At 41.4% G+C, this 62,441-nt stretch overlaps 3 protein-coding genes and 3 pseudogenes across 11 annotated transcripts in view; 1 reads left to right on the plus strand and 5 right to left on the minus strand.

The window, feature by feature from the left end:
- UPF3B (UPF3B regulator of nonsense mediated mRNA decay) overlaps window positions 1-14,092 on the minus strand; it is a 16,670-nt gene extending 2,578 nt beyond the window's left edge. The window contains exons 1-10 of one of the 4 annotated variants that reach the window (XM_081081275.1): window positions 13,579-14,092; window positions 12,584-12,690; window positions 12,305-12,411; window positions 6,423-6,521; window positions 5,023-5,133; window positions 4,114-4,157; window positions 3,492-3,674; window positions 3,047-3,085; window positions 1,098-1,258; window positions 212-506 (exon numbers count right to left, since the gene is read on the minus strand). In XM_081081275.1, the coding sequence (XP_080937401.1) occupies window positions 212-506; window positions 1,098-1,258; window positions 3,047-3,085; window positions 3,492-3,674; window positions 4,114-4,157; window positions 5,023-5,133; window positions 6,423-6,521; window positions 12,305-12,411; window positions 12,584-12,690; window positions 13,579-13,734 (1,302 nt within the window). In that variant the 5' untranslated portion in view covers window positions 13,735-14,092. Of the gene's footprint in view, window positions 1-211; window positions 507-1,097; window positions 1,259-3,046; window positions 3,086-3,491; window positions 3,675-4,113; window positions 4,158-5,022; window positions 5,134-6,422; window positions 6,522-12,304; window positions 12,412-12,583; window positions 12,691-12,744; window positions 13,371-13,578 lie in introns of those variants that run through there. The other 3 variants (XM_081081276.1, XM_081081277.1, XM_081081278.1) reach the window with 3 other exon arrangements.
- A 7,923-nt stretch (window positions 14,093-22,015) lies between these two features.
- RNF113A (ring finger protein 113A) lies at window positions 22,016-46,745 on the minus strand. Of its 3 annotated transcripts, none has more exons than XM_081081289.1 (3): window positions 45,628-46,745; window positions 45,439-45,507; window positions 22,016-22,290 (listed from the first exon to the last, which is right to left on the minus strand). In XM_081081289.1, the coding sequence occupies exons 1-2, from the start codon at window positions 46,619-46,621 to the stop codon at window positions 45,449-45,451; spliced, it is 1,053 nt and encodes a 350-aa protein (XP_080937415.1). In that variant the 5' UTR covers window positions 46,622-46,745; the 3' UTR covers window positions 22,016-22,290; window positions 45,439-45,448. The 3 variants fall into 3 exon arrangements, with proteins under 3 accessions (XP_080937415.1, XP_080937414.1, XP_080937416.1); XM_081081288.1 differs by having other exon boundaries at window positions 22,016-22,328; XM_081081290.1 differs by having other exon boundaries at window positions 22,016-22,301; window positions 45,628-46,682.
- Window positions 32,920-33,346, minus strand: LOC308511276 (transcription elongation factor A protein-like 8; annotated as a pseudogene). The gene has a single exon. The product of its transcript is annotated as a transcription elongation factor A protein-like 8 (transcript).
- On the minus strand, window positions 36,173-36,880 carry LOC308511790 (RWD domain-containing protein 1-like; annotated as a pseudogene). The gene has a single exon. The product of its transcript is annotated as an RWD domain-containing protein 1-like (transcript).
- LOC308511273 (thioredoxin reductase-like selenoprotein T) lies at window positions 43,328-44,006 on the minus strand (annotated as a pseudogene). The gene has a single exon. The product of its transcript is annotated as a thioredoxin reductase-like selenoprotein T (transcript).
- A 95-nt stretch (window positions 46,746-46,840) lies between the features above and the next one.
- On the plus strand, window positions 46,841-51,877 carry NDUFA1 (NADH:ubiquinone oxidoreductase subunit A1). Its single transcript, XM_081081295.1, has 3 exons — window positions 46,841-46,974; window positions 48,119-48,208; window positions 51,745-51,877. Exons 1-3 carry the CDS (start codon window positions 46,873-46,875, stop codon window positions 51,763-51,765), a joined length of 213 nt encoding a protein of 70 aa, XP_080937421.1. The 5' UTR covers window positions 46,841-46,872; the 3' UTR covers window positions 51,766-51,877.
- Window positions 51,878-62,441: the final 10,564 nt, after the last annotated feature.

Here is a 62,441-nt window from a genome sequence, read left to right on the forward strand (position 1 = left end):
TGGGTACATTGTATTATTCTGTTCTACTTTTGTGGATGTTTGAAATTTCTACAGTAAGTTAATAGAAGGACCAAACAATACTGAAAAAAGCTGCAGAGTTAAAGTTCCTATAATAAAAATGTCTATAATAGAATTTCCTTTAAAAGTTCTATAATAAACAATGAGTTAGCCCTTTTAGGAAAAGAAAAAATAAGTGTAACAAAAGGAGCACCTTGTTTCTAATGCGATCTCTCTTAACCACTTCCTCTTTCTTTTCCGTTTTTTCTAAGCTGGCTAGTGATTCTGTACTTTCAGTCTTCTTTCCTTTATCCCGAAGTGCTTCTTTCTCTTTTTTAATTTCTTCTTCCTTTCTTTTAAAAGCCTTTTCTTTCTCATAGCGCTCCCTCTGCCTCCGGCGTTCTTCTTCTTGACGCTTTAGTCTCTCTCTTTCCCGAAGAATGCGCTCTTGATCGCGTTCATAATCCCGTTCCCTCTCCCTGTAGTCTCTGCCACTCTCATCTTCGGGTCTGCATGAAAAAACAAATCTGAGAATGTACCCACAAAGATCTTCCAATCACAAATGCAGGAACACTCTGATTCTAACTTGGCCACTGCAATGAGGCTGCACTTTTGGAGCAGAGTAAAAAATAAATGCGAGCATTTTGAAAAACAGTAACAGCCCTAACCAGTTTGACTCAGTGGATAGAGCATCGATCCATGGACTGAAGGGGCCGAGGTTCCATTCTGGTCAAGGGCATGTATCTAGGTTGCAGGCTCCATCTCAGGGTCTTGTTGGGGCACATGCACATGCAGGAGGCAACCAATCAATGTATTTCTCTCACATTGATGTTTCCCTCTCCCTCCCTTCCACTCTTTCTAAAAATCAATGGAAAAACATCCTTGGGTAAGGATTAACAAAAAAAGAAAAACAGTAACAAAGAAACAAAAGTCATCCACCCAGATCAAGATATTAGAATATTTAAAACCTTTCCTCCTCATCCCTGTGCCCCTGTTAAAACAGCTTATTTAATTCAGGTATAAGTCAAGGACATAGCAATAAAACTAGCGTCAAGAAATACATTGAAAACAAATGTCCTAAAGAGCCCTCGCCTACTGACCTCTTAGGCTTTTCATCTTTAAATTCGCCATCACAACGTTTGGGCAATGTACAACTTTGCCCACTGGCTCTTTCATCACTCAGATTCTCTTTGTCCAATTTCTTGGCCTTTTCTCTTTTGTCCATTTCTTTTTCATCCCCCTTTTCTGGCTTCTTGAGCAGCTTTAAAGAGAACAAATTTATTTTGAAGGGTGGGACACTGTCTTTTATGCCTATCAAAGAAAACAATATACTAAATATTTTAAATTTTGACTAGAAAAGGCCCCTTTTTTCTGCAGATACTTAAACTTTCAGGTGAACAATAGTGCACAAGAGCAGTAATTTACTAAAAGGTTGTTATTAATATGAAAGTGTTATCCACTCAAATGGCGTGGTTTAATCACTTGTGGCAATAAGATCAAGACTCCTTTGGCTTTAAATGGGTCAGCCTTTAAGTGAACCAATGCATACGTCCAAGTATGCCTTTTATAGCAAAGCAGCATGCCAATACAACTTGATGGGAAAATATGCCACAAATTCAAAATGCTAGGTATATCATTACTATTGGGAGTATTTTTATGTATTACTTGGAATGACAAATATCTTGGTCACCAAAGGAGCGATCTATTGTGAGAATAATTTTGCCTTGAGCCTGAGAGTAACTTACTTATATAATGGTACAATCATATTATCATTAGAGATGAATAGTAAGAATTATTTGGCATTGGATTTAAAAATCCAAATACCTCATACAACAGCACAGTGAAGTTCCATCTCTACTAAGTAGGAACTCTGTACAATGTCATGATGTGTATTAGAGGATGTAATTCTAAAATAAAAGCATTTCATATAGACCAAATTTCTAACATTTTTTTTCATACCACTGCTACAAATCTCTAGAATACCCCCAAGTGTTGGATATTCAGAGAGACTCTTAGGCAAAATGGAAGAATTTCAAGTCTCAGGGTGAAGGCATCATACAGGTTACCAAGCAAAAGGCCAAGCACCAAAAGATTTAAGCATGAAGTATTTCAGCACAGTCAGCCACTGCAAATGGTGAGTCCAAACTGGACACTAAGAAGGCATTACTGTAACGTGAGGATACCATGTACAGGTTTCATTGGAGGTGTTCTTATTTCTCTAATGAACATCTTTGTTGGGAAGCCAAGATGTTCATTACTCTAATAAGAACATTAATGGGTGTCTCTAGCATGGATGGCTCTACCTTCTGCCTTGCTGGTAGTTAGTAATAGCAAGTCAAGTCACTTGTGGTATGGCAGACATTGCTACAAAGAATTAAGATGGGAACGTTCCCACACTGTGGCCAAGCCCCTTATCAACAATAATGAGCCCTGGAGAGCCTCAGGGAACCACATAAACTGCTGAATTTTGAGGAGGTAAAAGGAGACCCTACCACCTCCACAGACTCTGAGATTTTTTCTAACTTTCTCTGAAGTACTTAGTACTTCCCCAAGAAGTTCACTGGAACAAGGGCTGTCCAAGCCATGCCCTGAGAAGGGAAGCTGCAAGGCCGGGATCTTTCTATAGGTTTTCCTCTTCCTGTATGCAATGTGTTAATCAGAATCAGCTGCTCATAGATTCCCAGGGAGATGCAAGAAGGTAACATGGGAATCATGTGAGAGAGGAAAGCACGTAATGCAGGATATTATCTGTAGTACTTGCACAAGACAGTTATGAGAGGCAGCTAAAAAAGAGAAAGAGCTATTTAGGCATGGTTGTCCTCTGGCTGTATATTGTTGAAGCTTCTGGGGACAGAGCAGAGCATCAGGAAGTCATATGGGCTTCCTTTTAAAGTAGGAATTTAAAATAGCTTGCTTTTAAGAAGACTCATCAGTCTGAAGGGGTTTTCTACAGGTATCACTACCACCACCACCAAAAGGATTTATTAACTAAGACCTGTGTGTGTGTGACATGATACTAGGTGTTCTGTATCATGTACTTGGTCCTTACATTTTTCTGATTCACAGCTTGTAACAGAAACCTGTGTACCTGAAGACAGTGGAAAACAAACAGATGAGGCAACTTAATGTATCAAATATGAAGGAAAAGCTGAATAAAAACCATAATTCATGCCAGCCAGCCCTATTTTATGAAGAATTGACAGAATAATCATCTAAAAATTGAACATTTTAAATGATAAAAATAACACAGATCTGCCCTGAAGAAATAGCATGTAAACTACTTAGTCCTTTTAAATTATCTTAAAATTAAAAAATCATACTATTAGTATTATATAAAGATTTTAATTGGTTCACTTGCCCCCCCCCCCAACCAAAAAGGACAAAAACAAAACTGAATACCTATATTTACACCACACAAGATGCATGCATATTTATAAAGAAGTAGATACATGCAATTTTCAGTAACATGCAGTCAGTTTAAGTTATTTTCATACCTTAATCTTTGGTTCTTCCTTTAATTTGTCCCTTTCTGGAATTCTTTCTATCTTCTTTAGCTTTTCTATATCTTTCCTTTTTCGTTTCTCTTCTTCTTTCCATTTCCTCCTCTCTTCTTCTCTTTGTCTTTTTCTTTCTATTTCTCGCCGCCTTCTTTCTTCTCTTTTCTCTTCTCTCATTCTCTAGAAAGATCGACACACACCTTCAAACAAGATAATCATCACCAAAACTTAAATCAGTCCCAAAGGCATGGCGGGCACCCACTAAACTGGATCATCTTTCCTTCCTACTTTCTACCTCCTTAACCCCCTCCCCACCCCATTCAGTATATGAGAATGAAGTCTAGGACTTGCTAGTATCAGTCTCCCACCGCTGCCTTGCTGTATTTCAGAAAAATCAAGAGTGTCTCCTGAACAAGCTAAGGGCTCTCTGGGTTTGCAGAATGATTCTTTGATCCAGCAACCAAAGAGAAGGAGGGGGCCACTAAGCCAAATCTCTAAAGAATAATGTTAAGAAAAAGCAACTGTTTCTCCTAGGGGATCCCAATGCTCTTAAAATGTTTAACAGAATGTGAACCAATGAAAAAAAAGTATTGAGAAAACTATAAAAACAGAGGTTTACCTGCTTGTTTTTCAGGAAGCTCAATAGTGGGGTTGTCTTTTTAGCTACATAAATGTAAACAGATTATTAATAATACTTATCCACCCCTAGACAGGATTCCATTTTCTGACATTCCCTGCCAACCACCCAAGGTGGGAAAAACTATACCCCTTAAACAGACAGTTTACAACTATATTATCAGAAAATTTTTTTACAGTATTCCAATTCTGCAAATTTAAAATACCTTTTAAAAATTAAAGAAGTACAAAATAAAACAATAAACTGTTCTATAGATGGGAGTAAAAATTTGTCCAACTGGGAATATATACGTGTCCATTAATAAAAACCAACTTTTAGAAGAATATTTAATTCACTTTTTAGTATTTTGAGCAATGCTATCTAATCTTGTAGCTAGCTTTTGAAAACATACTTCCTTTGGATAAATTCTTCGGAGTGGGCATCCTGGGTCAGAGGCTATGCTTATGTTTAGAGTTGATACAGTAGTGACAGCTTACTGCTAGAACCAACATCCAAGCTAGAATTTCTCAAGAGGTTTTCAGTTTTGTAGTAACTAAATCCATTTTTTTTATATTTGTTTTTATCAATATTAGCTTCTTATTGCTAGAAAACATCAGCTGATCTTCAAATGCTTACCAACATCTAAAGGTAAGCATGAGTCTTCAAACATTTTATACTTATGTTACATTTGTGTGGCACTAAATAGGTCACAGAGTTTTCCCCATCTAATCAGAGCAATCGCATAATCCTGTGACACAGGTATTATCCTCTGCTTATTGCAGTAAAAGAAACAGAGTCTCAGAGAAGTTAGTGCTTTCCCCATGACCATACAGCCATCAAGTGACAGAAGTGGAAGTCAGACAGGTCTTCTGATGAAAAAGCTATTGACCTTAATTCCTTTTGTCCACTTACCTATTAGTTCTCTATTTTTAGCTTCTATTTCCTCTAGCAGCGTCTCTGGAGTAGATGTCATTTTCTCATTATCAGCAGCATAACTTTCCAAAAATTTTCTATATTCTGGATCTAAATAATTGTTTAAGGAAACAGAAAATATAGTAGAGTTTAAACAAACAGGAAATTATTATCTAGGATTTTACCAAAGAAGATTAATTTTCTACGTCATGGAAGATTGAAAATAAACCTATACCCACAAGATAAACTATTTACAGCTTTCTTGGTTACTCTCAGAACTCCTATTAGAGATACCCACAAAGGGAGTATGGTGTAACGTGGGGTCAGGGAAAATGAGATAGCAGAGATTATAATAGAAACTTCAGGGATGATAAATAGTTTGCTTTTGAAAGTCACTGCTCCTACTAATCCAGAGTCACACTTGTGAAAGAAATGCTATGTGTATATAGTTACAGTATATATTTATTATGCATACAGAATGTAAGCAATTCCTGTATGGGTAATCTTCATTTTAAGTAAACTCAACATATGAAAATCAGATGTTCCAAAAAGACACAAAAGGGAGATGTCATGGATGGCACTGGAGGTGATGGTAATTCTTGGAGTTCCTTCCTAGATGCCTCTGACATCAGACAGGGTAACACATCTGAGTTACCATACTTCTTGTATTTGGAGTTTCGATGCAGTGTGGACCATATCACTTGATCTAGTCTTCCAGGTCTGAATCTATCATATAATCAATAAGCAGCTGCATGTTGAGTCTTTTCTGTGTTCTTTACAAAATGGTTATTATAGTAGTAAATAATGGAAATCAAACTAGATGGTTCTAAAATATCAATCTGATAGAAAATATTGCAGCTAAGCCATTATCCAATATAAGTTACAGAGATCTCAAAATCTGGGTCCAGTTTACCATATGTGGCAATTATTCCAGTTTTTTAGTTCCTCTTTTTTGGCTCAGTGTAACTACTGTGTGTGTAGTTAACTTCATATTCAAAGCCAAGAAAATAGGACTCACCACTTTGGTTACTTCATATTAAGTTACTTGAATACATTAAGTCTTCCAGTAGAGCTCTCAATAATAAATCTTCCTCTTTATAAAAATGGAAACCCAAAAGTTTGATAATCATAATAGTGGTAAAAGCCTCAAGTAGTTGTTGTACTACTCAATGGTGGAGGAATGAAATGCCACTAGCCAAAGAGAGTGAAAACTCTATAGGAAGGAAACCTACCTCCATTTTAACAGTTAAGCAAAGCTTTCATCAATGAATTATATTTCATATTAACTTTATCCCATATGTTCTATTATTAAAAAGCTTGGAGTCCAATTAATTCTCACAAAGGTAATACTTTTTAAAAGCCTATGGCATTAGCATTACAAAACTAGAGCTATACTGTACCATCATCGATAGTCCCAACTTTAGTATCTCTTTTCTTAGTCTTCTTTTTTGCAGCTTTTTGAAAAGGAGCAAACTCTACTATTGCAGGATATTCCTGACCTGTTTGGAAAAAAAAAATATCACACTTGTTATATAACAAAGAAAAAAAATATCAAGTGGATAAAAGAGAGCCCACTGCTCTCTAGGCTTTTCTTCTTTTTTGGAGGGAGGGGCTTTGTCTATATTTTTTATTAAAAATTTTTAATGTTGACATTATTATAGGTTTCCCTCCTATTTCCCCTTTGCCTAGGCTTCCTTTGATGGCAGTCATCTGAGAAGTGTCTCCAAATGGGCATCAATCACACTGGCCCAACTACAGTCAACATGCCAAAGGGCTTTGTCTGTATTTTTATTAAAAACTCTTAATGTTGACATTATTGTAGTTTTCCCCCCTATTTCCCCTTTCCTAGCTTCCTTTGATGGCAGTCATCTGAGAAGTGTCTCCAAACGGGCATCAATCACACTGGCCCAACTAAAGTCAACTCTACCAAACGAGCCCCTAATGGAAAAAATGAAATGAATAAAACATTCATTTAAATTCTACTTATAAAGTGTAATATTTTGATATGTGGGGGGAAATAAGCTGATTTTCATTTAAAAGCACATCATAAATCTCTAGAATAAGCAAATCTATAGAGAAAAATAAGATTAGTGGTTGCCGAGAGCAGGGGAGAGTGGTGGGGAGAACAGGGAGTATCAGCTATTGGGTATGAGGTTTCTCTTTAGAGTGATGAGCACGTTCCAAAATTACATTATGGTGATAGCTTCACAACTTTGTGAATACACTAAAAACATTTAAAAAAATAAATTTTAGTTTTTTTTATTGATTTGAGAAACATCGATTTGTTCCACTTATTTGTGCATTCATTGGTTGATCCTTTTTTAAAAAATATGTTTTTATTGATTTCAGAGAGAGGGAGAGGGAGAGATAGAAACATCAATGATGACAGAATCATTGATCAGCTGCCTCCTGCACGCCCCTCTACTGGGGATCAAGCCCGCAACCTGGACATGTGCCCTGACAGGGAATCCAACGGGGACCTCCTGGTTCATAGGTCAATGCTCAACCACTGAACCACACCAGCCAAGCATTGGTTGATTCTTATATATGCCCTCACCAGGGATAAAACCCAGTACCTTGGCATATTGGGATAATGCTCTAACCAACTGAGCTACCTGGCACTAAAAAACATTGTTTTAAAAATATATATTTTTATTGATTTCAGAGAGGAAGGGAAAGGAAGAGAGATAGAAACACAAATGATGAGAGAGAATCATTGATTGGCTGCCTCCTGCATGCCCCACACAGGGGATTAAGCCAGTAAACAAGGCATGTGCTGTGACCAGAAATCGAACCGTGACCTCCTGGTTCATAGGTGGACACTCAACCACTGAACCACACTGGCCAGGCTAAAAAACATTTTAAAGGGTGAATTTTGTGGTATGTTATTTAAAAAATACACCAGGGCATCAAAAGCAAGGCAACAAAAGAAAAAAATTGATAAAACTGGATATCAAAATTAAAAACTGCATTTAGGAACACAGTCAACATAGTAGAAAAGCAACCTATAAAACAGAAAATATTTGCAAATCATACATCTGATAAGGAGTCAATATACAGAACATACAAAGAACTCATACAACTCAACAACAAAAAACCTACAATCCGCCCTAGCCAGTTTGGCTCAGTGGATAGAGCATCAGCCTGGGGTTGCGGGCTCGATCCCCAGTAGGGGGCGTACAGGAGACAGCAAATCAATGATTCTCATCATTGATATTTCTATCTCTCTCCCTTCCTCTCTGAAATCAATAAAAATATATTTAAAAAACAAAAAAACCCACAATCCAATTTTTAAAAGTTCAAAGGACTTGAATAGACATTTGTCCAAAGATGATATACAAAAGGCCAAAAAACATGAAAAGATGCTCAGATGCTCAAGAATATGAAAATGCTAAACTATTAACTCATTAATTATTAGGGAAACACAAATCAAAACCACAATAAGCTATCACCTCACATCCATTAGAATGGTTACTATTAAAGGAAAAACACCCCACAGAAAATACTAAGTGTTGGTGAAAATGTGGAGACAGAATGCTTGTGCTTTACTGGTGGGAATGTAAAATGGTGTAGCTTCTATGGAAAACAATATGATGATTCCTAAAAAAAATTTAAAATAGAATTACCATATGACCTAACAGTTCCACTTTTGGGTATACAGTGGGGCCTTGACTTACGAGTGTCCCGACTAACGAGTTTTTCAAGATACGAGCCATCTCTCGGCCGATTTTTTGCTTTGAGTTGCGAGCTAAAATTTGGGTTACGCCAGCTTCAGATACCCCACTGCTAGTTGGCGCAGCAAACGTCACAGTGAACGCCACAACATCAGCCCAGCATCACGTGTCTCACTTGTTCACTTTTTGATTTCACATACGAGTAATGTGAGTTACGAGCTCCATCACGGAACGAATTAAACTCTTAAGTCAAGGCCCCACTGTATATTCAAAAGAAGTGAAAGCAGAGACTTGAATAGATTATCTGTACACCCACATTCACAGAAGCATTATTCACAATAGCCAAGAGTTCAGGGAAGCATCCATGTTATATATTTTAAAGCCTGAATAATATTCCATTGTATGTATATACTACATTTTGTTTATCCATTCATCTTTCAAGGGATATTTGATGAATGGATAAACAAAATGTAATATATACACACACACATACACACACACACACACACACACACACACACAATGGAATATTATTTGGCCTTAAAAAGAAAATTCCGACATATGCTATAACATGGATAAATCACAAGAAGTCAAATACTATATGATTCCACTTGTATGTGGTACCTAGAATGGTCAACTTCATATAGATAGAATGGTATTTGCCAGGGATTGGGGAGCGGGGAACATGGGGAGTAGTTTTTTAATCAGTATAGAGTTTCAGTCTTGAAAAATGAAGTTCTAAAGATTGGGTGCACAACAATGTGAATGTCAACACAACTGAACTGTACACTTAAAAAATGGTTAAGACTGCAAGTTTTTAAAATATCATTTATTTTTTTAAATATATTTTTATTGATTTCAGAGAGGAAGGGAGAGGGAAAGAGAGATAAAAGCATCAGTGATGAGAATCATTGATCAGCTGCCTCCTACATGCCCCCTACTGGGGATTAAGCCCGTAACCCAGGCATGTGTCCTTAACCAGAATCGAACCTGGGACCCTTTGGTATGCAGGCCAACACTCTCACTGAGCAAAACCAGCTAGGGCTGCAAATTTTAGTATTGTGTATTTTACCACAATTTTTAAGAATGCAAACAAAAATAAAGGAATGAGCTAATGATACATGCTATAACAAGGATGAACCTTGAAAACATGCTAAGAAGCCAGTCACAAATCCTGGTGAATGCAGAATCAGATTAGCTTAATAACTGATATATGTGAAATGCCTAAAATAGGGTAAACCACAGGTAGAATAGTGATTGCCAGGGGTGGGAGGGGAAAACGGGAGATGAATGCTAATGGGTATAGGATACTTTTTGGAGTGATAAAAACATTCTGTATTTACATAGAGGTGATGGTTGCACAACTCTGTGAATATACTAAAACACTGAATTTTATGGTATGTGAGTTATAACTCAATTAAAAAAAAACACAAATGTTGCCCTAGCCGGTTTTGCTCAGTGGATAGAGCGTCAGCCTGTGGACTAAAGGTTCCAGGTTCGATTCCAGTCAAGGGCACATGTCCAGGTTGTGGGCTTGATCCTTAGTAAGGGGTGTGCAGGAGGCAGCTGATCAATGATTCTCTCTCATCATTGATGTTCCTATCTCTCTCTCCCTTTTCCTTCCTTCCTCTCTGAAATAAATAAAATATATTAAAAAAAAAACAAGTGCCCTGGCAGGTATGGTTTAGTTGGTTGAGTGTGGTCCTATGCACCAAAAGATCACTGGTCAGGGTGCATGCAGGAGGCAACTGATTGATGTTTCTCTCTCTCCCTCTACCTTCCTCTGTGTGTAAAAAAAAAAAAAAAAAAAAAAAAAGAATAAAACATTTTTTTAAAAAAAAACAAGTAACTACTGGAAAAAAATATACCAGGTCCCTGCTATAGAATAATATCACACAAACTATAAAGATCATTGACATGTAGACATAAGCCAGAATAAAATAACTAGAATTGACCAGAAGGTATCACAAAGCACTCATGGAGGAAACATGACTGGAAATCCTGGTGAATGCAGAATCAGATTAGCTTAATAACTGATATATATGAAAAGGAATAGATAAACCAGACTGAAAAAAACAAAACAGAAGTGATTCCAGACTATGGAGGGCCTTAACTACGAGGCTGAAGAGTTAACTTTTTCACAATTGTTCTTAAATCACTATTTTCAAAAAGATTAATTTCATGGCAATATAACAGACTGAATTATACAGAAATGGAAAACCCTACAAGTTTAGACAGTGGTTGTCTAAGCATTAGATGACAAGGACATAAAGTATGAAAGTATTAGTAAGAATAGATGGACATGATGTTAAAAAAATAAATTTAGCCGAAACCGGTTTGGCTCAGTGGATAGAGCGTCGGCTTGCGGACTGAAAGGTCCCGGGTTCGATTCCAGTCAAGGGCATGTACCTGGGTTGCGGGCACATCCCCAGTAGGAGGTGTGCAGGAGGCGGCTGATCGATGTTTCTCTCCCATCGATGTTTCTAACTCTCTATCTCTCTCTCCCTTCCTCTCTGTAAAAAAAATCAATAAAATATATTTTTAAAAAAATAAAATAAATTTAAAAGATTCCTCTCTCTCTAAAATCAATCAATAAATAAAAATTAGCCCTGGCTGGTTTTGCTCAGTGGATAGAGCATCAGCCTGCAGACTGAAGGGTCCCAGGTTCGATTCCAGTCAAGGGCACATGTTTGGGTTGCAGGCTCGATCCCCAGTAGGGGATGTGCAGGAGGCAGCCGATCGATGATTCTCTCTCATCATTGATGTTTCTATCTCTCTCTATCTCTCCCTTCCTCTCTGAAATCAATAAAAATATATATTTAAAAATAAATTAATAAAAATTACAAAAGATTCATCACTTGTTTATATGTAAGGTATAAAAAAAGAGAGGAAAAGATTAAATACAACTCAGATTTCCAGGCCAAGTCACTAGGAAATCACTGCTATCTACTGGAATAAAGTTGGAGTAGAGAAGTAGCTAGTTTGTAGGGATTAATAAAGTTGGACAGTGGCATTATTCCAACAAGTAATTATTGGCAGGAGAAGATTTGACTTTGGGTAGTGGGCACACAGTACAATATACCACACCTGATCTTGTACCACCTCAAACCTATATGATCATATTAACCAATGTCACCCCAATAAATTTAGTAAAAAAGGAAAACAAACAAAAACCCACAAGTAACTATTGGCTTAAACGACTTGAATAAATAAATGCTGGTCCTTGAAGCAAGATGAGAAGTAAATGCTTAAAACTTGTCATACAAGTGTAAAGAGTCACTTATCCATATTACTGTTGAAACTAGTAAATAGTCAAAATAACAGATATTCTAATTTTAGGGCAAAAAAATTGTCAGAGGAGGAGAAAACAGGCAATTTCATTCAGTTGATCAAAGTATGAAATAACAGGTTAATAAAAACACCCTAGGGGTGAGAAAAGTCACATATTTATAAGATTGTAATAGGCTTATCAAATGTGTGAAACTCTTTAACTATGCACATTTTATCACTCGGAATTTTAGAAAAACTATCAAAGCATTGAGAAAATACTGTGATACACACATTGTCTTAGACAAATGACAAAGAAACCTCTTGTTACTAGGACTCACCTTTATTGTCAAGGAATACATAACCATCAAAGCGATCCCTGAACAAAATAATGTCCTCTTGGTTTTTAAAGTTGATGTATGCTCTGGCATACATATGAGGATACAGACTGCAGAGAGGAAAGCAATTATGTAAATGTGCTTGCAGGTGTCTGGCTGAATTATAAGAATGGGCATATTAAAGAGACAGGCTCAAAAATCATATAGACATTAGTACGATAAAATGGAATGGAAGAAACCTTTTTCATTTACCCCTCCTCCCCCCTCTTTGATTTATTTTACCTAGTATCATTAGAAAAAAACTCAAAATAATCATGCTCGGGCATAGGCTGAAGATGTTCCTGAAGCTGCTCCTTGGTCAAAGTGGGAGGTAATCTCCGAATTACCACCTTCAGAAATGAATAAGTAAAATAAAATTAGTACAAATCAATTTTCTGTCATACCTGAAAGAACCAATATCCCTGAAGAAAGCTGGGCTTTAAAAGAGATCACTTATAAAAACCCAGGAGAAAATAGTCCTCTAATGCTAGGAATCAATCAAACATAATAGTAACACGGTTTTAAAATTTTTCTTAGAAATGAGAACTGTCTGGATCAAGAAAAATATCAGGTTCTGTTAATCCGAAGCCCCGCAGTTTACTAGGTTTTCGTATCATTTTCCATCACGCATTTTTCAATAGATGTAGTGGTGAGAAATGAGTAGGCCAACCCTGGTCTTTTATGGGTGCCACAAGCTCTTGATTTACTAATATTTCCCTAACACATCCTAAAACAAAACCCTTTCTCATTCAGCATAAAGAATTCAAAGCTGCGGAATACCGAAAATTCCCTCATCCCAAACAGGATGAACCCGATGTGGCCCCCAGACCATTAGTCCCAATACTCTCTCAACTCGCCTCCATTAATATTTCCATCACAAACTATGCCCACCTTTGATAACCCCTTCGCTATTTAATACCCCCCATTAACGTTTTAATTCCTCATTGTCTTTATTATCACCCCATCCCATTATCATTTCACAGCTCTGATCTACACCCTTCTCGTCTAGGAATTCCCCTTCCCCCCGCCCCCGTTTCCTTCACTCCCACCCCCGGGCTTGGCCGAGAGCCGCCTCCCGCCCCATTTCGGTCCAGTGGATGAGACAGGGTGATGCGATTTTCACTCAGGTGAAGAAACAGAAAGGGAGACTGGGAGAAGAAGGCAGCCCCATTCCCAACCATCCTCCATGGGTGGCGGACGCGTCCCGCCCTCTCACGGGCCAACCGCCAGCTAGGCACCTTGCTCAGCGCCTCTTTCTTCTCCTTGTTCCGATCCTGCTTATCTTCCCCTTTGGTGCTGTCCCCCGAAGCCCCACTACCAGTGCCTGTGGCCCCCGGGGGAGTCAAGAGGGTTACTCGCTTCTCCTTAGGCCTATAGTCCTTCTCTTCCTTCATGGTTACGGCTTGGCTCCTCACGGTCGAAGCTCGGCCCGAATGCCCCTACCGGGCACCTACGACTCCCTACCCACTGCCGTCAGAGCTCTGCCCAGTCTCGTCACAGCTCCGCCCCCAACAAGCTGCCCTAGTGATAAGACAGCCCCGCATTCCATTGGGCCTCTTCAGGATCTCGCGAGACTTCCAAGGCGTTCTGCTTCCTCCGGTGAGTAGATTTTAACACCTAGTCTTACGATCCCGCCAGCCGATTCCCCGCGTCACCCAATACCCTCTAGGCTAGGTCCAGACTTCCCTGGGGCCTCTCTCTACAGTACACCTTTTAGCAAATCCGCCATCTTGACTACAACGACTCTTCTGCGGACTACAAATCCCAGCGTGCAAAGCAGTTAGATGCTTCTGGCTGGGAGTTATATTCCTATTTTTAAAAGTAAGCCTCTCCTGAAGGGTCCCAGGTTCGATTCCGGTCAAGGGCATGTACCTGGGTTGCGGGCACATCCCCAGTGGGAGATGTGCAGGAGGCAGCTGATCGATGTTTCTAGCTCTCTCTCTCCCTTCCTCTCTGTAAAAAATCAATAAAATATATTTAAAAAAAATAAAATAAAAGTAATCCTCTCTTTTTTTGTTGTTTTTAATATATTTTTACTGATTTCAGAAAAGAAGGAAGAGAGAGATAGAAACATCAGTGATCAGAATCACTGATCAACTGCTTCCTGCACACCCCACGCTGGGTATGGAGCCCCCAACCCGTGCTTGTGCCCTGACCAGGAATCTAGCCGTGAGCTACTGGTTCATAGGTCGGAGCTCAACCATTGAGGTACACCGGCTGGGCGATACTCTAATTTTGAAAGTTTACTGTTTTGCAGATCAAAACATAGGTTCTGTGGGCTGTACTTGACTACCTGTTCCTCAGATAAACCTGATGTTATCCAAAGTTTACCTTACTAAGTAACTTGTGTTTTCTATCAATTCTGAGGGGAAATAGAGGTTGCCACCCAAAATGTGTCTTTTGGATATTATTTTAAGCTGGTTATTATTAAGAAAAGAGGAAGAAGACATTCAAAACAAACTTTGGCTTAGTGGATAGAGCGTAGGCCTGCAGACTGAAGAAGGGTCCTGTGCTTGATTCCAGTCAAGGGCACATGCCCGGGTGGCCGGCTCGATGCCCAGTAGGGGGCGTGCAGCAGGCAGTCGATCAATGATTCTATATCATAGTTACTATGAACTAGTGTGAGACAGGGAGGGACCTAGCAAATTTCTCTCTGTGTTCCATTGTTAAAGATGGCCAAGCAAACAGTTATTTAGCAAACATTTTCTTTTTCATCTGTATGTGAATTGCCTTCCTGACCTTTGAAATGTTGTTTGTTTTCTATTACAAAAATATGAACAGATTTCTTGTCAAATATTAAACAAGTATAGTAACACATTTTATAGGTAATAGAAGTAAAGGAAAAGACTATACTTTCAGGGATCATTTCTATAGTTCGTTACTAGAGAAGTTTCTCTGATCGTGTAGAGCACCCGAAACCACGAGGAGGAGGCGCAGGTTCTCTCCTGAGCATGAAGCTGGCTCTTGATGTTGCATATGCAACTGCCTCTTGCCATTGCTGTTCGTTCTTGTCTTCCTTTGGGAGGGCAAGAGGGAAAGGACACAGGCTGAGTGGTTTCTTTAAGGTACAAATAAAGCTTTAAAAAAAAAAGAAGTAAAGGAAGACAATTATAAAGAGGAATAATGAACTTACAGAAATTCAGATTTGAGGGTTTGGAACTATAAAACCCTAAATAAAAAAAATCACAGAAGAATATATAAGAATAAAAGTTAAGATTAGAAATATTTCTTTTTTAAAAAAAAAAATCCCCACCCAAGGATATGCTTTTTATTGATTTTTTTTTTTTTTTGAGAGAGAGAGAGAGATAAACATTGATCAGTTCCCTCCAGGGATCAAACCTGCAACCTGGGTATGTGCCCTGACCAGAATAGAACCCATGACCTTTCAGTGCAGGGGAGGATGCTCAATCAACTGAGTCACACCGGCCAGGGCACGATAATTTACTCTTGTGCAAACTTCCTCATGCATCCTGGGCTTCTGTTTTCCTCTTCAATCTAATCTCTTCTGCTGTTTTCCCAACTCAGTTATTTAGGATCAAGTTTAACCATGTTTTAAACAAGATTATAGTTTATTTCTTTCTGGTATAAATAAAGTCAGAAGGGCTCTTCTGTCATTCTTAACATGAAGCAACCTCCTAGTCCAAAATAGTTGCTTGAGCTCCAGCCATTTGATCAGCATTCCAGCCAATAGGAAGGAGGAAGTCACAAAGAGCATGCCCCCTCTTTTAAAGGATACACTTCTACTTATATCAATTGGCTAGCACTTAGTCTGAAGGGAGGCTGGGAATTTTTTTTTTTTCTAGATAGCCATCCGAGCTTCTTTTATTCAAGACAAAGGAGAAAGGGGGTAATAGGGGATAATTAACAGTTTTTATTTCATCAACTAATTTGTAAATCATTCTAGAGTGAGGATCTTGCTTTATACCTCTATAAAGTTCAGTGCTGACAAGGACCTCAGTAAAAATCTCTCAGTGCCCTAGCTGGTTTGGCTCAGTGGATAGAGTGTTGGCCTGCAGACTGAAGGGTCCCAGGTTTGATTCCGGCCAAGGGCACATGCCTGGGTGGGGACCTGCTGGAGGCAGCCAATCAATGATTCTCATCATTGATGTTTCTCTCTCTCTCCCCTTCTCCCTTTCTCTCTGAAATCAATAAATATATATTTTTTAAAAAGATTATCACAGAAAGATGTGTGGAAGCCTCTAAAAAAATCTCTTAGTAATTATGGTTAATCTTTTCAGCAAACATTTAGTTAGCACCTATTTTATGCCAAGGACTGTGTTTGGAGGCTGGGGGCTACAAAAATGAAATGAACACAGGAAACAAAGACTTCACCCAAAAAGTGTTGATCTAAGCAGGTATTTGAACCATTACAAAACTTGTCAGGAAGAGGAGGGGAAAGACATTCTAGGCCAGTGGTTCTCAACCTTCCTAATGCCGCGACCCTTTAGTACAGTTCCTCATGTTGTGGTGACCCCTAACCATAAAATTATTTTCGTTGCTACCACATAACTGTAATTTTGCTACTGTTATGAATCATAATGTAAATACCTGATATGCAGGATGTATTTTCATTGTTACAAATTGAACATAATTAAAGCATAGTGATTAATCACAAAAACAATATGTAATTATATATGTGTTTTCCAGTGGTCTTAGGCGACCCCTGTGAAAGGGTCGTTCAACCCCCAAAGGGTTAACGACCCACAGGTTGAGAACCGCTGTTCCAGGCAAATGGAATAGTTAATAAAAATTATCAGAGGTATTAAACAGCATGTCATGTTAGGAACTGTGGACCATCTGGTATACTTAGACCATTTGTCTCAAGCAGGGGCAATTTTGCCCCCTACAGAACATTTGACAAAGTCAGAATTTTTTTTTTGGTTTTCACAACCAGATGAGTGCTACTGCCAACTAGTGGATAGAAGATAGATACTGCTAAAAATCTCCTCTACCAAGGAATTACTGGGACAAAAACCACAATAGTGTTGAGGCTAAGCAATCCTGCAGTATAGAGTGCAAAAGGGGTAGGAGTGGGAGGGCTTAAGATATGAAGCCCGAGAAATCAGCTTGATCCTAAAGAATCTTGTTTTCCTGCTAAAAAAAAAAAGTGTACTTTATCCTGGCGATTGCGATGGAGAAATAATTAAAGAAAAATTTTAAAATAATTCTTTTATTGTTGGAAGTATTACATATGTCCCCCCTTTTCCCCCATTGACCCTCTCCAGCCCGCCCCCCTACCCCAGCCCCTCACTGTCCCACTGTCTGTGTTCATGGGCCATGCATATATGCATATAAGGTCCTTGGTTGATTACCTCCCATCCACCCACCCTTCACAACCTTCCTTCTGAAATTGCACAATAATTGAAGAAATTTTTTTTCAAAAAACATTTTAACACATTAAGTGCCATGTCAGTCACCGGTGACTGACACCATACTTTCCGTCCAGAAGACAAAACAGGCTGGGCGTTTATTATGGAAATGTTCAAGTATGCCTAAAAGTAGAGAGAATACTATAATGAATTCCCATCAAACAGGGACTCAATTTCAATAATTATCAATATTTTTTATGTAATCTTGAAAAGTGTGTTTATTTAAAACAGCACGACTCACCCGGACAGTGTGGCTTAGTGGTTGAGCGTTAACCTATGAACTAGAAGGTCATGGTTGGATTCCTCGTCAGGGCACAGGCCTGGGTTGAGGGCTCAATCCCAGTAGGGAATGTGCAGGAGTCAGTCAATGATTATTATTGAAAGGAGTTTTTAGGGGTGAGATAGGAGTGTTTAGGGGTGAGATAGGAGTGTTTAGGGGTGAGATAGGAGTTTTTAGGGGTGAGATAGGAGTGTTTAGGGGTGAGATAGGAGTGTTTAGGGGTGAGATAGGCAGGTTTAGGAAATTCTAGGAATTAAGGGGCCCATGGAAAAAGCACAGGGCCGCAGAGCTGCAGGAGGTACATTTCCACCGAGTAAGGGAGCCGGGAGCTGCAGAAGGTGTACATTTACAGAATAAAGGGAGGGAAGCCCCTCTTTCAGAGAGGGAAGAGGAAAGCCCACAGGGAATAGGAGAACAATAAGGGGGAAGGAGAGGGGAGCCTCAGGTACCTCACATGTGGTTTGAGCTCTGAAGTTGCTATAGTGACCAAATTAAAGGGGATTGTGACCAATCAGAGGGGATGTCAGGGCACAAAGAACTGCAGCCTTTATAAACTATAGAAAAAAAGGGGCTCAGTGGGACTCTTTCCCCCTCCCCATGTGGGAGTCTGTGCTTGTTTCTCACCTTTTGCTATACCATCTTTTCATCCATGGTTTCATTCTTCGATTCCACTGGACAAGAATCTGGGAACCATCCTGCCCAGAGGAACACCACGCATTAAGGTCCAACTTTCCCGTATCCTCATCATTGATATTTCTATCTTGCCCTCTCCCTTCTTCTCTCTCTAAAATCAATTAAAAATTTAAAAAAAGCAAGACTTTTGGGATTGGCGTTTATTGATAAGGTTAGGTTATTGGACCAAAGTATTTCATTTTAGCAAACTAGTGCTTGAATGATTGTTAGCATTTAAGGAAAAGCAACTTTATTCTCTGGCAGAGGAAATTACATGTTATCCGGAAGCTGCATTCTCTTGTTAGCATTCACATCTTTAAATTTTTCTTCTTTTGACTGACAGATCCTGCCTCAAGTTTATTTGTGCAAATAGCACAGGAGGACACTAACTCCATGCAGACAGCAGCCCAAGGGTCACACCAGTCCTTCCAGCCTCACATTGGTAGACAGAGGCCTCTACTGTGAAGATTTCCTGGGGGCACCTTTGGCAGCCTGAGCCTGAGTGTCAGCTTGTTTTGAGTCTTGGCCTTGGACTTCGGCCTGCAGAGCTTGAAATCTCATGTCAGGTCTTTAAATGCCGCTCAGCATGGACACCTGCTGCCCTGACCCCTGCTCAGGTTCCATACTGACACATCCAGATGCCTCTTTGACAGCTCCTCTTAGAGAGCTAATGGGCCTCTCAAACGTAGCATCTTCAAACTGAAGTCCTCCTGAGCTTCCTTCCAGTGTCCTTTGCGCCTCCATCCTTCCAGTTTGGGTGAAAATCTTTGCATTATCCTATCACCTCACTTTCCTCTCATACCATAACATGCAGTCTTTACAATGAGTTCTCCCCGCCCCCTTGCTGTGGCCCACATGACCCTACATGATTGGGCCCTTCTCTATCTCACCAACCCCATCTCCTACCAACTTCATCCCCCACCATCCCCCCTCACGCTGCTCCACTACTCCCCAGCCCCACCTGCTTGTTCCTTGGTCACACCAAACACGTTCTCCACCCCAGGGCCTTTGCACCTGCAGTTCCCTCTGCCTGGTGTTGTTACTTTTCCCCATTCATTACCAAGGCCTGCTCCCTCCCTTCATTCAGTCCTGCTCAAAGTCGGTGGGCCAAGAATGCCTTGCCTGGCCACCCTTGTCTAACATCACCCTGTGCTCCCTGTTATCATCCCCTGCTTTATTTTTATCCCTTTGCTGTGTGTGGATCTCTCCAACTAGAATGTAAGCTCCACGAGTTAAGGGATTTGTTTTTTTACTGCCGTCATCCTCACCGCCTAGCCGAGTGCATAGCACACATGTGTTGAGTCAAAGAATGAATCAGTTTAATCATGTTGCTCTCCCAGCTAAGAATCTTACAGTGTTGCCTCACATCTCCGTGCCTTTGCCCATGCTATTCCCTCTGCTTGGAAGGCCCTTCCTCCCCCTAGCCTGCCTGGAAAACTTTTACTCATCATTCAAAACCTGACCCAACTGTCGCCACCTTTGTGAAGCCCCTGCTGCCAGGTAGAGTTAGCCAACGGTCCCTCCGTGACCCTGCAGTCCTGTACCTGCCTCCATTAACGCTGGGCTCTTGTGTGGTTTTCCCATCTGTCTTCTCCAGTGAACTGTGTGATCTTCCTGAGGACAGACACCACATCTTCTCATCCTGTTTCCCTAGGGTCTAGTCCGCTGCCTGCACAGCCTTAGTATTTGGTAAAGGATTGCTGACTGACTGAGTAAATGAACTGACAGATGAGGGAAGGAAGTAGAAAGGAGGGAAAGAGGGACCATCTCTTTGCCTGTAGATGTCCTCAGGGTCCCCCTCACTAGGGAAGCTCCCTGTTCTCTAGACTGACCTCAACCCCTCGCCCCTTCATCCACACTTTCTAGAAACAGGTGCTACCCTCTTGGCCACAATGACCTTAGCTCCCAAACTTCAAAATCAGCAACCATGATCTGAGTAGATTTATTCTGTGTTTTTAGAAATAACAAGAATGAATTTTTGAAATCTATCACATGTAGGCCTGTGGCTGCTCAGGTTTCTGTTAGGGTGAATGTGACCAAGAATCAGAGCTTACGGATCTAATGCATACTAACTAGAGGATAGTTAGAAGCTACTGTACAGGCGAGTGCAGAGAAAACCCATCCACAATCCTACATCCTAGAGATGCTAAACATTTTTTTTAAAAAAAGTATTTCATTTATTTTAGAGAAAGGGAGAGAGAAAAGAGAGGGAAGAGAGAAAAGTGACAGCGAGGGAAAGAGAAACATTGATCAGTTGCCTCCAGTAGGCGCCTCGACTGGGGATTGAACCCACAATGTTTTGGTGTACTGGGTAACGCTCCAACTAACTGAGCCGCCTGACCAGAGAAGACTTTTATATTTTTAACAGAAATCTCCATCTGTAAGGGTGTTTCCCTCACTGGACCAGGCCTTCCTTCACTATCAGTGGAAAAGGCGTGGACTTAAATCTTCATAACAATCTTACTCTTGTTTATTGTGCTTTTTCTGGAAACCTTCGATAACTGTCTCCACCCCTAAAGTCTTCTTTTGTCTTTGGGTGAAGGTGGTATTTATGGCGATGGCTTTGTCATTTTGGTGAGAATTACTCAGTTTTCTTGGGTCTCCCCCATGTATGCATGTACTAAACTTTTTTCTCTTGCTAATGTCTCATGCCAATCTGTTTAGACCAGCCAGAAAAACCTTGAAAGGCAGAGTAAAATTTTTCTTTCCCAACAGTTTAGGCAAGTAAGCCAGGAGAACTCACTGGCTGGGACATGCTGGTTCAGTGGATAGAGCATTGGCCTGCGGACTGAAGGGGTCCGGGTTTGATTCCAGTCAAGGGCACATGCCCGGGTTGTGGGCTTGATCCCCAGTAGGGGGCGTGCAGGAGGCAGATCAATGATTCTCTGTCATGGATGTTTCTATTTCTCTCTCCCTCTCCCTTCCTCTCTGAAATCAATAAAAATATTAAAAAAAAAGAAAAGTCTCAAAGAAAGTTCATATCAGTAGCCTATGGGAGCTGGTAATGATCATTGAAAAATATTAAAAATAAAGATTGATGGAAGGGCCTGGATACCAAAACCCATTGGTGAATCCCTGACTCAGACTATAATTAGATTGAGAGATCATAAAAATGTATGGTTAATAAGATTATGAAAGTTGGGTTGTTTTAAGCAGGTATTATGTAAAGAAGTTATGCCAACTTTATCTGAATGTTTAAATAGGACTGGATATTATGTCTGGCTGTGGAACATTTCCCCTACCCAGCACTGTAAAACCAAAACTTGTTGATTAAATCTTAATGGAAGCTATAGATAAGATAGTTCATTCACCCAGCACACAGCAGAGTCAGACACTGAATACCAAGAATTGTAGTGGAGGAATTAGGGTAGCTTTATTGCAGGGTACCACACAAGAAGAACTGGAAGCTATCACTTAAAAACCCAGATCACTGATGGCTTACAATTGGGGGTTTTAAAGGCAAAATATCATGATTAAGCACGAGTAAGAAGTTCAGGGTTGTGGGCTGCGTTGTTCATTGGTCAGTTCTTGTGCAAGCTTCAGCAATTTTCTTAATCTCATTTTAGTTCGTGGTGGCATCCTGTCCAGGGTCTTCTTAACGCCAGGTGGTCCTTTCTGCTTAATGATTTCTGCAAGACATCTTGGGAGTGTGAGTCAGTGATGTTATCTTAAGAGCAGAAAAAAACAACATCAGAGCTATACATCCTATGCTTAACAGTTACTTTCTTCTAGTATCTTAAGCAAAGTATAATTTCTTTTTTTTCCCAATATTTATTTACCTTTTATGTAAGGCCTAATATAATTAATTTTTAATTACAGTCCTTCAGATGTTTGGAGAAAAACTCTATTTAGTTCTAGAATAGCTTTACAGGCCACACTTACAGAATTTCAACTAAAAAGAATCTTTGTCTTTCTTTTTACACCAAGCAACCTACATGGTTGCTTCCTCAAGCAAAGTATACTTTCATATTCTTTCTTTTTTTTTTTTAAATATATTTTATTGATTTTTTACAGAGAGGAAGGGAGAGGGATAGAGAGAAACATCGATGAGAGAGAAACATCGATCAGCTGCCTCCTGTACATGTCCTACTGGGGATGTGCCCGCAACCCAGGTACATGCCCGCGACCGGAATTGAACCTGGGACCCTTCAGTCCGCAGGCCGACGCCCCATCCACTGAGCCAAACCGGTGCTGGCTTCTTTCTTAAACTTACTTTACATGGAGGCCTCCAGGCCCCAGGATATGACTAAATTCCAGTGCAACTAAGACTCTTAAAAGAACTAATTTAATAATTTCAACTAAGTGCTAAATTTTAGTACACCTATCCTATATAACCCTATATAATAAAAGGGTAATATGCAAATCAACTGAACAGCGGAATGACTGGTTGCTATGATGCGCACTGACCACCAGGGGGCAGACACTCAACACAGGAGCTGCCCCCTGGTGGTCAGTGCGCTCCCACAGGGGGAGCTTCACTCAGCCACAAGCCAGGCTGATGGCTGGTGAGTGCAGTGGCAGCAGCCTCTCCCGCCTCCATGGCAGCACTGTGGCCACCAGTCAGACATCCCCCAAGGGCTCCTGGACTGCTAAAGGATGCAGGCCGGGCTGAGGGGACCCCCCCCCCTCCCCAGTGCATGAATGTCGTGCACTGACCCTCTAGTTATGTTATGATTTGCTATGTTTCAACAGTTCACAATCACGTAGTTTTCTTTAGAAATTGAGGTTTTTAGCAGTTAAAAAGCCAAATATATATCATTGAAACTACTAGGAAAAATAAGTGAATCAACTTAGAATGCAAGGAAAGTAGGATATATGTTTTCACTAATGGAAGGTATTAGGTATAGGAATACATTTTTTGAGGGAAATTATAAGAAAATAAGTTTGCCCTAAAATAAGTTAATTATGTCTGAATGAGGAAAGTTATATAAGGTTCGTGAAAAGGATTCTCAAGAAAGGAAATTTTCTGTGTGGTCAAGTAAGATTGGAATGAATTTAAGGAAGCAAATTTAGGTACTAAAAGTAAACTGGCCCTAACCGGTTTGGCTCAGTGGATGGACCGTGGGCCTTCGAACTCAGGGGTCCCAGGTTCGATTCCGGTCAAGGGCATGTACCTTGGTTGCGGGCGCATCCCCAGTGGGGAGTGTGCAGGAGGCAGCTGATCGATGTTTCTCTCTTATCGATGTTTCTGACTCTCTATCCCTCTTCCTTCCTCTCTGTAAAAACAATTAAATATATTTTTTAAAAAAAGTAAACTGATGCAAAATTAATTTGGTTTTTCTCTCTGTTTAAAGGATAAAGTTTTTATGGACTATTGGTCTGTTCTTCCTAAGATACAGTACTGAAAAAAGTTTTTTGCCAAGAAAAGATTCTATTTTATATCAACATCATATTCTGTATCCTATGATGCCTTAATTACTCAAGAAAACTGAATCATCTCAATAATAAGAACAAAGTTTTGCCTGGCTGGAATGGCTCAGTGGTTGAGCATTGACCTATGAACCAGGAGGTCATGGTTCGATTCTCAGTCAGGGCACATATCCGGGATGCAGGCTCCATCCCTGGTGGAAGGTGTGTAGGAGGCAACTGATCAATGATTCTCTCATCATTGATGTTTCTCTCTCTCTCTCCCTCTTCTTCCTCTCTGAAATCAATATATATATTACTTTACATGCAGGCCTCCAGGTCCCAGGACATGACTATTATATATATTAGAGGCCTGGTGCACGGATTCGTGCACCAGTGGGGTCCCTCGGCCTGGCCTGCACCCTCTTGCAATCTGGAACCCCTTGGGGGATGTCGGACTGCTGTTTTGAACCAATCCCCACAGGCCAGGCCGAGGGACCCCACAGGTGCATCAATCTGTGCACCAGGCCTCTAATATGCATATAAGATCTTTGAGATTCATCAGTCTGTTCCATGTTTCCATGCCTGTATGTTGAGTGTCTGCCCCCTGGTGGTCAGTGCGCATCATAGCTACTGGTCAAATGGTTGCTTAGGCTTTTATATACAGTAGGTCCTTGGGTTACGTCAGAGATCCATTCCTACAGCGCAACGTAATGCGATTTTCGCTGTTAAGTCAGAACCCACCTACATAAGCACCTGGAGCACATACACAGCAGTAATGAAGTGAAACAGTAAAAAAATTTAAAAGAAAGATAAAATTTAAAAGAAATATTCCTGACCTTTACTTGTGGTAAATAAATAATAAAAAACATAAAGCACATATGTACATATGTTGAAATGATGGAACTGTTTTTAAAAAATATATATTTGTATTGATCTCAGAGAGGGAGAGAGATAGAAACATCAATGATGAGAGAGAATCATTGGTTAGCTGCCTCCTGCACTCCCCCCACTGGGGATTGAGCCCTCAACCCGGGCATGTGTCCTTGACTGGTTTCGAACCTGGGACCCTTCAGTCCACAGGCTGACGCTCTATCCACCGAGCCAAACCGGCTAGGGCCTATTTTTTTTTTTTAATAAATAAATGGGAGATGGCGACGTAACGTGAGGACTGTCTGTATACAGATATAAAAGAACAGTCCTGACTGGTTTGGCTCAGTGGATAGAGCATCGGCCTGCAGACTGAAAGGTCCCAGGTTAGATTCTGGTCAAGGGCATGTACCTTAGTTGCAGGCACATCCCTGGTATGAGGTGTGCAGGAGGCAGCTGATTGATGTTTCTAACTCTCTATCCCTCTCCCGTCCTCTCTGTAAAAAAATCAATAAAATGTATTTTAAAAAAAGAACAAAGTTTTGCTAACAGTTATGTAACCTTTTGTATGTTTTTGAAATCTTTTATTGTCATTTTGGTTAACTGAATAAGTATCCTATATAATAAAAGCCTAATATGCAAATTGTCGCCTCTGGTGGTTGCCCTGCAGATGGCGACCAGCAGTGGTGGCAGGGGGAGGAGCCGTCGCCTGGCTCCCAGGCACTGAGGGAGCTGGGTGCGCAGGGGGGCCTGGTCCCAATCACGCCACAGGCAGGATGGTGAAGCAGGTGAGGGGGCAGCGCCAGACCAAGGTGGGGTGCCAGGCAGGGCTGCGAGGCTGGGGGCGCAAAGCTGGGGGTGTGAGCTGGGGCCCAATCTCTGTAGCGAAGGCCACCCCAAGGGACCCCACCCATGCATGAATTCGTGTATCGGGCTTCTAGTTGTTTCATAATGACCTATAATCCTATTAAATATTTTAGAACAGCTTGATAATTTGACAAACTTCCCCAAATTCCAATTTTAAATATAAATAGAACCTTTTTCTTGACCTGGAACTAACTTTGAGGTGTTCCAGAGGGCCCCTGGAACATCTCAAAATATTTTTGTTCTCTCTATAAAATAGATATTAAACTGATTAGGCTTATTTGGTATGTTAAATTACATGGGAAGCATTGTGAAATAAGTGATGATAAACTCCTAGGATATATTATATGGGTAAAGAATGGCTGTAAATTAAACAAATAGTTGGGATTCTGGGAAACCCAAAACAGCTTCTTGGTTCTGTCAGTTTCCTTGGTAAATTCCTTTTATATATATTCTTTATCCATTATAGTACATTGAAACTAGATTTCATTCAACTGCCACTAATTAAGGGTTATCGATATGTTCTTATTGTTGTATATATATTTTCCAGATGGATTGAAGCCTTTCTCTGCTGCAAGAACGATCCTTTACAGTGGCAAAGAAATTGTTAGAAAATGTGTTTTGCATTTGGTGAATACCTTCCATGGTCTCTAGTGATTGAGGCACCCACTTCACTGGGTAAAAATCATATGAACCTTGATGAAGGCCTTGAAAACTTCTTAGAAGTATCACTGTCTCTATCACCCTCAATCATCAGGCAAGCTTGAGAGAACTAGTGGAAAAACCAGAATTAAGCAAGACAAGACTTAATTACATAGGACTGAATGATGGGGATGATTACTGTTTTGTTTTTTTAAAATATATTTTATTGATTTTTTGAAGAGAGAAAGGGAGAGGGGTAGAGAGTTAGAAACATCGATGAGAGAGAAACATCGATTAGCTGCCTCCTGCACATCTCCTACTGGGGATGTGCCCGCAACCAAGGTACATGCCCTTGACCGGAATCGAACCCGGGACCCTTCAGTCCACAGGCTGACACTCTATCCACTGAGCCAAACCAGTTAGGGCGATGATTACTGTTTTTATGACTTTTTGTTTCATATATATCTGGTTCTTTAATTTTTGTTTCTTCCCCAGATATAAGGAAATCTTTCCTCTTAAGCTAAGTATGACTTAGAACAATTTGATAAATTATACCCTTTGTAAGCAGAACTGAAACAATTCTCCTTTCTCCCTGATTGATCCCTCCAGAATTCAGAAACTCTCAGTGAGTATTCTTATTTTCATGGTCATATTGTTATTTGTATAAGTTCAATAAGAATCTGTTCTTCTTGCATAGGACACAATTGGAAACTGGTTACATTATCAAGGCTTTGACTAGGAAGTCAAATTAGAGAAACATGCACAGACTCAGATATGACCAGACAGCTTTAAGGAATTAAAATTGACTTATGGAAGCCAATAAAACCCTTTGAAATACTGGCTTGACAACCTGCTTACAAGGTTCCTAGTGATCTTACCAGGTGAGTAAGGAAGGTCATTTCCTGGCTGTTACAGAGACTTAAGGTGTTATGGTGATCTCAAGAAGAGAGGAATTCACCCAAAAATCTATACATATTGCAAGGAGTCTGATGGTAAGTCCTTGCCTTGGTTTTTCTGGCCTTGAGAAGTCTTTTAAAGTTCAATCTGAAGATTCCTTATGAAAAATTCCAGTAATTTAAAAGAGTATCTATAGTTAATTGCTATTCTTGCTGCTCCTATGTAAATAACAGGATAACTTTATTGAATCTAGACTTATTTTGCAAACAAATTAGTCTTAATTTGACTGTCTTTGGTAAAAATGGGGGGTGATTTTTAACTTTACTTATTTGGGTGACCTGGTTAACAAAGTATTACAAGTTTCAGGTGATTTTAGAGAGAAAAATTATGTTTCAGTAAAACTATAATATACACTTGAGGATATCAGATTCTAGTTGTCTTTGAGGTTTTATTTTCCCCCTATAAACTGGACTGGGTCCTGAATTCTTCTAGTTTCCCCAAATATTTGGCTGTAGCTCTCCAAACTCACGTTTCTAATTTTCTCCCTCTCTTCTGACTTGGAATCATTGAGAAGTGAAACTGCCCTTTTCCCTGAAGCCCTGCAAACAAACTGACATTAGATGACTTGTAAACTCCCAGAGGAATCTCCACAATAACTAATACATGGACAATCTTTGTGCCTATTGCAGAAGGATCGCCAGAGATATTCAAACTGAAAAATCTATCAGACTGCCACTGCCTGCCTTCACTCCATCAAAAGATGTTTCAATCTTGACATCTAGAAATCTTGACTGGCTGCACCCTTGGCTCAGAAACTTTTATAATTTGCTGCAATCATTAACCATTGTTTTCTGTTTGTTTCCATGGACACGCCTCTTATTAATTACCTGATTGCTTGCATAATACAGGCCTACCTTTGGGGGCCTAACTGCAAGACAGCCTCCTGAAATGAGGCACAACTTTGAACTGAACTGACCTAGTCTCAAGCCTGAGACTGGTTTAATGCAGCATGGAACTTAGCTTCTGAAATGTGAGACTCTTATTTGAAGTTTCACATGTGGGAGTGTGGGAGAGCAAAATTTGCCACCCCAAAATATGTCTCTTTGGCATAAGGATTACTTTAGGCTAGTTCCTGTGGCTAATCTAATAATAAAATTAAAATGAGGCAGATTAACAGGAGAAAAACAAATTAAAGTTTAATAACATTCATACCTCCTGTATACAGGAAAACTGAGTAAATTGCCCAAATGGTGGGAGCCACCACCTTAAATACCACCTTCAGCTGAAAAAGACCTTGGGAACGGAGAGCCAGTTATGGGAGGTTACCAGGAAAAGCAAACTAAACAAGTGTAAGCTTGTTATGCAGATTTCAGCCCAGGCCAATAAATCTATTGTTAACAGTTTCTTCTACAGATTTGGATATCTTCTTCCTGGCACAGTAAGGGAAAGACCCTTACATCTATAAGATTTTCCTTATAAGGTAAACGTCCTTTTACAAAGGGTAGCTTCTACAGTGGAACCTCCTTTCTAATTCATTCTGGAAGGCAGTTTGAAAACCGAATCATTTTTTTCTTTTTTTCCCATTAGAAAACATGTAAATTGAATTAATCCATTCCAGACTCCCAAATGATTCCCTGTTTTAACCTTTCTTATATATAGTACATGTCTAATGTACTGTTTAATCTATAAACAATGTAAATGAAAATTTAGCAAAAAGGAAGTGAAATGTACAGTTAAAAATGAAAATTTAATAATAAGCAGCAACAACAGCAAAAAAAAAAACAAAACCCCAAAAATATTCACAGTATTTTATGAAAATCCAATACTCTTTCATGATAAAAACACGTAAAGTCAGTATAGAAGGGGAACTTCTTCAACATAAAAAAAAGCATCTAACACTGAGCTAAACTCACAGCTAACAACACACCTAGGCAGTGAGAGATTGATGCTTTCCTCCTAACATCAGGAACAAAACAAGGATGTCTGCTCTCACCACTTCTATTCAACATAGTACTAGAGAGTCCTGCTGTAGCCGTTGGTCAAGACAATGAAATAAAAGGCATCCAGACTAGAAAAAAAAACGTAAAACTATTTCTCTTTCCAGATGACATGACAAAGTAGATAGAAAATCTGGAGGAGTTCAACGTGATTACAGAACAAGATTAAAAAATCAATTCTATTTCTATATACTTGCAATGAACAATATGAAAATGAAATTTATATAGACACACAATTTTATTTACAATGGCATCAAAATTAAAATATTAGGAATGACACTAATAAGAGTTCAATATTTATAATCTGAAAATTAAAAAGCATTGTTGAAAGAAATGAAAATTTAAAATACATAGAAAAGTATGTGCTTATCAATTGGAAGATTAACATAAACATTAATTAGTATTGTTAAGATGGCACTGCTACCTAAATTGATCTACAGATACAATGCAATCTCTACCAGAATCTCAGCTGGAAAAAAAGAATCCCAGGTGATTTATTTGTAGAAATTGATAAGCTGATTCAAAAATTCATAAGGAATGCCCAGCCAGTTTGGCTCAGTGGTTGAGCACCAAACTAAGAACCAGGAGATCATGGTTCAATTCCTAGTGAGGGCACATGCCCAGATTGCGGGCTCAATCACCAGTAGGGGGGGACATGCAGGAGGCAGCCAATCAATGATTCTCTCTCATCGTTGATGCTTTTATCTTTCTCTCCCTCTCCCTTCCTCTCTGAAATCAACAAAAATCTATTTTTTAAAAAATGCATAAAGAATTGGAAGAGATCCAGGATATCTAAAACAGTAGGAGGACTCACACTTCCTGACTTTAAAACTTACTATAAAACAACAGTAATCAAGATCTCGTGGTACTGGTATAAGGATACACATAGATAAATGGAATAGGATTGAGAGTTCAGAAATCAACCCATGGCCGAAACCGGTTTGGCTCAGTGGATAGAGCGTCGGCCTGCGGACTCAAGGGTCCCAGGTTCGATTCCGGTCAAGGGCATGTACCAGGGTTGCAGGCACATCCCCGGTGGGGGATGTGCAGGAGGCGGCTGGTCGATGTTTCTCTCTCATCGATGTTTCTGACTCTCTATCTCTCTCCCTTCCTCTCTGTAAAAAATCAATAAAATATATTTAAAAAAAAAAAAAAAGAAATCAACCCATGATCAAATGTCAAATGTTTTTTTTTTTAATTAAAAAAAATATATATATATTTTAAAAAATGTATTTTATTGATTTTTTACAGAGAGGAAGGGAGAAGGATAGAGAGTCAGAAACATCGATGAGAGAGAAACATCGATCAGCTGCCTCCTGCACACCTCCCACTGGGGATGTGCCCGCAACCAAGGCACATGCCGTTGACCAGAATCAAACCTGGGACCCTTCAGTCCACAGGCCGGCGCTCTATCCACTGAGCCAAACCAGTCAAGGCTAAAATATATTTTTATTGATCTCAGAGAGGAAGGAAGAGGAAGAGAGACATAGAAACATCAGTGATGAGAAGGAATCACGGATTGGCTGCCTCCTGCATGCCCCCCACTGGGGACTGAGCCCACAACCTAGGCATGTGCCCTTGACCAGAATCGAACCCAGGACCCTTCAGTCCCCAGGCTGATACTCTATCCACTGAGCCAAACTAGTTAGGGCTGTGATTTTCTTTAATACTATGCTAAAAAGCAAAATAGGATCTAGGTTTGATATGTAGCTTTTGCTACTTACCTCAATACTATGTGGGGTTTTTTTTTGTCTTTAATAGTTGATAGTCAATATTATATTAGTTTCCCGTACCCAGCATAGTGGTTAGACATTTATTAAACTTACAAAGTGATCACCTGATAAATCTAGTACCCACTCCCACACCATAGTTATTACGCTATTATTGACTATATTCCCTATGCTGTACTTTACATCCCCGTGACTATTTTAAAAGTGAATTTGTACTTCTTAATTCCTTCATCTTTTTCACCCAGTCCCTTAAAGCCCCTCTCATCTGGCAAACATCAAAATATTCTCTGCTCATCATTGATGTTTCTCTCTCTCTCTCTTTCTCCCTTCCTCTCTCTGAAATCAATAAAAATATATATAAAAAATATATTCTCTGTATCTATGAGTTTGTTTGTTTTGATTGTTCATTGTTTTTCAGATCCACATATAAGTGAAATTCTATGGTATTTGTCTTTCTCTGAATTATTTCACTTAGCATAATACATTTTAGGTCTATTTATCTTATTGCAAATTGTAAGATTTCATTCTATTTTATGGCTCAGTAATATTCCATTGCATATTTGACCATCTATCAATGGACACTTAGGTTGCTTTCATATTTTTGTCTCTTGTTATAGACTTTGTTTTATAGTCTATTTTGTCTGATATATGTATTGTTTCCCCAACTTTTTTTTCTGTAATCAGTGCCAGTTTTATTTCTCTGGCTAAGAGATCCAGAGGTGATTTGAGGCTTACATTTAAAAAAAATTTTTTTTATTGATTTAAGAGTGGAAGGGAGAGGGAGGGAGAAACATCAATGATGAGAGAGAATCATTGATCGGCTGCCTCCTGCATACCCGCTACTGGGGATCGAACCCACAACCCAGACATGTGCCCTTGACCTGAACCGAACCTGGAACCCTTCAGTCCGCAGGCTGATGCTCTATCCACTGAGCCAAACCAGCCAGGGTTATATTTTAATAGTTATTTCACCAAGAGTTCAGGGGCCTCCATTGCCCTTATAAGCTGGTTGCAAATTATTTGATTCTTTTTTTAAAAATATATATTTTATTGATTTTTTTTACAGAGAGGAAGGGAGAGAGAAACATCGATCAGCTGCCTCCTGCACACCTACTGGGGATGTGCCCGCAACCAAGGTACATGCCCTTGACTGGAATCGAACCTGGGACCTTTCAGTCCGCAGGCGACGCTCTATCCACTGAGCAAAACCAGTTACGGCTACTTGATTCTTACTTATTAAAGAACTTTAATTCTGTCTGTGACACAAGTTCATTAAAAATACATATAAGTGCCCTGACCAGTTTGGCTCAGTGGATAGAGTGTTGGGCCATGGGCTGAAAGGTCCCGGGTTCAGTTCTGGTCAAGGGCATGTGCCTTGGTTGTGGGCTTGATCCCCAGTGGGGGGCGTGCAACAGGCAGCTGATCCATGTTTCTCTCTCATCGATGTTTCTAACTCTCTATCGCTCTCCCTTCCTCTCTCTAAAAAATCAATAAGAATACATTAAAACATACATATTAGCAAAACGAAAACTCACACCACACAGAAATGAGCACAGTTAAGTTTTTGATGTATATATGTATGTATATATGTATACACACATGCATGCAAACACACCACTTGGGATTTTTATCGTATATATGTGAGCTGATACTAAATATGCTCTGTAACTTATGTTACTTTACAATATGGAATGAACATATTTTCATGCCTTTGTGTAAAACTTCCTAGTTGAAAAATAGACCTGGAGAATGGGTCAAAATACAAAATCCAGTAAGATGCTGGTTAACAAGTAAACTATCTAAAACAAAATTCTACCAGATGATGAAAAGTAAAATGAAGATAAAAGATACATCAGAATATGCTAACAGAAAGCAGGGGCCAGATTTTACTATCAGGTAAAAAAAAAAGAATTCAAGGGCTAAAGCACACAGGATAAGGTTGTCCGCGAGAATGTCTTTGCTTTTAATGCATCATCACAAACTTGTTTCTTACTCTTATTTCTTCTCTAAGCCTTTCCAACTCATATATTCCTCTTAGCATTTCTTCAGGGTTCAAATGCCTAATGGGAGTGTCTTCTTTGAATGCCTGCACAGGTTGTCAACCCACTTCTAAGGTTTCCTTCTGCCTCCTGTGGAACATCTTCTGAAGTGTGGTCTTCCTCAGCCTTTGGCATGTTCTATGGCTTTCCTTCATTTTCATCACAAGACTTTTGCATGTTGAGTATTTTTCTATTATTTCCTTTTTGAATAAATTAATCCAGCAGGGATCCAGCGGATTTTTCTCCTTCTTCCCTCACTCAATTTGTGTTGCGCCCAAAAGACCAAATGTCCTAAAAGGATCCAGGGCACTTTCCCAACTTCTTTTTTCATTTCCACTTGCCTGAAATATCTTTTTCTATTCCTTTATTTTCAATCTGTGTATCTTTTGATCTGAAGTGGTTCTCCTGTAGGCAGCATATGGATGGGCCTTATTTTCTTCTCCATTCAGCCACCCTGTCTTTGGATTAGAGCATTTAATCCATTTACATTTAAAGTAACTATTGATAGATAGGTATGTAGTTATTGCCATTTTATTATTCAAATTTTTATCCCCTTTTTCTTCTTAAAGAAGTCCCTTTAACATTTCTTGTGATGATGAATTCCTTTAGTTTTTTTTCTTATCTGGGACAGTTCTGTATTTCTTGATCTGGGTGGTGGTTATTCAGGTGTGCCTATATAATTACTAATATTGAAAAATTGTGCTTTATGCACTTTCCTAGATGTGTATCTTCCCATCTCAGTAAGTGGCACCATCTTCCATCTGGTTACTCAGGTCAAAAATTTTGAAGTCGGTACGCAAAGACCACAAGGGGGTGCAGCAAGAAAGCATAAAAAAATGCGGAGACAAAGAAACAGGACACAAATGACAGAAATGGAGGAAAGCAAACTGCTGGATATAGAGTTCAAAACCACACTTTTAAGGTGTTTCAAGAACTGTCTAGAAGCCGCCGATAAATTTAGTAAGGCCCTTGAAAAGACTGGTGAGACCGCCAATAAATGTTGTGAGATCCTCAAGAAATCTAGTGAGACCCTCGATGTTGTGATAAAGGACCAACTAGAAATTAAGCATGCACTGACTGAAATAAAGAATATTATACAGACTCCCAACAGCAGACCAGAGGAGCACAAGAATCAAGTCAAAGATTTGAAATATGAAGAAGCAAAAAACATGCAACCGGAAAAGCAAAATGAAAAAAGAATCCAAAAATACAAAGATAGCGTAAGGAGCCTCTGGAACAACTTCAAGTGTACCAACATCTGAATTATAGGGGTGCCAGAGGAAGAGAGAGAGCAAGATATTGAAAACCTATTTGAAGAAATAATGACAGAAAACTTCCCCTACCTGGTGAAAGAAATAGACTTACAAGTCCAGAAAGTGCAGAGAACCCCAAACAAAAGGAATCCAAAGAGGACCACACCAAGACACATAATTAAAATGCCAAGGGCAAAAGACAAAGAGAGAATCCTAAAAGCAGCAAGAGAAAGAAAATTAGTTACCTACAAGGGAGTACCCATACGACTGTCAGCTGATTTCTCAACAGAAACTTTGCAGGCCAGAAGGGAGTGGCAAGAAATATTCAAAGTGATGAATGCCAAGAACCTACAACCAAGATTACTTTACCCAGCAAAGCTATCATTCAGAAGTGAAGGCCAGATAAAGAGCTTCACAGCTTTTTCCTTAAAAGCTAAAGGAATTCATCACCACCAAACCAGTATTATATGAAATGCTGAAAGGTATCCTTTAAGAAGAGGAAGAAGAAGAAAAAGGTAAAGATACAAATTATGAACAACAAATACACATCTATCAACAAGTGAATCTAAAAATCAAGGGAATACATAATCTGATGAACAGAATGAACTGGTGATTATAATAGAATCAGGGACATAGAAAGGGAGTGGACTGACTATTCTTGGGGGGGGGGGAGGGGTGTGGGAGATGCAGGAAGGGACTGGACAAAAATCGCGCACCAATGAATGAGGACAGTGGGTGGGGAGTAAGGGTGGAGGGTGGGGTGGGAACTGGGTGGAGGGGAGTTGTGGGGGGAAAAAAGAGGAACAAATGTAATAATCTGAACAATAAAGATTTAATTAAAAAAATTTTTTTGAAGTCACCTTGACTTTTCTCTTTATCTTATACCCCATATCTAAATAACCAGAAAACCTTGTCAGTTTTACTTTCACCCCTTCTCACCATCTGGTTTGATCCACTATCATCTCTCACCTGGACAAAGGCTGTAAGTAGCCTTCTAACTAATCTGTCCCCTTCATCCTTTGACCCTCCAGGTTTGGTTTATTTTCTCCCTAGAAACCAGTTGTTGTTTTTTTCTCCTTTGACATGAAGATATTTCTTAATGAGATAAATGTAGACCCATGTGTAACAGATACTCCAATTAAGATATAAAACATTTCCGCCGAGGCCGGTTTGGCTCAGTGGATAGAGCGTCGGCCTGCGGACTGGGGGGTCCCAGGTTCGATTCCGGTCGGGGGCATGTGCCTGGGTTGCGGGCACGTCCCCAGTGGGGGATGTGCAGGAGGCAGCTGGTCGATGTTTCTCTCTCATCGATGTTTCTGGCTTTCTGTCTCTCTCCCTTCCTCTCTGTGAAAAATCAATAAAATATATTTAAAAAAAAAAAAAAAGGATAAGAGAAAATTTAAAAAAAAAAAAAAAGATATAAAACATTTCCTCTGTCCCCTCAAAGTTCCAAAAGGATCCCTTTTTGGGAGTCAATCCTCACCCGAGGATATTTTTTCCCTGTTGATTTTTAGAGAGAGTAGAAGGGGGAGAGAGAGAGAGAAAAACATCAATGTGAGTGCCTCCCATACTCGCGCCACAAATGACCAGGGCTGGGATGGAGCCTGCAACAGAGGTACATGCTCTTTGTGTTCTTTACTGGAAATGAACCCATGACCCTTCAGTTGGAGCCAAACCGGCTAGAGCCAGAAGGATCCTATTTATTTATTTATTTATTTATTTATTTATTTATTTATGAATGAAATTTTAAGGCCAGTTTATTAAGTTCATTAATTGTTTTTTCTTAGAAGAAAGAAAAAAGGAAAATCAACACCCTCTCAGCATAGGCACAGATGCTGTGGCAGTCTAAGCCTCTGCGGATGAGGATGGTCCGTCAATTGGTCAAGTCACTCCCTGGGTCAGCAGTGTTGTAGTCTGGGTCATCCTCATCATCCTCCAGCTCCAAGTCATCTATTTCCTGGGACGACGATGCATCTACCTCCACATTGTTTCCAGCATCCTCCAAGAACTGGGTATCAGATGTGTCAAGATTGTGATCTGTTTCAAATAGCTGTTTCCTACTTATTTATTCCTGCTTGTTTTTTTTCCCCTTCATTCTTTTTAATTTTCAAGAATTCTGCACCAAACTTGGCTTTCCAACTTAAGAAATTCTCAACAGAAGTGCAATGAAATAATTGCTTTTGGGCTTCTTCTGCTGCTTTTTCTTTTTGTTTCTTTTCTTCTCCTCCTAGTTTTTACTTGATCCACCATTTAATTTTTCTTGTACAGCTGTCACTAAAGTAAAGATCATCACCATACCAAGGTTTTCTTCTGCCTGTAATACTAATAATTTTAAGATGCTTGAGACAACATTATCTCCTAGATTTTCCTGGGAGAATATTTCATAAAGGAGGACTTCATCTGGATATTTCTCACCATATGTAAACTTGAGTGTAGTCTGGACAGTTTCATCATTTTCTCCAGCCTCAGATGTCATAGTAATGGTGAAGCTAGGAGAATTTTCTGATAATACTGTAAAGGAGTCGGGGTACATGGACTCCAGAGCCTCCAGCTCCTTGCGCTGCTCCTCACCCCTCACCATACTTTGTCATCATTGCACTCATTGCCGCCCATGGATCGCCCAGACACCCAGGCGGTGAGCCATAGCTGGGACCACAGCTGCACTGGGAGAGCGGGCAGTGGCCAGGCTGGCTCAGGAGCAGAGTCCCTGGCTGGGAGGCCCGGGCCCCCAGAAGGACCCTTTTAAAGCCAGTATCAGGTCATGTCATTCCTCTGCACAAAAGCTCCCGGTTGGCTCTCCATCTTATTGAGATAAGGCTGTAAACAGTCTGCGCCGCCCCTCCCCCATTATTTGTTATCTAATCTTGGAGTTCTTTCCTCTTCCTTGAGTCCACTCCAATTATATTGCTTCCTCACTATTCCTAGAACATATGTCTGGTACTTTCCTGCCTCAGGGCCTTTGCACATGATTTTATGGCTCTTTTCTGAAATGCTCTTCTGCTGTATACCTGCTTTGTTTAGGTCTCTGCTCAAATGTCACCTATCAGAAGAGGCCCTCCCTCACCATTCTAAATAAAATAACCTTCTCCACACCATTGCATTGCTTTATTATTTTTCATAGTACTTATGTCAATCTGATATTATGTATCTGTATGCATAAATCTGTTACTGTCTCTCATGTAAGTTCTATGAGAGGAGGAACTTCAGGGCTTTTGTTATAGCTCTATCTCCAGTGCTTAAATCAATCAATACCTGACCATATAGTGGGTGCTCAAAACTATTAAATTAATATCCACAGATTCCAGTTTGTTTACCATCATGTCACCTGGACTAGTGCACCAACCTAACCCATCTCCCTGTTTCATGTCTGGTTCTTTCAATTCATTTCGCACACCATAAAATTATCTTTATAAAATTCAAATCTGATTTCACTTTCTTTCTTAAAACCCTTTGAAGGCACTCTTTCGCCCTTCAAAGTCCCTAACATGACTTGCAAGGTGTCTGTTTTTTGGCCCTGACTACCTGGCTACCTTGCCTTTTTCCTCCAACCACCCTGGACTGTTCTGAGTTCTGAGCTGAAACCAGTCTCTTACTTCAGGCCATTGGAATATACTTAACTCTCTGCCTGGGATATTCTCTTTCCCACCAGGGTCATTTCCTACCGGAGACCCCTCTGACTTCACACTAGGTTAGCTCTTTCAGAGTCCAACTGCAATCTCATCCCTGCTGGCACTATTTTTGTAGCATGAAAAATATCTTGAAAAAAAAGAGAAAAATATCTTGAGTACACCACTGATTTATGTACTTTTGTAGTGTTATTATCCCTTTAAGGATCTGCTGCCTGGCCAGTGTGGCTCAGTGGTTCAGTGTCGACCTATGAACCAGCCCGCAACCCCAGCATGTGCCCTCGGCTGGAATCAAACCCGGGACCCTTTATTCCACAGGCCGATGCTCTATCTGCGGAGCCAAACCAGCTAGGGCTAAAAAGAATATTTTTAAAAAAAACTATACTAAAAAAAAAAAAATCTGCTGAATGCTATGGTTTCTAAGAATAATGTTCATTTGCATATATTTTGGATATTCTATTAAGATTCAGACAGGTATTAAAAAAACATGTGGAGTAGTAGACAAATGTTTTCTTTTCCTCTTCTCTTAGCTCTTTAACTTCTTGTGTGCTCTTGCTCTGGGAAGCAGGACCTGGCCTTTGGGTTCCCCTCTTCTTCCCTCCAGGCAATTAGTTTACCTTTGCCTTTCCCTCTCCTAAGCACCAAGGGCGCTTCTTTTTATTATTATTATTATTTAAATATTTTTATTGATTTCCTAGGGGAAAGGAGAGGGAGATAGAGATAGAAACATCAATGATGAGAGGGAATCACTGATTGGCTGCTTCCTTCACACTCCCCACTGGGGACGGGGCCTGCAACCCAGGCATGTGCCCTGACCTGGGAATCAAACTACGACCTTCTGGTTCATAGTTTGATGCTCAACCACTGACCCATACCAGTTGGGCCCTTCTTTTTATTTTTTTAATTTATCTTTATTGTTGACAGTATTACTGATGTCCCCCTTTTGCTCCCATTGACCACCTCCAGGCCCTCTCCCTGCCCCACTCAGGCCTTTACCACACTATTGTCTGTGTCCCTGGGCTATGCATGTATGCATATAAGTTCCCTGGTTAAGCTCTCCCCACCCACCCTCTATCCCTACCTTCCCTCTGAGATTCATCAGTCTGTTCTATGCTTATGTCTCTAGATCTATTTTGTTCATTAGTTTATTTTGGTTCATTAGATTCCACATGTGAGTGAGATCATGTGATCCTTGTCTTTCTCTGACTGGCTTATTTTGCTTAGCATAATACTCTCCAGGTCCCTCCATGCTGTCTCAAAGGATGCAACCACTATGGAAAAACAGTATGGAGTTTACTCAAAAAATTAAAAATGGAACTGCTGTTTGACCCAGTGATCCCACTTCTAAGAATATATCCTAAGAAACCTGAAACACCAATCAGAAAGAATGTACGCACCCCTATGTTAATAGCAGCACAATTTACAATAGCTAAGATCTGGAAACAGCCCAAATGCCCACCAGTAGATGATGGGATAAAAAAGCTGTGGCACATTTACACCATGGAATATTATGCAGCTATAAAAAAGAAGGATCTCTTACCCTTTGAGAGAGTATGGAGAGACCTAGAGATAATTATTCAAGGGCCCTTCTTTTGTTTCTATAGTTTCCTGAGTCTACACAGCCCAGTAGGCCCACTTCTATTATCTTTGTAACTTTCTACATAAATGTCCTCTTATAATCTGAAAAAAAAAGACCAACTTTTGATATGTGCTTTTAATTCCATCCCTTGTCAGTTCTAGCGACCTCCTAGAACTGTCATCAGCAGCATTCTTTCCCTTTCTTCTTGTTTTCTCCTGGACTCTCTCTCTGATTATATAATATATAACAATTCAATGTATATCTTTTTATTTTTCCTGCCAGAAACATAATTTTACTATTTAAACATAGTGAAAAATCTAAAAAAATTTCAAGCAAGATAGAAAAGTCCAAAGTTAAGAGTAACCAATTCTCTAGACCAGTGATGGCGAACCTATGACACGCGTGTCAGAGGTGACACGCGAATTCATTTTTTGGTTGATTTTTCTTTGTTAAATGGCATTTAAATATATAAAATAAATATCAAAAATATAAATCTTTGTTTTACTATGGTTGCAAACATCAAAAAATTTCTATATGTGACACGGCACCAGAGTTAAGTTAGGGTTTTTCAAAATGCTGACATGCTGAGCTCAAAAGGTTCGCCATCACTGCCCTAGACTCTCACCATCAAAATTAAGCAATGTTCCCATTTGATGACTATTACTTTATACATTTTTTAATCACTGTATATCTTTTCCTATAAAGCTTTATTCTACTCTTTTTTAATATTTTATTGATTTTTTACAGAGAGGAAGGGAGAGAGATAGTTAGAAACATCGATGAGAAACATCGATCAGCTGCCTCCTGCACATCTCCTATTGGGGATGTGCCCGCATCCCAGGTACATGCCCTTGACCAGAATCGAACCCGGGACCTTTCAGTCCGCAAGCCAACGCTCTATCCACTGAGCCAAACCGGTTTTGGCAATTCTACTCTTTTTTAAAAATATATTTTATTGATTTTTTACAGAGAGGAAGGGAGAGGGATAGAGAGTTAGAAGCATCGATGAGAGAGAAACATCAATCAGCTGCCTCCTGCACACCCCCTACTGGGGATGTGTCCACAACCAAGGTACATGCCGTTGACTGGAATTGAACCTGGGACCTTTCAGTCCACAGGCCAATGCTCTATCCACTGAGCCAAACCAGTCAGGGATATTCTATTCTTGAATAACTTTTTAGCATAAATTCTCAGGAATATTTATTTAAAATTAACCATTTTAATGATTATTTTGTTAGTCATTGCCATATTTCTTGCCATACCTTTTTTAAATAGAATTTACTGGGGTGACATTCGTTAATAAAATTATATAGGTTTTGGGTATACAATTCTACAATACATTTGTATATTGTATTGTGTGTTACCACCCCAAGTCAAGTCTCCTTCCATCACCATTTATCCCCCCCTTTACCCTCTTCTACCTCTCCCACCCCTCTATGATACTTTTGTTAATCCTTACCCGAGGATATTTTCCCATTGATTTTTAGAGAGAAACAACATGTGAGAGAGACACATCGATTGGTTGTCTCCAGTACGCCCACTGACCAGGGCCAGGGATGGAGACTGCAACCAAGGTATGTGCCCTTGACCAGAATCTAACCTGGGATCCTTCAATCCACAGGCCAATGCTGTATCCACTAAGCCAAACTAGCCAAGGCCTTTTATTTTTTTTTAATTTTTTTAATTTTTTTTAATCTATTTTATTTATTTTTTACAGAGAGGAAGGGAGAGAGACAGTCAGAAACATCGATGAGAGAGAAACAACGATCAGCTGCCTCCTGCACACCCCCTACTGGGGATGTGCCCGCAACCCAGGCACATGCCCCTGACCGGAATCGAACCTGGGACCCTTCAGTCCGCAGGCCGACGCTCCATCCACTGAGCCAAACCAGTCCCGGCTAGCCAAGGCCTTTTAAAAACACTCTCTTCTTTTGCTCCTGTTTCTCCATCTGCCTCTACAAGGTCTTCTTTCCTGTTTCCTATTTGGCTCAGTCTCTTTCTCTCATCCCTTAAATGCTATTTCTGTGTGATGCTTTCTTTATTAAAAAAAATACATATTATTGATTTCAGAGAGGAAGGAAGGAAGAGAGAGAGAGAGAGAGAGAGAGAGAGAGAGAGAGAGAGAAAGAAACATCAATGATGAGAATCATTGATCAGCTGCCTCCTGCATGCCCCCTAATGGGGATCGAGCCTGCAACCCAGGCATGTGCCCTGGATCAGAATCAAACCAGGACCCTTCAGTCCGCAGGCTGACATTCTAGCCACTGAGCCAAACCAGCTAGGGCCTGTGTGATGCTTTCTTAAGCCCTTTTCCCAGTAGGCTTCTCAAGTATCTAAGGTATCTCCACTATACTTTATATACTGTTATACAATGTTTCACATTAATACACTGAGAAGAGTACAGCATCTCTCCTATGGTTTTTCTTCTAAAAATGAATAAGCTAAATTTAATAATAAGGAAACATCAGACAAACCAAAATTTGGAGGTAGCTACAAAATAACTGGCCGGTACTCTTTAAATATGTCAAGGAAATGAAAAACAAAAGAAAGACTGAGAGTTCTTCCAGAATAAGAGACGAAGGAGACATCACAACTAACTGCAATGTATGACCCTGAATGGCACTGTGGTCCAGAAAGAGGACATTAGTAGAGCAATTGATGAAATTTGAATAAGGTCTGTAAATTACTTAACAGCATTGTACCAATGCTAATATTGCAATTTTACTAACAGAATGCAGTTATGTGTGTATAAGAGATCTGTTTACTCCAACTTTTTATTTCAATGCAATCCCAATCCAGCATGTTTTTGCAGTAGTTGACATGATGAATCTAAATTTTTTATGGGAATGCAAATAAACAACAACAAAAAAAGTTTCACATTGTGAGTTTGTGTTTCTGAACTCCTCCAAAGCTGGGATTGGGTTTATCCTGAGAGATCAATCCAGTGCACTTTTTTTTTGTACTCATCACACCTGTCACTGATGTCTAGATCCATGAGTACAGGGGCTGTGTCCATTGTTTGCTAATATCCCTTATGCCTGACATAGAATAGCTGCTCAAAGAATATCTTTTTTTTTAACTTATATCTGCTTATTTTTTATTGAGTTAAGTATAAAGGCCCAGTTAATCAATTCATTAGATTGGTCAAGGCAAGACACTTGAACTATAAAAGAATTTTAAAAGCGGTTGGTCTTTTAGTCGTTTCTCTGGTATTCACACACGTGTGCACACATACCCACACACACAAACTGTTAGAGGATTTTGCATATAAGATCTCCCCCCATAATTTTGTATAACTTGCTGTTCAAAATCTGCAGTATTTTGAAACCTATATAAGTAGGACATAACCAAATTAGAGATGTCTGATAAACTCTTATAAAGGGAGAACTTCAGCTTATTCCCAAAAAGATCAATTCTAAACAATAAAAAAGGAAAATTCATATAAAATCACAACAGATTTAACAGACATCCTTGAAAAAAAAAACAAATTCTAACTCATTTTGCAATTTTTTCAAATATGACTAAGGAAAAATGGTACAAGTAGTAATGTTTACATTTTTAGAAAACTATTAATTCAGTGGATTGGGAGGAGAAAAATTACTATACAGTATCATTGCACCCCACGAATGTGCAGAATTCCAAAATGTGCCAGCACTAAAAACTGTCTTGCATTGAGGTTTTCCAAGAGGTACAACGAGCCTGCTAAGAAACATCTGGTCTGTACTAACAGCTTGCTGTCTTCAGTACAGGCCTTCATAATGTCAGTCACGCTGCTCTTGCAAAAATCCCGTAATGTAAGAGTTTTCAGTGCTGATAGGTGGGGCTATGATCGATGATGTGGGATTGAATCCATATGGACATTGAGCTTCATTCCATGTCAAGAATTTGAACAAGCTCTTGCATGGATGGAAGATGACCAGATTCCAGCTTAGACCATACAGGTACATCATTCAAAGTTATTTCAAATGCACCTGTTGACATACACTGGTTCTCAATCATGTTGCTCAAGAAGAAAACCATCATAATGCATAGACCTTATTTTCTTGGCCCCATTGCCAGATGCTAGGAGCTTGCATGCCAAAGAAAGCAAAAGGATCCTTGCCAACAATTATTAAGCCTATTAAAACTAGTTTGAAGATTGACAGGAAAGATGCTATGTGTCTATATATTGGTTGAGGGAGGTAATTCTCTCCTTCAATGTGGATGTCTGGGTACCGCTGGCTAATAACCCGCATGTACTCCTCAAACACCCGCCTATAACCTCAGGAAACACAAATCTGGAACTTGAGCAGCGGGCCAGTGGCGTACTGCATCTTTAATCTCTTGCTAGGCACGCCGCCCAGGTTGGCCAAAAAGCTGCTCCTGACCAGCGGGGATGCCGCCACCAGGAGTAATAGCAAAAGCTTCATCTTCCTCGAGCCAGCCACTTCAGCAGCACTCAGACTAAGACTGCAGCCAGTCAAGGCCCAGCGGAAGCCGGGAGCCGCTCTCAAAGAATATCTTTAAATGAATTAATGATGTGAATTAAAAAAATCCTAACCCACAATTTATTCTTGCATTTCTTTCCTGGGATCAGCCCAAATTTAGCCAGATCAATAAAAATTTACTAATCATTTGGCCTCACTGGTCTCCCTACCTCTTTTTTTTTTTTTTAAATATATTTTATTGATTTTTTACAGAGAGGAAGGGAGAGAGATAGAGAGCTAGAAACATCGATGAGAGAGAAACATCGATCAGCTGCCTCCTGCTCATCTCCCACTGGAGATGTGCCCGCAACCCAGGCACATGCCCCCGACCGGAATCGAACCCGGGACCCCCCAGTCCGCAAGCCGACGCTCCATCCACTGAGCCAAACCGGTTTCGGCGGTCTCCCTACCTCTTATCATCCCTCTCCCTGCAATCTAATAGTCTGCAACAGAAAATTTTTTATAAGTCTGATTTTGTTCCCTTTCCCAAAACTCTGCTATCTCCCCATTACCGAAAGAATATGTAGTCAAGCTTCTCAACTTGGGTTCAAGGATTTGGCCCCAGTCTCCCTCTTGAAAACTCTCTGGGTTTATTTATTAAGGACTTATTATATGTCAAGCACTGGGCTAGTTACAGGAGTTCACAAATTAGTTGGGAAGACAGGTATCTAGATTAACTTTTTTTATATATATATTTTATTGATTTTCTACAGAGAGGAAGGGAGAGAGATAGAGAGTTGGAAACATCGATTGGAGAGAAACATCGATCAGCCGCCTCCTGCACATCTCCTACTGGGGATGTGCCCGCAACCCAGGTACATGCCCTTGACCGGAATTGAACCTGGGACCTTTCAGTCTGCAGGCCGACGCTCTATCCACGGAGCCAAACCGGTCTCGGCTAGATTAACTTTAATAGGGGGTGATATTACAGGGTCTGTGACTGCAGTTGCAGACAATGCATTATAAAATACTAGGTTTTTGCCCTCTGCAATGTCCAATATGGTGGCTACCAGCCACATTTCAAGTGCTCAACAGCCACATGAAGCCAGCAGCTATCATATTGGACAGAACAGCATAGATCATTTCAATTATCCATGGAAGGGGTGGTTAGTGTAGGTGCTTCAAAGAGAGCAAGGGCCACTTCCCATACAGGCATTCTGTGGTGTTAGCCACCAGTCAGTCCCCCAACCCCATTCTCCCACTCACCTTCCCCATACCTTGGCTGGGGTGTATTATGGCACAGGCTCCCAATAGAGATAATGCATGAAAGTACTTTTGCAAAACATTAAATGATACAGAAATGTGATATAATAGATTCAGTTCTTCCTTTCACCACAGTTTTGGTTATTTCAAGCAAATTCTAGCTCTTTTCTCAAATTTCTCCCATCCTTGTAATTTATGCCAAAGAGTTCTGAAAAGTTACACACAGGCAGCATTTATACCAAGTAAAAATATAGATTATACTTACCCTGATGCTTTCACAAGCCATCTATCAAGGAACCTACTTCATCACCTGCCTTTTCCTCTGTCAAGTTCCCTAGAAAGGAAGGACACAGATTAAGATTTCCAAAATATTTATTTTGAAATTGGAAAATAAGGGAAAACTAAGTAATGGGAATTGGACCCGAATCGGGGTTTTCTGGAAAATCATAAGTACCATCCTCTTCTGCTTCCTGATGCTTATCCAGTTTAGCAATCAATTCTTTCGCTGGATTGAAGACGCCATTGGTCTGCTGGTCACAGACGTAGCAGCGCGGGGTCGTGCGGAAATGCTGCAGTGCACAGCTCTCGCAGAAATAATGCCTGCACTTGGTGACGACTGGGTTTTGGAAGGACTGGCGACAGATGAAACACTTGAATGGTATTTCCTCACTATCGCTTCCCACTTCATAATTTTCATCTTCATAGACACCATAGCGACCCTCATCAAGCTCACGTTCGATCTGCCACCCATGCTTGTAATCTGATCGGTCATGGAGGAATTTGCAGCTGTCTCCGAAGCCACAAAAGCCAGTCTCCTTATAGTCCTTACAAATGTCGGGCTGGTAATCCCAGCGCACGGTGGCACGTAGATGCTCGGGAGCTCGGATGGGGCCCTTCCGCACCATTCCGGAGGAAGCATTGCCCATAGATGTATCCTTGGGTTTCATGTATTTCTGATAGTTATTGATTCCCCGATAGATCTTGTCATCTTCCTTGCCTCTCAGCTCCTCCTGGATCTTCTGGCTGCGCTCAAAGATGGCTTGTGCGTCACGCTCCTTTTCTGTGTCTAGCTCGTAGACAGCAGTCGCCCCCATATCCTCTGGCCCCACGGGTTTCGCCGAGCGGGTGGACTTGTAGACCACACGGAGAGTCTCAGCCTCATTCCCCTTCCCATCCCCCTCCTCCTCCTCGCTACTCAATTCACAGTAAACCACCTTCTGTTTACCACTGCCACGGGTCTTCTGTATCATCGGATTGTGGGTCGCCCGCTTCTTTTCGCGACGAACCACAGTGCTGCCTTCGTCGCTGCTGCTGCTGCTGCTGTCTCCGGGCTCTGGGTCGCAGATCGGGCGCTTCCTGCGGCCTACAGGCCCCTTTCGCCCAGGCTTTTTGAACAGGAAGGTGCACACCTGATCCGTCGCCTTTCCAGGGGAAAGTTGCTCTGCCATTGTGCAGTCCCGTGCTCCGAAACAGAGGCTTCGCGTTACTGCACGCTCCGCCGAGAAGCCCGAGCCAAGTGCGCCCTGGGAAACTGGAGCACTCGGGTGCGCGAGTGCGCCGCTCTAGAACCCTGCGGGCCACCGTCCTTTCCGCCGCTGTACGTGACCCCGCCCAGCCGCGGGGCTCAGTGGGAAAGGATCGAAGTCGGTCGCTTTTCAGGAGCTGGAGGTATTTTTCTGACCTTGGGAACCTTGCCGCGATGTGGTTCGAGATTCTCCCGGGGCTTGCTGTCATGGGCGTGTGCTTGCTCATCCCTGGCATTGCCACCGCGCACATTCACAAGTTCAGCAACGGGGGCAAGGTGAGGCGGCTGCCGCGGCGGCTCCGCGGCCCGGCGTTACGTAAGGGGCCGTGGCTTGGGGAGGTCATTAGCATCCGGAACCTCCGTGGGAGAAGGGGGATACCGAGGCCCCCCCCCTCCCTTTTCCGTATTGCCTAAAAGCGGAGGTTTGCGGAACAAAGCCCGACGGAAACAACATTCTACTAGCAAAACCCGGCTAGTTGTTGGTTGGGGAAGAGTGGGCCGGAGGGCCGAGTAGACTGGGGCTTGGAGAAGTAGAGGAGCAGAGGTTAGGTCCAGACTCCTCCTTAGAGGAGGGAGGTGTCACTTCCGCTTGCCTCCACTCCTAGTCTTTCATGCACGATTTTGATTTTAACTCCTCGTATTCACATTTTAGTAACTTATCATTCTTCTTCCCCAACCTTAATTAGGTTTTTACTTTGAACATTTTTTTTTATCCCCCATTTTCTCTTGCAAGCCTTTAAGAATGTACCTCAAGATCCTGGGTTTTTTTCCCCCCATGTTGTAATTACCCCCTCTTCCTAGTCCTTTATATCATCTCTAGAGTACAGAGTATAAATGTGTTTGCTTTTGGGTTTTGTGGTTGTCCTTCACAAAATCGCTGTTTTCTTTCCATCAGTTCCCAAAAAGAAACAAGTAGTTATGTCGTTAAGGGGGCGTGGGGGCGGGGAGGAAAGAAAAAATACCCAGGTCAAAATAGAAAGTGTAAATTACCATGTTAATTCTAAAGTTTGGTGGTCCGATTTTTTTTTTTAACGGAGGGGGGAGAGAGGGGGGAGGGAGGAGGAGGAAGGAGAGAGAGAGAGAAACATCAATTCAACAGACACAGCCATTGGTTGCTTTCCACTTGCACCCAGATTGGGTGGGGGATGGAACCTGCAACCCAGGTACATGCCCTTGACTGTGCCCTTGACAGGAAATTGAACGTGGGACCCTTTGGAGCTCTGGCTCACACTCAAACCACTTACCTACACCGGCCAGGACAGTGGTCCGATTTTATTTAGGATTCTAGTCTTATATTGTTAATTTGGTTTTTGTTTCAGTAATGATTCCATTATTCTATAATGTCACTTACTAAAGTTCTAATATTCCTCTATTGGATCACTCATCTTAAAATTGCAATAATTATTTTTTTTAATTGTAGGAGAAAAGGGTAGCCTATTATTCATATCACTGGTCTTTGATGGAAAGAGATAGGCGAGTCTCTGGAGTTAATCGTTACTATGTGTCAAAGGTAAGATAGCTCTGATGCTACTAGGCATCTGCCAGGGTGGCGGTGGGTTCTAGTAATGTTTTGCCAAAGGTCTTACAGTGCTAATTGAATTTGCATTTTCTTGCCTGCTAGTAAGGTTGAGCAGCCTTTTTCACATTTACTGATTGTATTTCTTGTTCTGTGGATTATTTGCTTATATACTTTACTTGCTCTGTTCTCTTTTTTATTTATAGGATTTCTCTATGTGTTTTGGATGTTAAGCTTGTCTTTTTTACATGTACAAATATTTTTTCCAGTTTCCTGCTTGTCTTTATAATAATAGTTTTTTGTTGTTGTTCATCCTCACCCAAGGATATTTTTTTAAAGTATATATTTATTTATTTATTTATTTAATATATTTTATTGATTTTTTACAGAGAGGAAGGGAGAGAGATAGAGAGTTAGAAACATCGATGGGAGAGAAACATCGATCAGCTGCCTCCTGCACATCCCCCACTGGGAGATGTGCCCGCAACCCAGGTACATGCCCTTGACCGGAATCGAACCTGGGACCTTTCAGTCCTCAGGCTGACGCTCTATCCACTGAGCCAAACCGGTTTCGGCAAAAGTATATATTTATTTATTTAAAAATATTTTTTATTTCAGAGGGAGAGAGATAGAAACATCAATGATGAGAGAATCATTGATCAGCTGCCTCCTGCACACTCCACACTGGGGATCTAGCCTGCAACCCGGGCATGTGCTCTGACTGGGAATTGAACTGTGACCCCCTACTTCATAGGTCAATGCTCAGCCACTGAGCCATGCTGGCCGGGCATACCCTAGGACTGTGGTCAGCAAACTGCGGCTCACGAGCCACATGCGGCTCGCAAGCCAAATGCGGCTCTTTGGCCCCTTGAGTGTGGCTCTTCCACAAAATATCACGTACAGTGCGATGGAAACTTCGTGGCCCATGCGCAGAAGTCGGTATTTTGTGGAAGAGCCACATTCAAGGGGCCAAAGAGCCGCATTTGGCTCGTGAACTGCAGTTTGCCGACCACTGCCCTAGGATATTTTTTCATTGATTTTGAGAGATAGCGGAAGGGAAGGAGACAGAGAGAGAGAGGAGAGAAAAAAAAAAACATCGATTGGTTGCCTCTTGCGTGCTCACTGACCTGGGCTGGGGATGGAGCCTGCAGCCAAGGTATGTGCTTGGGACCCTTCAGTCTGAGGGCCGACGCTCTATCTATTGAGCCAAACTGGCTGAGGCTGATAGTAATTTTTTAAGTTCGATGTTCAGTTTGTATTTTATTATTCTTTTTGTTGTTGTTGTTATTTTGTATTTTATTATTCTTAATGTTGGGTTTTATGTCTTATTTACAAATGGGCTTCCTGTTTAAGATTATAAAAATATATTCTTCCAATTTCTCCAAATACTGTTACAGTTTCTGTTTTCTTTCTTTTTGTTTTTGTTTACATTTAAAGCTTTGACCCATCTACAGGTCATTTTGGGATATAATGTGGAGGCAGAATTTAACTTTCTTTTTTCCAAGAGATAGGCAGTTATCACAATAATCTATTTATAGATCAATTCATTTTTTATTTGAAATACCACTCTGGTAAACTAAATTTCCATATACACGTGGGCCTGTTTCACAAATGTGCTGTTCTATACACCATTGGTTTGCAAATGTCTGCACTAATATCATACAAATGTAAAGATTCACTATTATTTTCTATTTGAATGAATAATATGAAATTGCTGTTTTTGTGGTTCAAAAATGATCAAGTAGAAGCATAGGGGAGATAGTCAATAATATTGTAATAACTATGGTGCAAAGTAGGTACTGGAAATATGAGGGTGGAACACTTTGTAAAGTACATAATTGTGAAACTAGTACAAAATAATATTGAATGTAAACTGTAATTGAAAAAAAATTTAAGAAGTGAAGTGGAAATCCAAAATATGACCAATTAGTAGCATCTTCATATGGTTCAACCTAATAGTATGTTCTAATATATTGTAGGAGTTCATCTTCATTACTCTTTTTAAAAATTTTACATTTTTATATTTTCCCTTTGCTCATTTATTCCTCACAACAAATTTAGTTAAATATTAATCCCATTTCATAGATGAGAGAACACAGGGTCACTGGTTAAATCACTATGAGGACTCAAATTAGGTGATCTATCTCAGTGTAGTGTTATTTGAGACTCTAGTCTAAAGAACACGGTGATAGCTATCTACTCATGTAGAACAGTATTTCTCAGTGTGGTCCACGAATAACCATCATAATCTGGCATACAAGATACAATGCAGACTCCTAGGCCTCTGGCCTGACCAGACAAATTAGAATTTCTATAAAGTGGCTCCTAGGACTATGTAAGTTTAATTTACCTTAAGGTGATTCTTCCTGCAGTAGTAATCAAAGTACCTGGACTGTGTTATTTTAATACCTGAAAGAAATGTCATCACTAATCTTTTTTTTTTCTTTATTGATTAAGGTATTACATATGTGTCCTTAACCCCCCATTGCCCCCCCCCCCCCCGTTCATGCCCTCACCCCCCTGTTGCCTGTGTCCGTTGGTTAGGCTTATATGCCTGCATACAAGTCCTTTGGTTGATCTCTCCTCCTTACCCCTCCCTCCCCTACCTTCCCTCTGAGGTTTGACTGTCTGATTGATGCTTCTCTGTCTCTGGATCTGTTTTTGTTCATCAGTTTATGTTGTTCATTATAATCCACAAATGTTAATCACTAATCTTTTACTCTGTAATTTCTGAAGTATTTGGTTGTGAACTGATTTAGATAGAGTGGGTCTTCTGAATAACTAGTGTCATGTTATGCGTACATAGGGCAAGAGTTCTGGAGTTGGGGGGCCTTGAACTTGAATTCTGGCTCTGCTACTTCCTTACTAACTTAAACGACTTTTAACCTCGCCATTCCTCCTTTTTCAACCTGTAAAAATAAGTGAAATGAGGCTAATAGTATTTTCCTCATGTTGACTATTATTTTATACAACGGTTTTACCTTACTGTTCTCTGACTCTCTCAGAGTGCTTTAGAGAAGGATCCAGATAGTAAATACTTGGCTTGCTTTAGTTCTGATTGCAGGGGGAAGGTCTTTTCATATAAAGTGGCATGTTTGCTGCTGTCAGAAAATGAAAACTAGCCCAGCTTGTGTGGCTCAGTGGCTGCGTGGACCTATGCACCAGGAGATCTCGGGTTTGATTCCTGGTCAGGGCACATGCCTGGGTTTCAGGCTTAATCCCCAGTAGGGGGTGTGCAGGAGGCAGCCGATAGATGTTGATGTTTCTCTCTCCCTCTCCTTTCATCTCTCTAAAAATCAATAAAAACATTTTTTAAAAAAGAAAATGAAAACTAGAAGTCATTATAAGTTATTCTTTCTTACTTTGGTGATTATAAAATTCAGTCTAAGTTATTGTTGCAGTGAAAGAAACGTGGAATGTAAAAGTACTTTACTAACAGAATGCCATTTGGTGACACTAGAAATAAGAGTACATGTAGATCTTTGACAGGAACAGAATTCTCACATTTTTCTTTTTAATTTGTTTTTCAGGGTTTGGAGAATATTGATTAAGGAAGCACTTCCTGATTAATTAAAAATAACTCAGCTTTGCTCATCTACTCCTGCTAGAAGGTTATGCAGTATATTATGTAATGCATAATAAAAGTTAAAAAGTAAAATTAAAGGTCTTTTTTATTTTTTAAAATATGACTCCACAAGATCAAGCAATCTACCCAAGGTAGCTTTAGCACTTAAAAAAAAATCCCAAGAAGGTAGCTGAGCCGTGTAAAATCATAGACATAATGTATACCAAGCACCTATTACTATGCCAGTGCCTAATGTGTCATAAATGGTAGTTGCTGCTATTGTAATAGATATTTAAAGACATTTTTTTCTAGTTCCTTTTCTGGGTGAATCAAATACTATTTAAAATTCCAGTTAGGATGCTTTTAAAACTGAGACTGCACTTCCTTTCAGTTTTCATGCATTCTCTGTCTAACACATAATATTTGCTTAAGTGTTGATTTTTGTTTTAGTGGTAGAGCAGCAACAATCATTATGTTTATTAAAATATACTGAGCCCTAACAGGTTTGGTTTAGTGGATAGAGCAGGGGTGGGCAAACTTTTTGACTCGAGGGCCACAATGGGTTCTTAAACTGGACCGGAGGGCCGGAACAAAAGCATGGATGGAGTGTTTGTGTGAACTAATATAAATTCAAAGTTAACATCATTACATAAAAGGGTACAGTCTTTTTTTTTTTTTTTTTTTAGTTTTATTCATTTCAAGCGGGCCGTTGTTTGCCCACGGCTAGCATAGAGCGTCGGCCTACGGACTGAAAGGTCCGGGGTTCGATTCCAATGAAGGGCATGCGCCTGGGTTGCGGCTCATCCCCATGTGGGGTGTGCAGGAGGCAGCTGATCAATGATTCTCATCATTGATGTTTCTATCTCCCTCCCTCCCTCTCTGAAATCAATAAAAAAAAATATTTTAAAAAAATGAGTATACTGACCACTTGAAATAAAGCATTGCATGTTCACTGCTAAAAGTAACCACATAAAGATCTGAAAAGGTGAAACTCAGCCTGTTATAGATCAATACCTTAGGTGACCATAGGACCTCTAGGTGAGAAGATAAAATTACTTTTTATCTGCATCCTTTGTCCACTTTGACATTTGTTCTGCTTATGACAAACACCTGCACTGTGTGATTTTCATCAACCTCATCTTACTGGGCAAGGTTTACAGAATAAGGAGGTGGTATTCACACTTATCCTGTATAATAAAAGCATAATATGTAAATTGTCCCCTCGACCAATGGGAGGTCACCTGCTCGCTATGACATGCGCTGACCACCAGGGGGCGGCACAGAACATGACGGGTGTTGGTGATGCGTGACCTCTCACTGGCTACCTGGGGGCTGGAGCCAGATGCCCTGAGAGGAGCTGCCCCACACCCACCCGGCTCTTCTGGGTGAGCCAGGCCACAACCAGTAGGACCACAGGGGCCCATCGGGCTCCTGGTGGGTACAGGAGCTGGTCTGCGAGGCCAGCCTGGAGAGAGTGTGCTGCCCGCCTGGCTTCCGTGTGGGCCCAGAGGCTCAGGCTGTGCCCTGGCCCAAGGCTTCTGGCAGCACTCACTGAAATTCCGCGTGGGGACTTGGGCGCCGTGACTCAGGTGGAGGGGGTCACGCAGGTCTCCAGGGGCCCAGGTGCTGCCCAGGGCCCAGAGGTCAGCTGGGACCTGCCCTTCCACCCAGAGGCTTGTGCTTCGATTGCAGGCCAGGCCTAGGGACTGCACCCGTGCATGAATTTCATGTACCAGGCCACTAGTACTCTATATTGTGCTATGTTGTGATAATGAAACTCTTCAATGAAAGCCATGGTCATGATTGCAAAAGTTAATATAACCTCTGATCTACATGTAGTGCTGCACAGGCCTCATTTAATTGATAGTTATGAGAACTACCTGGAAAGGAAGAAAGGGCAGGTAGTACAGATGGGGATACAGAAGACATATTGACAACATTACTAAATCTGTCAATAAATCTACCGAGTTTTAGGCCTGTTATCTCTCCACTGTTCCTCTGGGCAGGGATCATCCACTAAGTTTATCTCCTTAGGTGAATGTCTGGAATGTATAGTGAGGGGCTACAAGATGACAGGTAGAAATCAGTTGGTCAACATTAGGGTCTGAAATCTTCACCTCTTTTTGTGTGTGGCATATGCTATGAAAGTTAGGTTTATTTTTATGCTCTTCTGCCTGGGAGTGAACCTGATTAAGGCACTTGGAAGATAAATTACAGTGGTGCTTTGTAGCCTTCATTGCTCTTGATTGTTTGCAAGTGCACTTAGCCAGAAGGGTTTTCATACAGCAATTACAGGATGGGGTGATCTGTCCACTGGCCTTGGGTCCATAACTCACCTGCTCCTTAAGGATTTGAAATGGGAAAAAATGCCATTCATCTGGTTGTATTTACTATCTTTGGTTTTAAATAGATACCATATTCGTATAATTCAGAAGTCTAACTAACAATATAAGGTATTTAGTGAAAAAACTTGCTTTAATCCCCTGCCCAGCACTTGCTCAATTATCACACCACCACATATTCTTCAGTCTTCCATAATGAAGAATCGTCCTGTTTGAAATTACATTTACCAGGCTTCCATAATTATCTCTAGGGTCAAGTGTAATAGTCAATAGGAAAAGACTTTGAAAAAGGTTAGAGAAGGTTAGAAGAAGGTATGAACGCACATTCAGGAAGGGGGTGGGTATGGCCCTGCCCATTGGGAAACATCTATGGAAAAAAAGGGAACATTTTACTATCAGCAATTCCAACTCTTAAAGACATTTCTGATTCCTCCGATGAGGAAACAAAAGTTCAGAGATGGGAAGTGATCACCTTAGATTGTGGCAGAAGTGAGACTAGAATCCTGGTGCTTTGACACAACCTAGAGTGCTTTCAACTGTTCTTTGCAGTTCACTTCAACAAACTGCTAAATAAATGCTACATGCCAGGCTGCCGGAGACCAATTCCAGTATGTTCAGCAGGGCTGCATCGGGGAATGGCTACAGGCATTTCCCCAAACCTGAATAGGATACATTAAATTGATTTCTTGGCTGCCAGACAGCTAAAAGGCATCTTAAATCTACATGTTATTGCCTCCTACTGGCCAAACACCTGAACAGCCATAGGCTAATTCCCCCATTCTGACAATGGACTCTGTACCAAACCCTGACCCTTTGAAGTGTATCTCTCTGCCTTGCCTCAGGACAAGTTGTGTTAATAAAAAGCATGGGGTCCTGGGGACGGGGAGAACCTAAGACCTTAGAACTTAGCTCCTTTAGCTAAGTTCCTCTGACGCCCAATGCCTTTCAAAATTATATTTAGTCTCCAGACTCTTCATTAGTCCCTGGACTCTTCTTTTTTTTAAAAAAAAAATTTTTTTAAATATATTTTATTGATTTTTCACAGAGAGGAAGGGAGAGAGATAGAGAGAGTTAGAAACATCGATGAGAGAGAAACATCGATCAGCTGCCTCTTGCACATCCCCCATCGGGGATGTGCCCGCAACCCAGGTACATGCCCTTGACCGGAATCGAACCTGGGACCCCTCAGTCCGCAGGCCGACGCTCTATCCACTGAGCCAAACCGGTTTCGGCCCCTGGACTCTTCTTATTTAACATCTACACACAGCCTTCTCCAGATTCCTGAATCCTTCTTGATGCTGGGACAAGAACCCCAGCACCGGGCACTGTGCCTCAAATTTGAATATAATACAGCCTTGCCCTCCGGGAGCTCACAGAGTGAAAGACAATGACAGGATGGGGTGATGAATACTATGATAGAGGTTTGTAGGAGGTGCTGTTGGGAGCATAGAGGCGGCGCTTGACCCAGTCTTCTGGTTGGAGGAGGGAAAGGGCTTAGGATAGATATCCACGTGATGCCCACAGCCGGCCAAATCTTGAAGGTTGGGTAGAATTTACGAGATAAACAACTGACAGGAGGACACCATGCAGAAAAAAATATCATGAGTGTGGGGACAAAAACTAGCATGACTGTGGGACCAATCTATAAGCAAGTTGTGCAGAGCTAGAGCAACGATCTCGAAGCAAGAAGTAGAGGGAAAAGGGACTGGAAACATTGGCAGCCTCTGCAAGGCAGGAAGCAGGAGAGTGAGATGGTGGTGACTTGCATACACCTATCTGGCTGCTCTGAAGAGGATGGACTGAAGCAGTGGTTTTTAGCCTGGGCGAGTTTGCCCTTTAAGCACCTTTGTAAAGTTTGGAGACTTGTTTCCATTGTTACAACATGGGGAGTTGGGTGAGTTGTTACTGCCATCTAGTGGTTAGAGGCCAGCAATGCTAAATGTCTTACAATGCAGGGGACAGCCCCTCCCCAGGACAGTTTTAGGTAGCCCAAAGTGTCAATAGTACTGAGACAGAAACCCTGAAAACAGTAGCGGGACCTCCATCAAGGAAGATACCAGGAAGTGTTTTTTTAATTCCTACTTTTCAGGAGTATATGGAAGCAATCCCCTTTCTTTCTCCCACTCCTAGTTATTTTTTCATTAAATTGAAGATCCCAGGTTCTCTCTTGGCTCCTCTGTAAACCCAAAATTTATTGCTTCCCTGGAGGCATTTGTTTCTCAAGAATGTATCCCAGCCCTAGCCAGTTTGGCTCAGTGGATAGAGCATTGGCCTGTGGACCAAAGGTTCCCGGGTTTGATTCAGGTCAAGGGCACATACCTTGGTTGCAGGCTTCTCCCCGACTGGGACCCTGGTCAGGGCATGTGCAGGAGGCAACCAATTGATGTGTTTCTCTCACATTGATGTTTCTCTCTCTTTCCCTCTCTCTTCCACTCTTCCTAAAAATCAATGGAAGAATATCCTCACGTGAGGATTAACAAAAAATAATAATAAATAAATAAACAGCCAAAACCGGTTTGGCTCAGTGGATAGAGCATTGGCCTGTGGACTGAAGGGTCCCGGGTTCAGTTCTGGTCAAGGGCATGCACCTTGGTTGTGGGCACATCACCAGTGGGGGGTGTGCAGGAGGCAGCTGGTCGATGTTTCTCTCTCATCGATGTTTCTGACTCTCTATCTCTCTCCTTTCCTCTCTGTAAAAACTCAATAAAATATTTAAAAAATAAATAAATAAATAAATAAATAAACAAAGGTTTTTTTTTTTTTTTTTTTAAAAAAGAATGTATCCCAACTCACTGCAGTGTTGTGCCTCAGGCTGAGAAAGCAAAGAAAAAGCCCTTCCCTTTTTTATTTTAAATATATTTTATTGATTTTTTACAGAGAGGAAGAGAGAAGGATAAAGAGTTAGAGACATCGATCAGCTGCCTCCTGCACACTCCCCACTGGGGATGTGCCCGCAACCAAGGTGCATGGCCTTGACCGGAATCGAACTGGGGACCCCTCAGTCCGCAGGCCGACGCTCTATCCGCTGAGCCAAACCGGTCAGGGCAACCCTTCCCTTTTTGAGGAGTTGATATGCAATGTTGGGAGGGTTGGGAAGACTGTCACATCAGGAGGCTCCACCACCTTTCAGCTGTGTGACCTTAGGCAAGTCACTTCACTGCTCTGAGGCTCAGGTCTCCTTTCTCTCAAGTGAAGATAGTACGTCCTCTGCATACGTCCTTGGGTATCTGAGACTGTCATGAAGTCATGTATATGAAATAGTTTGTAACGGTATAGCCCTGTGCGTGTGGAAGGGATCATTGCTAGTGTTATAAGCACCCCTTGAACAGCTATCCAGGCCACCCCCAGGTCCCTCAAAGGCACTTATCCAAATGTGATGTCAGGAGGACTCTTGGTCCCAGGGCATAACTAAGTGTAGGTGGTGGCAGTACTCTTGTATTCCCACCCAGAATAAGTGATCACAACCAAAGTGCTGTGTTCCCAGAGCACTGCAAACAAAGACAACAGACAACACTGACCTCAATTGCTCTGAAGGTATTTTCTGGAAACAGAGGAAAATCCAGCTAAATGCCACTGTGAGAACCGAGTTCCTGGTTACCCCTCTCAGCAGTTACCACTTGTTTTAAGAGAAGGTGGCGACTAGATGGGAATGAAGCTGGCCACCATACTCAACAGGAGGCTTCTGGATAAGAGTGGGGAGTGGGGTGAAAGTTAAACATCATTTGGTTTTTAAGATTTCATATCACCTTGATACTTCTGTGACCTGAGAACTCAAATTCTCCTACTCTTGTGAGACATAAAACACATGGAAAAATTAGAGTTTTTTCTTTACCGAGTATGGTGATGCAGATTTTAGGCAACTAAAGAGACTGGCACTCAGCTTCTTGGTTTGGGTCTGTGTGCTTGTATAATGCTCCCCTTCTCCCTCCACTTCCCCCATATCCCTAACCAAATATTTCACCTCTGAGGTCTGTATACTCTAGAGCAGTGATGGCGAACCTTTTGAGCTCGGCGTGTCAGCATTTTGAAAAACCCTAACTTAACTCTGGTGCCGTGTCACATATAGAAATTTTTTGATATTTGCAACCAGTCTTTGTAAAACAAAGACTTATATTTTTTATATTTATTTTATATCTTTAAATGCCATTTAACAAAGAAAAATCAACCAAAAAAAAGAGTTCGCATGCCACCTCTGACACGCGTGTCATAGGTTCACCATCACTGCTCCAGGGCAACCCTGGAGTTTTCATCCAGTGCCTGTAGTTATGACTGTGGCTCAGAACAACAAGGCATCACTATCAAAAGTCCAGGCAGCCCTGGCTGCTTTGGCTGAGTGGATTCAGTGGAATGAAGGGTCCCGGGTTTGATTCCAGTCAAGGGCACATGCCCGGGTTGCGGGCTCAATCCCCAATAAAGGGCATGCAGGAGGCAGCTGATCAATGATTCTCTCTCACCATTGGTGTTTCTATCTCTCCCTCTTTCCCTCTCCCTTCCTTTCTGAAACCAATAAAAACATATTTTAAAAAAAGTCCAGGCAACCAGGAACAGCTCTGCTATAGTATTCATATTCTAACCAAGGCACTGTTCAATGATGCACTTGTCCTGTGGCAGCCCTGCATGCTCAAGGATGGCTGGAAAGTTCTGAGAGGTCTTTGTGACATCATGACTCTCAGGGGTCTGCCCATCTGGGACTGCCCAGTACTGTATTTTAGGTCTGTGGATTTTACTATTGGTGGATGGGCCTCAGCTTAGGAAAGGTCCTGGGCTTCTACCACTTCCTTCCCCTTTTTGGTATAGTCTGGTAGCCCTTTAGAATTGAAGCACATCACTCAGCCGCATTTACTCAGAAACTGCCTAAATCCAAGATGCCTTGCTACGTTTGACTTGCTAGTTACCTTTTCATGTGAGCACACCTTATCTTCCTAACTAGATTACAAGTGCACCGAGGGTAGGAACCTTGTCTTACTTGGCTTTACTTCCCGACACCTGCCATTCCTGTGCTTTGCAGGTACTTAAAAGACATGTGCTGGCAGACTGGGTTCACTTGACAAGGAAATGTTAGCATTTAGCCAGAGCTTCATCCCCAAAAGCTGGCATCCTTGCTAGGCATAGGTAGGGAGAAGGAAGAGGAGGGAGAGGGAAAAAGAATAAGAAGGTGAATAGCGGGGGGGGGGGGGGGGGGGAGGGGGAGGATAAATAAGGGAAGGGAGTGTTAGGGTGAGCTCGAGCGTTTAAAGGTAGAGAAGGAAGAAACTGAGAGGGAATGAACATGACTGAGGGGATACAGGTGGGAAAGAATGTAATTCAAGGCCCAGGGTGTGAAGTCCTAAAGAGAGGATCCCCTCTCTTCCTGTGCTCTGAAGTTAGCCACCCCTACATCCATCCTACAAAACTCTCTCACCCACAGGCGCAGGTGGGGCCAGTGAGGCCCTGCCTCTTCCCCCAGGGTCTGTCCAGCCAGGCGGCCTTAGGGTCCAGGTGGGCAGGGCCCAGATAGGCAGGCCTGGCCCTCTGTCTCCCAGAGCCAGACACAACATACACTTGACACACACTCACCCAGGATGGCCTGCTGCCTAGAAAGAGACTCTCTAAACATTATCTGGGCGTTCAGCAGTGGTTCTTTGTGCACAGGCTCCACAATAGGTGATTGATGGGTGCAACAGTCACCCATTGTGAGTGCATGGGGAGGCAGGGCTCCCAAATGATAGGGAAGCCTCAGGGCACCAAGGTGGGGACTGGGGCTTGAGACTTCGAAGCCTGCAGAGTCTACTTCAGTCCTGAGGAGTAAGAGGCTGAGCCTCTGGCCAGCTCCTCTTCCCGGCCCCACCTGCTCCTTGCATCTTTCCCCTCCCTCTTGGCGTCTTCCAAGCCACTTCTCCACACTTCCCTGCATGGGGAGAGCAGTGCCAGGTTTGGAAGAGCCTGTCCTCGATGCTGCCTGACAGTTCAAAAGGCCTCTAGTTTGGAGCACCCTGGAGGCAGAATTTGTTGCTTCAGTGCGGGCCTTGGCTGGGAGGTAAAGTTCTGGTTTACAGGAGTTTAAGCTCCTACTTCAAAGAGGAGCCTTTCTAATCTACTGGGGCATCTCTTCTGGCTCTCCCCATGAAAGCATTTTGCCTGCAAGGCAAGGAGTTTCTGGTCCCTTGCCTGCATCTCACTCTCCCCTGGACAATTAAGAACCCAGCTGCCAGCCATCCCAGGCCAGGTCCTCTTACCAGTGGCCTCAGGGCTTCTTAGGAGAGATCTTACTGCTCTTGCCCACAAAAGCTTGACACAAAGGAAGCTGGAGCTCGTGTCTTTTTGTAATGCAGTTATTCTTGGGCCTAGTGTTTCCACCTTCTCCCCCACACCCCCGTCCCCCTCAGGGAACCCAGGGGAAGGGCAGGGCCCTGGATGGGGACCTGCTGTGGCACTAGAAAGTTCCTAGCAGTTGGTGTGATGGGCTGTGTGGGAGTCAGACTAGCTAACAGAACTCAGGCCATCATCAATAGCATTTGTAGATCTGGAGCTTGCATGCTAACTAATGACAGTGTCACACAAGTCCTCTTCCTGGCTTGACTGCTGGGCATTAGGCCTAAACAAGTGAGAGCTCAAGACACACCTACCTTTGTTGTCCCAGGCAAATTCTCCTCACTTTGGGGAAGTGGCAGCCTCTTTATGACTTCTCTACTTTTTTTTTTTTTTAATTTCAGTTTACTTTCAATATTATTTTGTACTAGAGGCCCAGTGCACGAAATCGTGCACAGGTAGGGCCCCTCAAGGTGGCCTGTAGGGATTGGGCCCCAGCTCACACCCCCAGGCTCACAGCCCCAGCTTGCGCCCCGAGCCTTGCAGCCCCACAGTCCCACCTGGCACCCTGCTGTGGCCTGACACTGCCCCCTCACCTGCTCCACCATCCTGCCTGCAGGGTGATAGATCAGGGCTGCTCCCCCCCCCCCCCAGCTCCCTCAGCTCCTGGGAGCCGGGCAGTAGCCCCACCCCCTGCCACCTACACTGGTAGCCATCTGTGGGGTGAGTGGCGGGGCAATTGGCGGGGCGATTGGGACCCCGTTCACATCCGCCTTGGCCTGGCGCCACCTGCTCACCTACTCCACCATCCCACTGTGGTCCTGCTCTTGTCAGGTCCCATCAGGGTCAGCAGCACCTCCACTGCTGCCTGCTGCCAGCGCCACGTCACTGACACCCTCCATGTTCTATGCTGCACCCTGGTGGTCAGCACACATCATAGTGAGCAGTCAAAGTCCCTGTAGAACAATTTGCATATTAGGCTTTTATTATATAGGATTGGTTTCAGGTTCTATCTGTTGTGGTCTATTCATCATCATGATTATGATAACTAATGTTTATTGAGCGCTTAGAGTATACCTGTTTTGAGTGCTCTATATGAACCATTACATTTCATCTTCTTATCAACCTTATAAAGTGACTCCTTTTAAGATCCCCATTGTACCCATTAAGAAGCTCAGCAAGGTGAAACAATCTGCCTAAAGTCACAAAGCCAGTTTGTGCAGGAGCTGGGATTTGAAATGGTTGGAATGAGGCAACTTTCTCCTCCCCTCAGTTCTTCTGGCTGGTCAAATAATTCAAATGACATACAACAGATCAACAGGAGAAAATCAAGTTTTGCCATGTGCATATGCAGAATTGGCGTAAGCATAAAAATTCCAAAGATACTGAGGCAAAATGAGGTATGTATGGCATTCTGAACTAAGGAAAGGGAGGCAGGGGTTGGGGACTTCAAATGGAAAAAAAGGCAATTCACAGGTAGAAGAAAAAGAAAGAAGATGCAGTAAACCAATTCTTGCTGAGCCATCCAGGAACAATGGGACACAGAGGAGAATCTAGAAGACTTAGCAGGTTCCTCCCTGTCTGCCACAGTTCATTTATGTTAAGATGGATATGCTAGGGTTCCCTTACTGAAGCAAGTTTTCTTTATGAATTCCCTCAGGCAGGTTAGGAGGAGGTAAGAAAAGCAAATTCTTCTTTTTGTTGAGCTTTACTTTCAGCTCAAAATAATCTGCATTCCAGAGTATTCTGGGAGACATTTTCTGGACTCCTACAAAACCCTCTGGGATCAGACATCAAGTTCCTCCAACTAAGTCACACTGCCTTCTACCCATCTCCTCTCCCAATCCCATTCCCTGACCTCACCATGATATTGGACGACGTGGGGGTTCCTTTTCCCCACTGGGCACTGCTGAGAGTGAACTTCTTATGATATTCTGAGAAAAATAATTTTCTGAGATTCACACAGGAGAGTGATTTTTATTTGCATGGAATTAAATCCCTGTGTTTCTCAAGTCCCATTTTCCTTAGTCCA

Source organism: Myotis nattereri (assembly GCF_964212035.1).
Source record: "Myotis nattereri genome assembly, chromosome: X".
Taxonomy (NCBI): domain Eukaryota; kingdom Metazoa; phylum Chordata; class Mammalia; order Chiroptera; family Vespertilionidae; genus Myotis; species Myotis nattereri.

Coding starts and splice junctions, on each gene's coding strand:
- NDUFA1 (XM_081081295.1), top strand. CDS start 46,873: ATGTGGTTCGAGATTCTCCCGGGGCTTGCTGTCATGGGCGTGTGCTTG. Junction 46,975..48,118: donor AGTTCAGCAACGGGGGCAAG/GTGAGGCGGCTG, acceptor TTTTAATTGTAG/GAGAAAAGGGTAGCCTATTA. Junction 48,209..51,744: donor ATCGTTACTATGTGTCAAAG/GTAAGATAGCTC, acceptor TTTGTTTTTCAG/GGTTTGGAGAATATTGATTA.
- RNF113A (XM_081081289.1), bottom strand. CDS start 46,621: ATGGCAGAGCAACTTTCCCCTGGAAAGGCGACGGATCAGGTGTGCACC. Junction 45,508..45,627: donor TCAGGAAGCAGAAGAGGATG/GTACTTATGATT, acceptor CTTCCTTTCTAG/GGAACTTGACAGAGGAAAAG.